The sequence below is a fragment of the Populus euphratica genome, unplaced genomic scaffold (assembly GCF_000495115.2).
Source record: "Populus euphratica unplaced genomic scaffold, PopEup_1.0 scaffold12.1, whole genome shotgun sequence".
NCBI classification, from domain to species: Eukaryota; Viridiplantae; Streptophyta; class Magnoliopsida; order Malpighiales; family Salicaceae; genus Populus; species Populus euphratica.
The window spans coordinates 2,102,013-2,171,225 of record NW_011499858.1 but is presented as its reverse complement, the minus strand read 5'-3'; the positions used below and the strand labels follow the sequence as shown (position 1 = coordinate 2,171,225).

The 69,213-nt window shown below is 32.1% G+C and overlaps 8 protein-coding genes, 1 long non-coding RNA gene and 1 pseudogene across 22 annotated transcripts in view; 8 read left to right on the top strand and 2 right to left on the bottom strand.

The window, feature by feature from the left end:
- Positions 1-11,168, top strand: part of DAW1 (Transducin/WD40 repeat-like superfamily protein) — an 11,233-nt gene extending 65 nt beyond the window's left edge. Inside the window, exons 1-24 of one of the 3 annotated variants that reach the window (XM_011023877.1) lie at positions 1-298; positions 2,743-2,873; positions 2,959-3,043; positions 3,150-3,203; positions 3,339-3,430; positions 3,528-3,631; positions 3,872-3,944; positions 4,245-4,638; positions 4,961-5,284; positions 5,436-5,633; positions 5,797-5,892; positions 6,009-6,069; positions 6,449-6,573; positions 6,842-7,088; positions 7,222-7,373; positions 7,467-7,591; positions 8,132-8,255; positions 8,479-8,537; positions 8,848-8,944; positions 9,022-9,205; positions 9,902-10,003; positions 10,223-10,338; positions 10,431-10,490; positions 10,809-11,168. The exon at positions 1-298 is cut by the window's left edge and continues 65 nt beyond it. In XM_011023877.1, the coding sequence (XP_011022179.1) occupies positions 257-298; positions 2,743-2,873; positions 2,959-3,043; positions 3,150-3,203; positions 3,339-3,430; positions 3,528-3,631; positions 3,872-3,944; positions 4,245-4,638; positions 4,961-5,284; positions 5,436-5,633; positions 5,797-5,892; positions 6,009-6,069; positions 6,449-6,573; positions 6,842-7,088; positions 7,222-7,373; positions 7,467-7,591; positions 8,132-8,255; positions 8,479-8,537; positions 8,848-8,944; positions 9,022-9,205; positions 9,902-10,003; positions 10,223-10,338; positions 10,431-10,490; positions 10,809-10,913 (3,150 nt within the window). In that variant the 5' untranslated portion in view covers positions 1-256 and the 3' untranslated portion in view covers positions 10,914-11,168. Of the gene's footprint in view, positions 299-2,742; positions 2,874-2,958; positions 3,044-3,149; positions 3,204-3,338; positions 3,431-3,527; positions 3,632-3,871; positions 3,945-4,244; positions 4,639-4,960; positions 5,285-5,435; positions 5,634-5,796; positions 5,893-6,008; positions 6,070-6,448; positions 6,574-6,841; positions 7,089-7,221; positions 7,374-7,466; positions 7,592-8,131; positions 8,256-8,344; positions 8,404-8,478; positions 8,538-8,847; positions 8,945-9,021; positions 9,206-9,901; positions 10,055-10,111; positions 10,181-10,222; positions 10,339-10,430; positions 10,491-10,808 lie in introns of those variants that run through there. The other 2 variants (XM_011023874.1, XM_011023875.1) reach the window with 2 other exon arrangements.
- Positions 11,169-11,334: 166 nt separating this feature from the next.
- Positions 11,335-13,680, bottom strand: LOC105124038 (cancer-related nucleoside-triphosphatase homolog). The gene is made up of 7 exons (XM_011023873.1): positions 13,594-13,680; positions 13,357-13,468; positions 13,157-13,244; positions 12,953-13,043; positions 12,416-12,500; positions 12,128-12,284; positions 11,335-11,782 (listed from the first exon to the last, which is right to left on the bottom strand). The coding sequence occupies exons 2-7, from the start codon at positions 13,402-13,404 to the stop codon at positions 11,676-11,678; spliced, it is 576 nt and encodes a 191-aa protein (XP_011022175.1). The 5' UTR covers positions 13,405-13,468; positions 13,594-13,680; the 3' UTR covers positions 11,335-11,675.
- A 3,148-nt stretch (positions 13,681-16,828) lies between these two features.
- LOC105124036 (HMG1/2-like protein) lies at positions 16,829-18,535 on the bottom strand. Its single transcript, XM_011023872.1, has 8 exons — positions 18,427-18,535; positions 18,275-18,329; positions 18,039-18,140; positions 17,900-17,957; positions 17,553-17,597; positions 17,385-17,465; positions 17,195-17,278; positions 16,829-17,096 (listed from the first exon to the last, which is right to left on the bottom strand). Exons 2-8 carry the CDS (start codon positions 18,319-18,321, stop codon positions 17,076-17,078), a joined length of 438 nt encoding a protein of 145 aa, XP_011022174.1. The 5' UTR covers positions 18,322-18,329; positions 18,427-18,535; the 3' UTR covers positions 16,829-17,075.
- Positions 18,536-30,938: 12,403 nt separating this feature from the next.
- Positions 30,939-34,338, top strand: LOC105124035 (tail-anchored protein insertion receptor WRB-like protein). 4 transcript variants are annotated; one of them, XM_011023869.1, is made up of 8 exons: positions 30,939-31,130; positions 31,260-31,339; positions 32,122-32,192; positions 32,757-32,827; positions 32,910-32,991; positions 33,238-33,287; positions 33,901-34,000; positions 34,105-34,338. In XM_011023869.1, the coding sequence occupies exons 1-7, from the start codon at positions 31,011-31,013 to the stop codon at positions 33,970-33,972; spliced, it is 546 nt and encodes a 181-aa protein (XP_011022171.1). In that variant the 5' UTR covers positions 30,939-31,010; the 3' UTR covers positions 33,973-34,000; positions 34,105-34,338. The 4 variants fall into 4 exon arrangements, with proteins under 4 accessions (XP_011022171.1, XP_011022173.1, XP_011022170.1 ...); XM_011023871.1 differs by lacking the exon at positions 33,238-33,287; XM_011023868.1 differs by having other exon boundaries at positions 33,901-34,338.
- Positions 34,339-39,007: 4,669 nt separating this feature from the next.
- On the top strand, positions 39,008-41,101 carry LOC105124034 (RNA-binding (RRM/RBD/RNP motifs) family protein). Of its 2 annotated transcripts, none has more exons than XM_011023866.1 (2): positions 39,008-39,222; positions 40,189-41,101. In XM_011023866.1, exon 2 carries the CDS (start codon positions 40,401-40,403, stop codon positions 40,875-40,877), a length of 477 nt encoding a protein of 158 aa, XP_011022168.1. In that variant the 5' UTR covers positions 39,008-39,222; positions 40,189-40,400; the 3' UTR covers positions 40,878-41,101. The 2 variants fall into 2 exon arrangements, with proteins under 2 accessions (XP_011022168.1, XP_011022167.1); XM_011023865.1 differs by having other exon boundaries at positions 39,009-39,222; positions 40,100-41,101.
- An 835-nt stretch (positions 41,102-41,936) lies between these two features.
- LOC105124111 (rab proteins geranylgeranyltransferase component A 2-like) lies at positions 41,937-43,976 on the top strand (annotated as a pseudogene).
- A 1,691-nt stretch (positions 43,977-45,667) lies between these two features.
- On the top strand, positions 45,668-48,621 carry LOC105124033 (uncharacterized). The gene is made up of 4 exons (XR_841985.1): positions 45,668-45,782; positions 45,886-46,180; positions 47,368-47,781; positions 48,598-48,621. It is a non-coding gene; the product is annotated as an uncharacterized LOC105124033 (long non-coding RNA).
- A 2,725-nt stretch (positions 48,622-51,346) lies between these two features.
- Positions 51,347-54,956, top strand: RKD5 (RWP-RK domain-containing protein). Of its 2 annotated transcripts, none has more exons than XM_011023863.1 (5): positions 51,347-51,668; positions 52,015-52,264; positions 53,439-53,686; positions 54,003-54,220; positions 54,467-54,956. In XM_011023863.1, exons 1-5 carry the CDS (start codon positions 51,617-51,619, stop codon positions 54,662-54,664), a joined length of 966 nt encoding a protein of 321 aa, XP_011022165.1. In that variant the 5' UTR covers positions 51,347-51,616; the 3' UTR covers positions 54,665-54,956. The 2 variants fall into 2 exon arrangements, with proteins under 2 accessions (XP_011022165.1, XP_011022166.1); XM_011023864.1 differs by having other exon boundaries at positions 54,471-54,661.
- A 4,540-nt stretch (positions 54,957-59,496) lies between these two features.
- CST (Protein kinase superfamily protein) lies at positions 59,497-62,997 on the top strand. The gene is made up of 6 exons (XM_011023862.1): positions 59,497-59,821; positions 59,948-60,306; positions 60,771-60,906; positions 61,004-61,146; positions 62,013-62,136; positions 62,270-62,997. The coding sequence occupies exons 1-6, from the start codon at positions 59,746-59,748 to the stop codon at positions 62,746-62,748; spliced, it is 1,317 nt and encodes a 438-aa protein (XP_011022164.1). The 5' UTR covers positions 59,497-59,745; the 3' UTR covers positions 62,749-62,997.
- Positions 62,998-65,636: 2,639 nt separating this feature from the next.
- The window catches only part of CPT1 (Undecaprenyl pyrophosphate synthetase family protein), a 12,081-nt gene continuing 8,504 nt past the window's right edge, over positions 65,637-69,213 (top strand). Inside the window, exons 1-3 of one of the 7 annotated variants that reach the window (XM_011023861.1) lie at positions 65,637-65,799; positions 65,890-65,961; positions 67,287-68,175. In XM_011023861.1, the coding sequence (XP_011022163.1) occupies positions 67,322-68,175 (854 nt within the window). In that variant the 5' untranslated portion in view covers positions 65,637-65,799; positions 65,890-65,961; positions 67,287-67,321. Of the gene's footprint in view, positions 65,804-65,889; positions 65,962-67,286; positions 68,790-69,213 lie in introns of those variants that run through there. The other 6 variants (XM_011023860.1, XM_011023856.1, XM_011023858.1 and 3 more) reach the window with 6 other exon arrangements.

Below are 69,213 nucleotides of genomic sequence, written 5' to 3'. Positions count from 1 at the left end.
TTATAATTGGACAGCCTAATCAGCCTCCCACGTGTCATCATCACATCAAATCAAAACCTTCTAATTTTGTTATTGCTGTTATTGGCTATAAAATAACTGCTCTCTCTTCCAAAGAAACTGAAATCAACCGTCCTCTGCTCACTCGCTAGTAACGCACAGGCAAAACTCTCTCTCTCTCACTCTGTGTGTCTTTTCTGCTGAACCCATTTTGACTAAATCAACGCTGGTTCTTGAAGAAGATTTGGAACTTGGAGTTATGTTTGTCAAGAAGCTTGTGGAGAAGGCTTCGATAAAGAAGGTAAGGAAGTGAAACTGTTCTTCATTTCCTGATCTGTTTCTTTCTTTGATGAATACAAGAATTGCTTGCTTTGCTTCTCTATACACCAGTTTTCTTCTTCTTAAATGTTGTGGGTAGTGAAACTAGTTAAATAGCCATCAAATGTTCATGGATTGGATTGATTTGTTGTTCCCAAGATTTACATCTATAAATTAAGAATTCTATGATCATGCTCTTCTCGATACGTAGAGTATTTTGGGAAAGAGAACTTGGCTTCTTGGGTTTTTGTCGCTGCATTTCTCCCATGGACATTAGCAATGTTGGCATGAATGGCAAGAGGGTCTCCATGTCAATGTCATTTTTAATTGATTTTGTCACCTTAAAGTTAAACAACGTCATCTACAATGTATTTTTTTATCCTTAAAGTTAAACAACGTCATCTACAATGGTTTAGTTGAAATTTTTTTATTTTTAAAATATATTTCTTATATTAAAACGTTAAAATAATCTGAAAGCATAAAACTTCGTGAGGTCGATTCGGATAGGAATGAGGACAGCAAGTCTCCATTGCATAAATGAGAGTATATTATAGTGTTTTTGGTCATAAAGGTGTAGATTTTAATGAGGTGGAAGATGATACTAAACATATTTTTCGCTTACTAAATCCACTTTACCATGCTTTCCCTTGAAAGAGGATGTGCCAGCTGTCTACATCATTTTTTTAAAAGTTACCATTATGAATTTTGGAAAATTTATAAATAAGTTCCTTTTCTAATATAAATGACCATTAATTTTTCATTTTTAATTTATTTTTCTTTAAAAAATCATGTTTAATTGTGATACATGTGTTCTTATACAAAATTTATTCAAATGACTTTTATTTTTCTCTTTGTTTGTTTTATATAAAATATATATGTACAGTGTAAATTAACATTCCATGTAAAAAATGAATTGGGATGATTTAACTAATAATACTTAAAGCTCTGTGGTTATTTTTAAAATTTTTTTAGTTTAAAAATATATTAAAATATTATTTTTATTTTTTAAATTTATTTTTGTTTTTAATATATTAAAATCAAAAAATTAATTTAAAATAAAAAAATTACAAAAACAGATACATTGTCACTGTGGTTTGGATTTATGATAAATTATGTTGGGGGTTGTTTTTTAAAGTATTTTTTATTTTAAAATGTATTAAAATTATATTTTTTATTTAAAAAAAAATATTTTAAAATTTAGCCTATATCCAAAATATAAAATATTAATTTTTAATTTTAAAAATTAATTTTTTAAAAAATATAAGTTGGCCCTCTAAACGATACGTAACTGCCTTGACTTTTCTTACAGAAGGAAACTACATTATGAAACTTTGGATCCCACAAAACTTTAATTAAGATTTAAACGGAACCAGGGAAGCCCAAATTGCTGCCACGTGAGATTTAAACGGAACCAGGGAAGCCCAAATTGCTGCCACGTGTGTGTGTGAGAGAGATAAAGGATTGTTTGGGGTGGGGTATAATCCACTTTTCATAATTTTTTTACTTAAATTTTTTTATTTTTTATTTTTTATTTTTAAATATGTTAATATTAAAAACAAATATTTTAAAAAATATATAAGTTTTTTAAAAGAAAATAAAAACAACCTTAACAGACTGCAAGCAACTGTATAAAATAAAAAGAAACTGTCTAATCCTAAAAAGAAACTGTCTAATCCACTATATTAAAAACAATAGCGGATAAACAATGAATGCATCATGAACGGATCTTTCAACCTTTGAGTTTGATTTCCTTTTTTTCTTTTTAGAAAGTGACCAATCAAAACTAAATGTTGAGGCTATTGATGTAATCAAGCAGAAGTGTCGGTTGGTTTTTCAAAAAGAAACGTTAGGATGGCGAAAATGGTCAACCCCAGGAAAGAATACCAACTGCGTACGAGTAACCAACCTGTTCATGTCATGGGCGGTGGTGTGGGGCCCATGAATCTGTATGGCTTTGATGTCTTAATTTTTGTCCCCCGAGTCTATGTCCAATTTTATGATCAAGAAGAATAATTTATTGTCTGTTTGGTTTTGAGATTGGATAATACAGGTTCACCGCAAGTTATAATCTCATTTCCAAACGGACCCTTCATCTTCTTTGGAATTTCTCGCACCCCATTTCTGTTCATCAATTGTAATCTCGTAATAAGGTTATACTGTTTTCTCAGAATGTTCTGCTATTTTAAAAGTATTATATATATAATTTTGATATACTGATGATGGTGTTAAAATTATTAAAAAGAAAAAAAAAGCTCAATGAATAATAAAGTCAAAGGGCTACCTAAGCAAACTTCATCCTGTATATTGTTCTGGTGGAATCTTGATTCTCAATACATGGAATTACCTAAGCAAACTTCATCCTGTATGTTGTTCTGGTGGAATCTTGATTCTCAATAGCTTGTCACTGCTTTTTGCCATTTGCTGTAGCCTGGAGGGGCTTCTGATGGCTTGAAACCCAGTGATGTAGAACCACGATTGGTATTCCATTACGGGATACCACATGGAGCAACGAAGTTTGCATATGACACCATTCAAAAGATACTTGCCATCTCTACGCAGTGAGTACTCCTCGGCCATTTTGACTCGCATCACATAATTTCAATGTATGACCATTTAATCGATGTTTCTTTTTGGTCCCTTAAGAGATGGAAGAATCAAATTGTTTGGAAGAGATAACACTCAAGCTCTGCTTGAATCTCCTGAGGCAGTACCAAGCAAGTTTTTACAGGTTCATGTTGCCTTCCTTTTTCTTCCCTGCATTTCTTTTAATATATTGGAGTTTTAGATAGTTTTTACATAAGCATGCTTTCTTTCCTTCTTTTTTTGATCTTCAGTTCATTCAAAACAAAGGGATCCTTGTAAATGTAACATCCAAGAACCAAATTGAGGCAAGTAACCCCATTCGAGTAAATTCTGTTCGATGTTTTTATATTTATTTTAATTTTCTATTCTATTTCTAGCTCTGTATAACTGCGTGAATATTTTGCTTTCGATCACAACATTGAATCGTTCAATTTTCTTAGGTTTGGGATTTAGACAGCAAAGTGTTGTCTAATGTACATGTTTTTAAAGAAGACATCACCTCATTTACAGTTATGCAAAGTAATCTGTACATGTAAGTGTTTCTGGACTTCGTTGTTCCGCAGCAAGGAAGATGCTTATATTCATTGATTGGTTACTTGTAATTATGGCTGAAAGATCTCTTTTGGCAGTTACGTTGGAGATTATCTTGGTAATGTCGTGGTTTTGAAGCTTGATCAAGAATCATGTCACTTTGAACTAATGAAATACACCATACCCCTATCTGCTTCTCACGGTGAGACACACTTCTGTGCCTTGGGGTGCATTCTGCCCATTATTAATGGCCATGAACGAAGAATCTTTAATTTGCACTGGTTTTGAATCATGTGCCAATTTGAAATTCCTTGTTTGTTCTAGGAAGAGAGGCATGCATTTTTTGTTTATCTTGTAACATGCATGTTTGTTCTTCTCTAAGCTTTCTAATGTACTAAAACCAGCTGATATAATAGTTAATGCAATTGATAATTTCGTCCAGGGAGTCCAGCTGAAGTTTCTGGTGATACTGCTGTATTGCACACACTGCCCCAACCAGCTGCTGAAAGCAAGAGGTTGTCTCGTTCTCCTGTTCCCTCATCAACTGTCTGTTTAAGTTTCAATGTTTTAAACCTAAGAGTAATTGTAGCGATGGCCTAGCCCTGCAGCTCGTATACAATGTTTAAGCAGATAAAATGACTCAAATTACTCGAGGCAACTGCATTTTCCTTTGTGTAAACAACCCAAGTGAAGGGATTGGAAAAGCCTTGAAGGCCTTATTTGTCACACTTTTTGAACAAATATTCTGTGTAATTTCTTTTATGGCATGATAGTTGAAGGTCTCATTCTTTTATTCATCATTTTCTATAACGCAGAGTTCTTATAGTATTTAGAGATGGCCTGCTTGCATTGTGGGATATTCGAGAGAGTAAATCCATCTTCACAACAGGTGGAGGTTTGCTGCAATCACAACATCACGAAATGAAGAAAGTAACCTCTGCATGCTGGGCATGCCCTTTTGGAAGTAAAGTTGCTGTTGGGTACAGTAATGGAGAGATTTTTATCTGGAGCATCCCAGCTGTCACAAATTCAAGAACCGAGTTAAACTTGGATAGGGCCACACAAAATGCTCCTATATTGAAACTTAATCTTGGATATAAGGTGGATAAGATTCCTATAGCATTATTGAAATGGCTTTATGCAGATGGGAAGGCAAGTCGACTCTATGTTATGGGTGCTTCTGACCTTGCATCTACAAACAATTTGCAGGTAAATGATGTTTTACTTCTGTTTTTTTGGTAAATTAATGTTTTTCATCTTTTATGTTAATGATAATATAATTTCATGTCATGTGCATGCATTTGAAACAAACACACTTAGTTTTGGTTCCAAGTATAGGTGAAACTTTGCTTTGCTTCTTGAGTTGCAAATTCTGAGCTGGTTGCCTTTTTACTTGCTTGAGTACCAGTTGTTTCGAAGCTTGCTGTTAAAAAAATTTAGGCTCTTTTCTGATTAGGATATAACAAAACTGGTTATAATATTTTGATGCTAATTTGTTAATGCATATGGCATTTTGAATCTGGATGGGCAGGTAATCTTATTGAACGAGCATATTGAAACTCGCATGATCAAGTTGGGGCTTTATTTGCCTGAGCCTTGTATTGACATCGAGATCATTTCTAGCTCGTTTGATCAAAGCAAGCATAAACAGGATATTCTTGTCCTGATTGGGAAATCAGGGCGCATTTATGTCTACGATGATTGTTTGATCGAGAAGTATCTTCTACAATCCCAATCCAAAAGTTCACCCTCACTGCCAAAGGAGGTCATGGTGAAGATGCCATTTGCTGACTCAAGCATCACTGTGGCAAAGTTCATAACAAATACCCCAAATTTGTTGACTTATGGAGATGAGGTAATATAATGAAAAGGTTCTAATATGCAACTGTCTAACAATATGGGGTTCATTAGTCGGTTCCTCTTTTTTATGATTTTCTAGTTGATGTAGGATTACATTCTGTTGGCCAAAAATATTCAATTTTTTGATGATTTGTATGCTGTTGTAGGATTACATTCGGTTGGCTAAAAACATTCCATCACCTTTTCCTTTTGAGCCAAGACCCAAGGATGGCACTCATTCATTCCAGTTTAATGGATTTACAAAGGTTAAAAACCTGTACATAACTGGACACAGTGATGGAGCCATAAATTTTTGGGATGTGTCTTGTCCATTTCCCATCCCAATGCTATCACTTAAGCAACAGGTGAGTTTCACGATACCTTTGAAATGTTTTGTGTAGCAGAGGATTAAAGAAACAAAAAGAAAAAAAAAAGGAAGAATTCTACACTCAAGGAATTTAGATGAAACTAGAAGCTTATTTTTCTCTCTTTGGCCCCTGATTTACTGTTTTCCTCTCTTACACGCAGAGCGAAGATGATTTTTCTTTAAGTGGTATAGCACTGACAGCATTGTATTTTCATGCCGATTCTCGACTTCTTATCTCAGGGGATCAGAGTGGAATGGTAAAATGTCATTCGGAAAGCGCACACCACATGCACAAGCAAATATATCCTTTGGTAGATGCATTTGTCTATGCTCAGAATATTTATGGTTTTCTTACCATATTTTCTATCTGCAGGTTCGCATCTTTAAATTTAAACCTGAGCCATATGCTGAGAACAGTTTTATGTCTTTCCAAGGTATGACTAAATCCATGATGCTACGTTTTGATTTTATTTTTTTGGATAAATGGATACTGTGGTTAATTGTTATTGTGCTGTAGTAACATGACTGTTCTATGTTAGGTAAAGTTCATGCTCCTTGATGATGTGCCACAATATAGCCTTCCTATATATGAACAACATCTAATCAAACTTCCTGCATGTGTAATTCCATGGTCCCCTTCGACTTTGGGACCAGAATTAATTTTGTATCTAGTTGAATATAATCAGTCCATGTCTGTTACTCATTATATGGACCTTTGGCTAGGATTTCTATCATGCATAATTCACTTCCAGTGATATTTTCACGTCTTCATGCACTGAAATATACCAAAAGTAAACATTCTTTTCTTTCCAGGAAGTTTGAAAAAGGGAAGCAATTACGTCCATAGTGTTAAACTTATGAAAGTGAATGGTTCTGTGCTATCTATCAACATAAGCCCAAGCTTGGTACATCTTGCTGTTGGGTCTGATCAAGGATACGTAAGCTTTTTCTCTTTTCTTTCTTTTGCCATGGTGCTTTTTTTAGTTTATCTTCGTTTTCCAAATTCAAAGGAAAAATTTATGTCATGGAGTTGTTAGAGATTGAACTTGAACCATTATTGATAGTGCAATGTTAGAAAAATGTGATGGTAGGGATCGTCTTTGAGCTGGACTGGACTCTATAGCTTCCCCAAAAATGTTGAGGGTTTCCACCCATCTCCTGTCAGAAGCTACTAACTGGGGTTTGAACTGTCATATGAATGTTCAGGTTTCAGTTTTTGATATTGAAGGGCCAACGCTACTATATCAAGAACACATCGCAAGTGAAATATCCACTGGCATCATCTCTCTGCAGTTTGATACCTGCTTTCTTCATGGATTTGAGAAAAATATTTTAGCAGTGGCGACAAAGGATTCTTCAGTTTTGGCACTTGATGCTGACACTGGTAACTTGCTGAGTTCCAGCAGTGTTCATCCAAAGAAACCTTACAGAGCTCTATTTATGCAGATTCTAGGTAGGTACTGGCTTCTTCAGGGCTTCCTATTATTTGGAGAATGGACAATGCAATGAACTTTGGAGGATTAGTTTGTCAATTTTGACAATAATAATCAATTAGACTGAAAGAATTATCTGTTCATGGTTCACAGATGGGCAGGACATGTTAGCTAGAGGATCTAAAATGTCAAATAATCAAGACCCTAGTAAAAGTAAATCTGATGAGGATGGACCAAAGCAGTCTTCCCTGCTGATATGCTCTGAGAAAGCGGTGTATGTCTATTCATTAAATCATGTTGCTCAGGTAATCACTGCTTTATTTATACACCCACTTGTTCTTCGCAGAAAAAGTAGTACTTTGTATGACCATTCCCTTTTCCTTTTTCTTCTGTGTCAGGGTATCAAGAAGGTTCTTTACAAGAAGAAGTTCCAATCTTCTTCTTGTTGCTGGGCTTCAACATTCTGTGGTGCATCTGATGCTGGCCTTGCACTTCTTCTCTCAACTGGAAAAATTGAAATAAGGTGGTTTTATTGGATTTTTTTTTGTGCCCATTATATACACAGCCTTCCTTTACTCCCCTGCTATTAATGTTCTTTTAGTTAGAAAATTAAGGTTTTGAACTTTACCATGCGCAGAATGCTGGTCTAGCAATGATTTTTAACTGGTATCCTCCTATTTGTCCATAGCTAGGACCATCATCATGACCTCTTTGTACAATGTGCTTGTGTTGTCTGGCATATGAAAACTGCAGTCTTGCCAAGAATTCGATATTAAATTGATTGTGAGACTTTGGAAATATCATTTTGTGCTGGACACGGACGGCATAATATGCAATTGTAGTTATCAGGCAAGTTCATGAGAAAATATATTTTAGGATGGTGTCTGCTACCATTGTCTAGAAGAAATGACTATTAAGGAAAAGGTTATGTTAGTCATGCATCAATACTGATGTGGAAGCTGAACTTCAGCAATTGTATTTTCTTATCTATTATTGACATTATTACTGCTAGATTTTAAAGTCATCTAATGCATAACCTATCAATTGTTTGTGGAAATTTAAGATCCCTGCCAGAGCTGTCGTTGATAAGAGAATCTTCAATCAGAGGTTTCACTTATTCCGCACCAAAGCTGAACTCTTTCTCTGCCAGATCGATATGCTGTTCATGGGATGGGGAACTTATTATGGTACAGCAGCTTTAATTGCCTTCTTCAAATCTTTTGCTTGAGAAAGTTCTGGAAATATTTACCTGAACTTCTATCAAAATCTTCTGTAGATGAATGGTGATCAGGAAATGTTTATCGTGTCTCTGTTGTTTCAAAAGGAAAACTTCAGGTATATGCTTCTGGCTATCTTTTCAATCTCTCACTCTTTTTTTTTTTTTTTTACTTCTATCAAAATCTTCTGTAGATGAATGGTGATCAGGAAATGTTTATCGTGTCTCTGTTGTTTCAAAAGGAAAGCTTCAGGTATATGCTTCTGGCTATCTTTTGCAATCTCTCACTCTTTTCTTTTTTTTTTAATTTGGAGCGCTGACTCAGACAAGATATTAATATAGTGTAGTACCTGTGCCAACATTTTCCCTTTCTGGCAGTAGCAATATGGTTTCTGTTGGTGCAGCTACTTGTTTGTGATGTCAAAATAACATTCTGTCTTTCTAACTGAAATTCAAAGGGCCAGCGCAATTTGCTAAATTTCCATTTTCTTAGCGAATACAATCATTTGTGAGCTCATTCGAGCACCTTTGTTGGTTAAACTTCGGCCATACTTTCTTGTCAGGCTTGTTGATTTTGTGAGTCAAGTCTACAGAAAAGAACTGATGTTTTCACAAGAAGGGCTTCCCACTGGATCTATCATCCAAAAGGAAAAGAAAAGGGTATGTTTTTTAGAGCTGTAGAACTTTGTCGCTGGTCTGGTAATGATGATAATCTGGTTTCTTGTTCGGCATTCTAGGGAATATTTAGTTCAGTAATGAAAGGAAGTAAGCCAAAGCAAGTTCCTGAGGTGGAAACTGAGGATACGAAAGAGAGTGTTGAAGAACTCTCAAAAATCTTTTCAACTGTCAACTTTGAGTGTCATCGTGATGAGAATAAAGATAGCATTGCTATGGATGATGATGGGATTGACTTGGACATAGGTATGTATGTGCATAAGTTTACTGATTATACTTAAATATGTTTGACTCGTAGGAGATCATTTGATGGGGATGCTTCCTGCCATCCTTTTATATGACCTGCTAAGGCTATGTTTTGGAGTGCTGAAACTGGTAGATAGGAAAGCCAAATTTTAAGTGCTTGTTTGGTAGTTCGGCTAACCGCACAGTTGGCCGCACTATCTAAGGAAACTTAAAAGCTTGTTTGGTATTTTGGTAACGGTTATTTTTAGCCGCACTATCTAAGGAAACTTAAAAGCCTGTTTGGTATTTTGGTAACGGTTATTTTTCAAAGTGTTTTTTACTTGAAAATATATCGAAATAATATTTGTTTATTTCTTAAAATTTATTTTTGACATCATCACATCAAAACAATCTGAAAATACCACAAAATTTAATTTGAAGCAAAGAAAAAAAAATTAAATTTTAATTTGAAGCAAAGAAAAAAAATAATTAAAAATCTATTTTTAAAAGCATCTTGGAAATGCAAAAACAATCAATTTTTTTAAAAGCGTCTTTAAAATGCAAAAACAAACAGGCTTTAAATATGATTGAATCTTTCAGGCAGGCTGGTTGGCTCTCAATCTCTTTTCTATTTCCTTTGTTTGTTTTTTCAGTTTTTATACTGAGAGGTCCAATATTTTGATTTATCTTCTGTTTTTCATTATTTGGTATGTCTAGATGACATCGATCTAGACGATCCTGTAGAGAAAACCAAAGATCAGAACCTGTTGGCAGCTCTTAACAAGAAGAAATTGGCGAGCAAGTTTCAGGCTTTTACAGGTCATTACGAGACAATGTTTTTAGTGATTACATTGGTTGCTGGAAATTAACTGAACTGCCCATTCATGGGGTCGCTAATGGTGAAATTTTGAGACTACAAGTCTCCTGTAGTGTAGATGAACTGAACTGCCCATTCATGGGTCGCTAACGGTGAAATTTTGAGACTACAAGTCTCCTGGAAATCTTTGAAAGCTGCAACATGTACTGTGTCATTTGCAGGTAGAATAAAACAGATGAATGTTAAGAATGAGAAAAATATTAAGGAAGAGGTAAAGGATGAGAAGACTGGTGCAGTTGATCAAATCAAGAAGAAATATGGTTTTTCTTTGTCTGGTGTAAGTATTTCTTTGATGCTTACGATCATAATCTTAGTCATGTTGAGATGCTTTAAACTAAAGGACTGTCATTCTTTTGTTTTTGCTTGCAGGAATCAAGTGCTGCTAAAATAGCCCAAAACAAGTTGCATGAGAATATAAGAAAGTTGCAGGTATAATTTAAGCGCTGCTTTCCTCTTCCTCATCAGATATTTGCCAGGTTCAGAGAGTGAAGTCTTGATAAACATTTCTTCTGCCAAATGTCAAGTTCCCTGATTACTAGTCGTGATCAAGTTGGGTAACTAAAAAAAGGTTCCATCCTACATTATGAAATTTCTAGGCTTTGAATCAAGCCAATGCCGACCACCACTTGGATGGGCAGCAGATTATTGTGGCACTAAGTCTTCAATTTCTGTTTAAATGTAGATAGGAGCAAAGGGGTTATAATACCTTTTACTTTACTGAAAAATGTTTTTTGGTTAATTGGGCAGGGAATCAATCTAAGAGCTACTGAAATGCAAGAAACAGCCAGTTCATTCTCTGCAATGGCAAAAGAGGTCCTGCGAATTTCAGAAAAGGATAAACAAAGCTCATAAACCATCTCGGATTGTTTACAAGAAGTATATAACAATACACGTCCATTGCTTTGTTTCTTTTTTCCTTCATTTCTTCCAACCTTTTCGGTTCTGTATATTCAACTCTATAGTTTGCAGTGTTTTTAAGGTATTGATTTGAACAGTTGTGTAAAGGGGTTCTGTTCTGATTCCAATATAAGCACTTTGTGAAACAGGTATCTTTTTTCACCAATCCGTCTAACCATGAAATGACATCCTTTAGAGAAACATTTGTTTTCCAAAAGATCATTTAACAGGGAACAGATTCATTTCTCTCTCCAAAAGACTTATCCAACATTTTGCAATAGCATTGTCTGATGGAAAGATTTGTTCAAGCGAGGTTTTTTGCCCAGCATATTCCAGTATTGATGCATGCAAGAGGAAGTTCAGTTTAACAAGCATGTGTACAAACTAAAACACCCGCATTCATGGTAAAGTGTAAGAGATTACACATCCTATAGCTGGTGTAATGATTGAAATAGAGCTCATCTATGACGAAACCAGATAGTCGCAACATGAGACAAAATGAAAGCACAGTTTTCACAGGAAACATCTTGACAGTGTCAATTTTTTGCAAATTAAATTTTTGCAACTCTAATGCTTCTCCGGGTCACCAGATGCAGTTTGCCACCTCTTTTAAAGGATATATTCAGCTACATAACGTTTGATCACAATGTATGCAGCTTGAAAGAGTCGGGGACATTGAATAAGTTCTAGCTCCAAAATCCATGCTGCATCTAGTGTTTACTCAGAATCTACAAGTTGGGTGTAAATTTGTTCTTTGACGGCATCCCTGTTACTCGGGCTTAAAGTGAAGATTTTAGCCCCTGGATGATCCCTCAACCTTGCAACTGCAGCAATTTAAGCATTCAATCTATACAAGTACAGCAGAAGAAATGCAACTTCTTCCCAAAAGTACAGGGTCTTGTGCTATATGTTAGCTCAATTTTGAGATTAATGAGACAATAATCCTCTAAGTTCTCAAAGGAGAATAAAAATGAAGCCATTTATAAGAGCATTTTAAATATTTTTCAAACTACTTTTGCTAGAATGTTGTGCATTTATCCCTTTCTACCTAATCTCTGAGCACTGTGGTATAAACAGGAATCTATAAAAAATAAGAGAACATTCAGTCTACTGATTGTGAAAGTGATTGCAGATATTGCATTTTTGAGAAGTGTGTTCGGCTGAAATACCTGCAGGTATATCACGGCCAAATTTTAGAATAGGTATAGAAGCCAAAAGTGGGATATTTGATTCAAGAACTTTTAGAACAGCAGGAAAGAACGATGAACTAAACAACTCCATTTTGCCAACTTCATCAATGATGAATAGATCAGTATCTTCTCTAATCTGCAGTGAAACACAAGTCTTTATGCAACCAAATAAGCTGATAAAAATTGATCAAAAACTGTGCATTACTTGAAGGGCCATGAAGAGACTTGCATTATTTACCAATAGATTGTTCAAAGAAGTCAACTGACCTGCAACTCAGGCAATGCCAGTGCCTCAAATGATGCAATATCTACTTTATACTTCCCAACTGTGGGCCATCTGATAGACTCTGGGCTGAAATTATGAGATACTTCAGCTGGAGATAACTAACAAGACAAGTAAAGCAACAAATAACTAATGACAGGAAATTAAACCATCCTAGTTGAACCAATACAGAATCTTGCTGGCAAATACCGATATAGAGACAGTAATTCTAAATCAAATGAAATCACCACATCTACCTTATACATGGGACACAATTCAGTAGCTAATGTTAAAAAAAATTCAAAAAGCAAGAAAAAACCCTGTTTGATTTTTTATCCCAAAAGTAACAATTGCATTTCTTTAATTGATTTTTTCAGGATTTGAAGTTCAAATGCATCGAATTAAAAAAGAAGAAGCCAGGGACAATCATCAACTAAAGTGATAATTTTATGCAATCCCAGGTATACGTAATAGAGATCCTTGCTTTTTAACTGCTTGCACTTGAGTTCTACATAAATGATTATAAAAGAGAGACAAATTACGTAGAAATGGTGGTGGAGGCAAGAGGGGCTTTGCGTCCATCTAAAGTGACAACTTCAAAGCCAACCCTCTCAATCCCTTCTCTAATCTCCCCTGATTATCACAAAAACAACTATTATTAACATGTGTTTTCTACTTTAAAAAAATAAAGTGTAATTAACAAGAGATGGTAAGCAAAGAGTGAGAGATGGAGAGAGAGGCATTACTAGTGTAAAAACCTTGAATTTTCAAGGTGGGGTTTGAGGTTTTGAGGGTTTCAAACACTCTCATTATCAGTGTGGTTTTACCTACACCCTGCCATTTACACAGCGCATTTCTTTGAGACTTTGCAAGAGAGTGGAGACATGTCCCCGTAGAAATTCATTGAAAACTGTAGGTAAAAAAGAGTGATTCTGATGTTACTTACCGGAGGGCCGGTGACCAGGAAGCATTTTCCAGGAGCTGTTGCCATCATTCTTATTTTTTTTCCTGTCTCTCTCTAATGGGTCACAACCCCATGCCAAGGGGCAAGCACAAGCTCTGAACATAGTGGGGGTCATGTGCACATGGGCATGGACCATGACTCTTTTGGGCCCGTTTGGTATGGATTGTCCTATAAAAAATAGACATTTCCATGTTCGTTTTCTTTCCTGCTAGTGCTGATCCTTTGATTAACAGGTAAAGATGGAGGGATTTGGAGCAACAGTGCTTAGATAATTAAGCCTAATTAGTTGGTTGAAGGTGGATATTTCACGTGAATAAATATGCACAAAGCATATTTAGGAAGCCTCGAGGGCCCAGGATTGGTCCCAGGTGTTTTAACATTAGTTTCATGGTGCTCCATCACTGATTTATATCTTCCTCTTAATTAAAATTTAAAGGCTCATTAAAAATAATAAAAATATCTCAAATTATTATTTTTTTGTGCTACTTATATCTTTTTATTTCTCTAAAATAGACACCAAGATACCACTAGATATTTTTTAAACACAATAAAAAATTTGTGTTTTAATGTGATTTATGGCATTTTTTTTTCTTTTTAGATTTTTTTCTTTGAATATTAAATTTCATTTCTTTCATTTTCCTTCACAAGTTATGTTGGCATGATTCTATTTGTTGATATTTGATTTGTTATGCATGATATTGCATATGCATTGTGGAAAAAATTATCTAAGTATTACATTACATATTGCTATTACAAAATGAAAGTATAGGATTCGGTTAAAAAAATTGAAAAGAAAATTATTGAAATTTACAAAAAAGAAATAAAAATGTGGCATGTCTTTTTACACTTTGACCCTTAATGTTTTTGAAGTTAACATTTCATACATAAAACATTACTTTTTTACATTTCAATCCCTTATATTTAAGAGAAGAGGAGTATCATCAGAAGGTGAGAGAAGAAAGAACTTTAATTCAGCCATATTTTCATAACCAATAACTCTAATTTTGATGTTAACGAGTTTTAAAATATAAGCTCAATAGAAATAGTTTCAGCCTTCAATGATGTAGAAAAAAGTAGAATGGACCTAAAAAATTTATTTTGATTTGGTTTTGAGTTTTTACACTAACTAAATGTGCATTGTTATTAAAAATATGGTTTAAAAAGTGTTTATGATGTTTTTTTTTTTCTTGTATATATGTTTTTAGATTAAAAGATCTTGAAATTGAGTTTTTTTTTATTCTGAAACTCAAATCTTAATTTTCTAACCATCAAAGATGATAAAAAATTATTGCATTGAATGATGCATTATCTTCTCAAGTAGATAATGTGTTGTTTGTTATTTTTACAAAATGGTTGTGGGGGAGATGTTTAGCCTGAAAAATTCAAGTGTGCAAAAGGCAAGCACAAGAACATGATTTTTAAATCCAAGTGTATTGAGTTGTTCTTTTATCAGGAATGTCTAGGCTTGGTTTTGTTGGCTTTTTTTTAAGTTATTGTTTTTCTTATTATTTCTTCACCTTCTTTTTTTAAAGTTATTGTTTTTCTTATTATTTCTTCAAAAAAAATCCTTTATTTAAATAGATAATTATAATGATGTTTGAAAAATCATTCAATCATCTCAAACTCTTAAAACAAGATTAGAGAGTTCTAGAGATCTCTATGATTTTTTTATTGTGTTTTTTAAAGTATAAAAAAGTTGAGATTGGAGTTTTTTTTTCTTTCCAAAACTCAAACATGATTTTCATACAATGGGAAGATTCGTATTCCAAGTAGACAAGGCGTTGTCCATTGACTTCAAAAAAAATTAAAGGGGCATGTTTGTATGGGTTTTATTTTTACACACGGGCTGACCTTATAAATCTAGATGTGTCTAGGTTGTATTGTAAACCTAGGTTATCTTAGCTCTCCTTTTATTAATTATTTTTTTAATATCTTGAAATAAAATGATTGTGCTTTCAAATATATCGGCCGTTCTCGTTCATGTATTGGTAGACAATTTCTCCATGAGCATTTCATGTAACCTTAGGAATTAGGATTGCTCCAGCAGCCATTTTGCGAGGTGCATCCTATTCCTTTTCGTTCTCTCTCTCTTTTGTTATATATATATATATATATCGTAATTTGAGGTTAAAAACAATTAAGAGATGGTATCAAGTTAGCAAATTAAGGGGCACGTCAGAAATAATTACTCCAACTATATATATATATATATATATATATATATATAAAGGGATTTTTTTTTATTAAGTCCCAATTTTTTTTATTTTAATTTAGTTGATGTGCAAAACTCTTCTTTTTGTTTTTTCTATCCATATTCCTCGATGGATAGATCTCCAAATAATATGCTTATGCATTAAAAAGTTTTATTTTGCTTGTCCAATTTATATGCTTGTACATATATATAAATAAATAAAATAAACTTTTTGATGAGATATTAATTGTTCTTAAAAAACATACAAGGAATTTAGATAAATAGCTAAATTTTTACAATCCGAGGTAAAATTGTCAAAAATCATCTTAGATATTGCCATGTGAAGTTCAATAAATAATTTAATATCTATTAAAATTGAATGAATAGTTTTATATTATTATGATATTAGATATATAAAAACTATTTTGTAAACAACCAAAAAAAGAGTCCAAAATGCAAGGCTGAAATAATACTATATAAGAACTTTTCATAGCAAAGGAAAATCCAGATTGGCCATCACAGTAATACGGTACTATCAACTTATCAGTCAACGTCAGGAGTGCCTGTCTGCGCAACCATTTCTTAACCCAGCGGGAGCTATACGACCTTGCAATATTCTCCAATGGCCAGCAAACGTAGAAGCCACCTCTGAAGTTTGTTTGGTGAGCAATCCAAAAGGAGTGTCAGCAATGATCACACACACTGACAGCCCGTGAAAGCTGCCAAACAGATGAAATCCCCCATCATTTGCTACCGTACAAACACATGATCATACGAGCAGTTACATGAACATGGCATAATGCTGATCTAGTCATCGCAAGATTCTTCCTAAGAGACCACCTTTTGGAGTAAAATAAATTGTTCAGATGGAGAATTTCGTGGGAATACTTGCCAGGGTCTGCACCACCACTCTTGTCAATCCTTTGAGAAAGCAATCAGAGATCAAAACAGCACTTTTGACTCGAGCCACCCATGAAGGCGGAACACAATGATTAGCAGCAAGAAACACGTCATGGGAAAGTCAAAATTACAAGGGCCAGAAGAGACCAGGGAGTAGAGTCAAACAACACAAAAAAGCATGGAGAATCATTCTCCAAATACCTCCTCTATTAGTCAAAAGCTAGTAACCTCTGTGGTGTTGCAAGAAAAGCATGCGGGAGTATAAACAAGATGCTAAAGGACCACCAAAATCTTCTGTGGTCAAATGAACAAACACCATCCTAATAAATGATAGGTAAATGAACAGCCATCAAAGCACAGGCATTAGGGGAAGAAATCACTTCATTGAGCATGAAAATATTTGATAAGTACATACCACAATATGAGCTCCAGGGCTGCTGCTCCTGAAACTATTCCTTTGGTTTTATCCTAGGCTAGATCTAAACAACAGCTAAAAAAGGAGCTACTATTTAAAAGCTAGAAATGCAAGTGATTACAACAATCAAAGCAATTCTACAACAAATTGCCGATCACTAAATCCTCACATCCTCAGCCGCTCCTCGTCATCAACTTACTCATCATCATCTTCCTCCTATAAAACCACCACCAAACAAGATTATCAGCGCAAAACTCTTAAGAATCTCAGAAAAAATAATACATGTTTAGATCAAGTTTGGATTTGAAAACCACCTCCCCATCACTCTCATCTTCCTCATCTTCGTCATTCACTTCCGACTTGGACTTGTCAGATTCTTCATCAGCGTTTCCTCCAGCCTAACATCACCCAGAAGAAACCATTCATTTTGACAGCAAACAACAATCACTCTCCATAGAAGCACAATTTCCAAAAATAAAAGGCAATCAAGGGCAAAAGGGGTACCAGTCTTTTGTTGTAAGCAGCCATGTCCTTATTGTATTCAACCTTTCTCCTCTCGGCCTTAGCCGCAAAAGGAGCTTTCTCCTAATATTATTAACAAATTGAAACCCATAAACAAATGACCAGTTCAGAAACCAAATCAGTGACACATTAATCATTATAAATACTCACAGCTTCACTCATGGATTTCCACTTGTCTCCACCTGCTTTACCAACCTGATTCACAGCAAAACACATAATTACATTTGCATCCAGCAACCAAAATATTTACAAAATCAACAAAAAATAAACATATTCCGATTACGTACTTAGCGATATCATCCATTGCAATTACATGATTAGCAATTTTTTAAAAAAAAAAACAGATCACTTTGTTTGGAAATTAAACGTTTTTAAAAAATAATTGTAAGTTTCATAAATCAATAAATTTACTCTCTATTTAGCTATTAAAATCGAACAAATAGACAAGAATTTCAGTATAAAAGTAAACATATTCAATATCTGTTTTGATAGCTTACAGCAGCAACAGATTTATTGTTTGGATGAGACTCCTTATACTGCTTCCTAAAATCCTCCCTTCAATATTAAAAATAAAATAAAATCAGTACACAATAACTCTTAAGGCCAAGAAAAAAAATGAATTACAGAGTTGCTTACATGAAAACGAAGAAAGCACTAGCAGGTCTTTTAGGCTTGTTTGGATCCTTCGCGGCCTTCTTCGACGCTTTGGTTCCAGCTCCAGATCCTTTTCTCTTTAGCCTAGTAAACAAACAATATCACAATCAAAAACCACAAAAAGCAGCAAAAAACCACGAACAAAGATCATAAAAACACAAGGAGATCTCAGATCTAATTAATATTATGTAAACACAATTAAGACAGCGAAAGCTCACTTGGCGTCATTGTTTCTGGAATCAGACTTTGATCTACCGCCTTTCATGATGATTTCTGCAAATAAAACGTCGAAAACCGGTGAGAACGGAGGAAAAACTTTGAAAAACGGTGCAACTCGGGGTGAGTCAGCGGCAAAGGGGGGCGAGTTTACCTTGGAGAGAGAGTTTCTAGGGTTTGTTTGAGGAGATGAGGAGATTTGGTAATTTTGGGTGCGGGTTTGTGTGTGGCTTAAAGAGAGGGATAGGGGAAGGGGTTTTTAGGAAACAAAAGAAGTTATTAAAATTGAATTAATCACTGCCCCTGCCTTCCCTTGGCTTGCCCGCGGGTTTGGGCGGGATTTCAAATTTTTTTTTTTTTTGCCATGCTGGCAATCCTTGTGCTTTTTCTCAGCTGGGCTATCAATAGCCATTTCACTTATTTGTGTTTCAGTTCCTCTTTTTTGTATAATGTTGCGTGCACAGAAATCCTATTCTATATGATTTGAGTATGCTTTGATTTAAATTTTAGTGCTCCATTTTGCTGATTTTATAGGGCTACATTTGCACAAGTAATATATTTTATTGAAAATTATTAAAAAATTAATTATTTATATCAATATTGTTCCATGAGTAATATTTAAAAATTTTAATAAAAAAAATTCAAAATAAAATTTGAAAATTTAATATTTTTGAAATGTGAAATTGATGTAATTGTGACTTCTCCTCCTGAATTTGCATTTAATATAGTTTGTGCCCCACTAGATGTGACAAGGGAACCACGTGAAAATAATTTTAAAGTACCCTAACCACATGGGAGAGAAAAAGGAATTAGAGCTGTAAATTTAATTCATGACATATGATTGGTTCAAATTTATTATTTACTGTATAGTTTAACAGTCCATGTCTCTCAAGAACTAAACTGGGAAGACAGGTGAAAATAAGTACGAGGTATATCAAAATTCTTTTTTAAGAACTATAAAGAATAATTAAACAAATATAAATGTAATTTATTTTCAAACGGAATATATTTAAAAATAAAGGTTAATACACCCCTGAAAGCAGGTATTGAACGGGGAGCATGAAACGATCCTGAATGTGGCGTTTTATTTCTTTTGATCTTCCAAATAACCGTAAACACCTAGAATAGGGGGAATCGATTGCAAATCTGTTATTTAAAGCAGCGGGAGGATTTTGCGCCCATCGTATATCATTCCTTCCGTTCATTATTTAACGGTAATTAATTAGTATGTATTGCCCCTAAACTTTCCCTGCGTGCAATGAATGGCGTACAAATGCTATCTAAATAATCGTGAGGTAAACCCATCTAAGTCTTTAAATTGTTGATCTGGATACCATGTATCTTTGTTTTTCATATTGTTATTTTAGCTCTAAATTATTAAATCCGAGATTTTTTATTAATTCAGACATAAATTACTTATTTAGAAATTAAGGCAAATATCTTAATTTTAAATGTGAAAAGCATTCCAATGTTCAGGAATATTAGTTTCTGTCTCTGTCATAACAAACGAAGCTAGAAATAAATATATTAAAATAATATTATTTTTTATTTTTAGCATTAACAGGTTTAAACAATAAAAAATTATTTTTAAATAAAAAAATTAATTTTTTTAAATTGCCGCACACCGATGCAAAGATATATTAGAATCACGTCTAAATGCTCTTCGGGGACTGTAGACTAGTCATATTATTATATATTAGAATGCTTTTTTAAAAAAAATAACAAAAATAACGGGCTATACAACCGGTTTCAGACCATAGTAATATTTGCCAGCTAATCAATCACCTGCTGGCTCAACAGTAAATGCCGCGTACACGTGAGTTTTCTCCAAGGGTAAAATGACGAGCTTAGCCCTGTTTAGCGAGTCTTTGGGCAGGCTGGTTGTTGGGAACATATCAAAAGCCGAGAATATAAAAAGGATAGAGCGGTGCCATGCCATTGACTCTAAGGAAAACGAGGCCAAATATGTAAACTCAACTTACTAGATATTTTGTGGGATTTCCTTTCCTGTCAAGGACAGATAGATATTTTGTTCTAGACCATGGCTGCGACTTTTGCTAAATAATATTTTATAAAAATTTATTTTTTTCATTTAAAATTTATTTTTTTTATTTTTTATTTATTTTAATTTATTTTTAATAAAAATATTTTTAAAAATAATCATTATTACACAACTAAATACCATATCACAGGATTGATATATATTTGCACTTCTTTATTATTTTAAATCCCTAACTTTACTTTTATTGAAATTAAAAATATCATATTACAGGATACAGGTAATATTTTGTATTGTGAAATTGTTTTTTAAAATGCTTATTTATTTAGAAATGCATCAAATACTATCTTTTATTGTATTTTAAAATTTTATTTTTGATACCATCATGTCAAAATAATCTAAAAATATAACAAAAAAATCAATTTTTTTACAAACACACAATCAACTATATTGTCAAACAAGTTTTTAGATGGTATTCATTATTGAGATAATGATTAAGTTTTGAAAGAAGTACAAAAATATATGTTCGGTTAAATTTGAATCGACGTTTTTATAATGTGAAACTCACCAAAAATCGAGGTTGAACCTCAATTTCAAGAGAATATCCAAGGGTTCTCATCTCATTTTTTTATCTACTAACAACCACATCATCATGATGAGAGAGAAATAACTGTTGCAAAAAAAAAAAAGCGCTTCTAAAATAACCCTTATTTTTCCACCATAAACATATTTGCAGCACTACACACATCTTTAAAAATCACTTACTCGTTATTGTTTTATTTTTAAAAATCACTATTTTATTGAAAAACTCATTAATTAATTGTCAAATTTTAGTAAGTAAATAACCATGTCGTCTGTTTATTAGGGTATAGAAAAAGTATTTTGAATTAGTTTTTATTCTTATTCCTACATCAAGAATAAAAAAAAATTCCATTCTCTTCAAAATTAGAACTTGGATTTGTCACCTTCTTCTTATGTCATTTCAAAATCAACCGAAATTTTAACTATGAGCTTGTTTATTTGTGACATATACATGTTTGTTGTTGCAAAAGCTATTTAAAGCTCCATATTGTTTTTTAGAAGGCATAACATGAAAAATAGCTTGAAAACTGCAAAAAAAAAACAAGTAGGGAAAATAATGTAGTTGTTTATTTACAAATCATTAACTGAAACATTATTTTAATGGCACGAAATTGAAACTTAAGATGTTGTTAATTGACTTATTTATTTTGTATCTTGGGCTTTTCATGCTATATTTTAAACATATATTGACATTGCAACCAGCTAATAGATAGGGTTCATGTGGTTTTTTTTATTAACATTGATGATGATATTGATTTTTTATTGATGTTTGATTTAAGAATTTTTTATGCTTTATATATTTTTAATTTTTTATCTTGATTATTGATGCAATGCTAAAATTTGAGCCTTATAACAGTTAAGATTTAATTTGACAAGGTCCCGCTTTAAATATTAAATAAGACCAATAAATAGAAACATAACTTAAAAGTAACAATCAATCAACAATATAAATTATCATAGATAAGGTTAAGTAGGGGTGCTAAATCTTTCCTTTACACAACTAGTCCTTTTATCTACACTCTCACATACCATATGTTTTTTAATCACCATGATGCTATATGACAACTCTCTCAATCATAACTTTATGATTAAAACCAAACCCCTTCATTCCAAGAGATAACTTTGTTATTCAACGTCATGCATGTCATAATAATAATAATTAATTTCCAATAAAACCCATTTTAAATCCTTCAGTTAATTTGGTAATGATCAAAGAAGCACATTAAGCAATAATCTATGTATGTTCACCATAATCATTTTATCGAATACTCTTATTATTTCCCCTTGTGTTTTTATTAATTTAAATCCAAAAATTGTGTAATTTTAAGTACCAAATTAAAAGGTTTGGATTAACCTTATCAATATGATTAGTGTTAAAACAATATTAATGCTTTTTTTTAAATTAAGATGTATGTTTAAGTTAAAAGAAGTGCTTCATTAGCGCAAATATCTTTTAGCCTAAAAATGAAACAAAATTTTGATGGTGCTTGGAATATTTTATTTATAACAATTTGATTTATATCATTCATACAAGAGAGTGTTTAATACTTCAAAGAGAAGATGAATCAAAGCATTACAACAACTAACAACCAAAATGAACTGCAAATCATGATGAGTCGAGATTACAACTCAAAAGTTTAAGAAAACAAAAGAAAAAAGCCCAGCATGAAATGTTCCAGAATAAATGAACCACCTTATACTACCTTATATAATTGAGAAAGGAATGTCCTGTACCATTATATGTCAATGTATATTTTATGAAAAAATATAAGAGGTGCAATAAACTTGTATTATTCAATAATTATAACATCAATTATAATTCACTAAATAAAAGCAAACTTTTTTGCTCAAAAAATAGAATATTAGACTAAGACCTCTAAATGTTTAACTTATAAATATGAAATAAAAACTTTGAAAATGACATTGCAACCATCCATGAAACAATAATTTATATAAAAATACAAGCATAAGTAAACTATATTGACCATTAGTTATTACAATTGCAAACTTTCAAACTTTAACATTCTCACCTAAAGTTGTCACCTAACAATAATGTAAGCCAATAACAATACAAGTTCCATGCACACAACTAATATAACGTTTGACGAACAAGTTCCTGCATATTAAATATAGTAAAGGCAATAGCAATACAAATACAGTAATTAAAAAAAGCAATTCCTAAATACAGTCTAAACAATAAAACATTATCTAAATTATAAATAAAGAAATAACTTCACTATTTCTACAACGTATTTAACAATGAAATGTGGTCACTATGAATCACTCTAGCCATGTCTATCTTATCATCGTTATGCGATAGATAGAAGCAACAAACATCATTCACTTTTAATTTCAAATATAATAATTAACATTAATATATTGTTTGAGAAGAATTTTAAACACGCATAAACAACTTATGCTATAAGCAAAACAAAACAAAATGTAATAAATTATGTAACAAATACAATATTCAAAAGTTAAAGTCACACCACGTAACACAAGCTTATCGAAAGAAGTTATATATGCATAAAAACTCATATTTTTCAATAAAATTTTAGTTAGATATTAACCTAAACAATTAAATTAATATAAATACAATAAAAAAATAGAACCTCGCCTCAGGGTGTAAGGTTTAATATTTTTTAAAACATTAATTTTAGCCACAAACACTATCTCTCAATGCTGCCCACATTCCCCTCTTGTTTCATAAATAGAAAAACTTAATTACAAAAGTGTGCAGATTGTTGCCAAATTGAACAACATTAATGGAGTAAACCTTTTGCATCACCTTTTAAATATTACACCATTTCTTATCCCAACAAATAGATGTGTAATCAATCATTGTAAAAAAACACTATTAATTAATCAATCAAAACATGAAAACAACTATGCTCCTATCATACAACCCCTCTTTTTTTTTTCTACCTTTAGGTGTAAATTATTGGGTTACTTTTCGTCTGCCACGACTACTATGGTTATTGTTGCTACTAGTAATATTAAAACCAATAACTATATGACTTACATCATTAACAAAATTTGGAATACTATCCTTTTAATCTTTAATTCCTTCCTCCAAATTGAAATCCTAATTAGAAATATTTCTTGAGATGGAGCCCAAATGAATTATCTAGTATCCACAATGTTTCCAAAAATTATGCCATACTTGGCACACAAAACATAGCTCAATACCAGCATGTCTAAACTTTCTTGCTTCTCTAATTTTCTATGAGAGATAAATTAAATATAATTAATGAAACTTAACAAAGTATTGAAAAAATCCAACAAGATAAATGTAATTGGATAACTGATGTAACTAAGAACTCACGTTAATTTTTGATTTCCATCGCTCATCAATTATTTAAGTTATCCTTGATTCACTTCTCCAACCCATTCGAGTTTTAGATATTAACTTCTTCTATATCTTTATCTTTTTTATTTCATCCCATTTATTCTTCAATTTTGCTTTGATGAATTTATGCTCAATCTATTATTTAAAGACAGTTATCATAAACTTCCATCTAGCTTTGTCAAAATAAGTGTTTGATCTCGTGCCTTTCTTAATAACTTTAATGCATAAGTCACAAAAACTATGCAACATCTCTCTAGTTCAAGATGTTTTATCTTGATTTTTAGAACTTTTTATTTCTTTATTTGATAAGTTATTTCTAAACATACAATTAAGAATTTAATGTTTCAGATGCAATATAATCATTAGCCAATAGCTAAAATTCTCATTTGCATTATATAATGTACAATTCATTACGTATGGAAAATTATTGTCACAGGTTCTCTTCATGAATACTATCGCGCAGTGCGAGCCGACGCGACGTCATCTGGCAACAGCGGAGGCTCTTCTCATGCCTCCTATGTGAGGTATTAGGTGTTGGAGAGGGTTTTGGATTTAGTCATCAAATTATGATTAATGTTTAGAAGTTACTATCTAGTATTATGGTCATTAGGAACCTATGGTCTGTAAAAGTCTAAGCAAGTGATTGGTTGTGCAAGGGGAAGGCGCATCACCCCTAGTGCACCCTACCTAAGGTAAGTTACATTGTTGTTTGATTGTTTTTTCTGAGTCGAGTATTTATTGGTTTTTTCTAAGGCTCAAGGTAGATTTATCTTTGTGAGAGAGTATTTACCTTACTTGGTTAAATTCTAACTGTTTTAAAGTCTGAATTATAACATTGCATTTATTTATATTTTGTATCTTTAATACCCGAGGGTGTATTTTATCGTGTAATTTTACACCCTGCAAATATTAAAGCTTATATCCGGATCCTAAAAAAAAGATTGGAAAAATATTTTTGATATGGTAGCCAAATCCTAATGGATAATCATAAACTGGTTATGATATTCATTTTTGGATATTTTTAAAAATGAAAAAAGATGTAATTTTTATTTTTATATGAAAAATATGCTTGAAGAAATTTCAGGAATTGGCCGTATGCAACAAAATATTTTTTTCTTTTTGATAATGTTTTAAATTTTTGGTTTTTTGAAATATTTTAGAGAAACCGAGTATTTTAATACTAAGTTTATATTTTACAGTATAAATATACAACCCGATATTATACAATATTGGTAGATAAATATATGAGAAAATCACAATTTTTTAAAATGATTTTTTTGAAAATTTTTGGATTTAACAAAAAAAAAAAGTATAGTCCACTGCATGAACAGTGGACATGAATTATAATTCATGCCACTGTTCACGCATGAATAGTAAGAGGTGAATTATAATTCATGTCCTCTGTTCATTGAACAGAGGCAACAAAGAAGAGGAAGGGGAGAGAGGACGGACAACCTGGCGTGGTGGTAGTCTAGTCAAGGATGACGATGTGTTGCTGGTGGTTGCAGCAATGGAGGTTGTCATTAGTCATGGCGGGAAGAAGAAAAGGTTATAGAGGAGAGAGAAAGGCTGGAAGGAGAAGAGAGAGAAGGTCACGGTGGCTACTTGGTGGCCGGTTGGTGGTAGAAACGGTGAGGGGATGTCGTGAGGATGGTGGTTAAGGCTGTGACAGTTGGTGGTCAACAGCAAAGAAAGCAAAAAAAGAAGAAAAAACACGCGAAAGGGGCTACAAAGAGGAGAGAGAAATTGACGGTGGCTATTGGTGCTCGACGGGTGGTTGTGTTGGCTTCTTGTGGTGGAGCTGATGGTGAGAAAACCGGTGATGAGGGTGGTGGTGGTGGTGGCTGAAGGCCATGGTGGAGAGAGAAAGAAAGAAGAAAATTTACAGGAATTAGTAGAAAAACTAGTTTTTTGGTTGACTTTGAACCAAAATTTGTCCTCCCTCAGGTTATAAAATCCACCTCTATTTATAGACAGTAGAAGAGGGCAATTTTATCTACACCGAAAAGAAATTTCAGCCCTTGATTCAGTTGGGAAAGATCCCAACCACTGGCTCAAAATAGGTATTATGAGTTGTAAAATTTACAGAAAAAAGCTGATTGAAATGACCTCTTTAGGCAGTTACCAAAGATAATGTGTTGTCATTTAGCCTAAACTGATCACATGGGATTTTAGATAAAATATAAAGAATCATTTTCGAATAAAATTTATCAAATTTGATGGATGTTAGGTACATTAAAAATTGCTGCAAGGTAGGTAATCAAATCACCTTTTTAAGAGGAAAAAAATAAAGATAATGAACAGTGCCGATTCTTTTTTTGTCGAAGTTCATTTCAGTAGTCCCTCTTTCAATTGCTTTTAATTGAACCCTAGTTGACCCTAATTTTTTTTAATTTAATGCAATTAAACCTCTAATTTCAATCAATTAACTTGGTAAAAATTAAATTTGGTCCCTTAAAATTCCAATCTTCTCAATTAAACTACAATTAAGCTCTCACACTTAATTTTCCATCAATTAAGCCCAAAATAAAATTAATTGGACCAATTTAAAGTATAATTAAGTCCTTACACTTAATTAAATCCTTCTATTGGGCCTAAATTAATTATTAAACATAATTAAAATTTAATTTGGCCCATGATTAAATCAATTTGGCTTATTAAAAATTTAATTATGTCATTGGATTTAATTTTTATGCAAATTCGTTCAATAATTATTCAATTTGACCTTTAATTTGCATTTTTCTATATAATGGGGTACAAGTAGGCCTTAAATTTCCTCAACAAAAATGCACCTGGATTTTTTTCTATTTTTGTATCCCTCTTTTATATGCTTTCTCCACATTCTTAGCCTTTATTTTATTTTTTTATTTTTATTTTAAAAAAATAATTTTTAAGGAATAATACAGAATTAGATTATGACAAATACAATGCCTAATAAAGAGATAAATATTATGGGTAAAAGACTTTTTTAATGTAGCAATGTATACATGAAGTGTTGTTGTTAGGTAAGAGAAAAAAAAGTAATAGAAAAGGAAAGGTTCGTATAAAATAGCATAACACAAAAATAAAACGATAAGCTAAGGATAGCCAGATAAAATAAAGACAAAATAATAGTAAAAATTTCAATAAAAAACAAGTGAATGTCAGAGAAATTAGTGTTAATTAATGAAGAAATACTAGCTATAAATGAGTATAACATATAAAAGAAACAATAAGCTAAAGACAAAAGAAATTGCAACCTAATTTTTTTTAAAAAACAATAATAGTAAAACTTATAACAAGCAAGTGGTGTTGTTTAAAAGAAACTTAAATTAGAGAAGGAAAGGTTCAAAGTAATCAACATAACATTTAAAAGAAGAAGCATGCTAAACACAAATCAAATATATAAGACCCTTTCCAATAAAAAGAAAAGCTAGCAAAAGTTCCAATGAGAAATAAAGAAATGTCATTGTAAACAACAATAAAAATGCATATAACAAGCATGAGAATGTTGTCTTAAATTAACAAACAAAAACTAACCACAAATGAGTATAACAGATACAAACCGCAACAAGCTATAAAGGAGGCAATTATGTTCCTTATCAAAGCAATCTTAAATTTACATATTCAAAGAGTCTAAAAATAAAGGTATGTCACTTCAATAACCATGGATATAATAATAATTTTTCCTCTTTAAATTAACTAGGCAATACTAAAATTATATCTTCCTTCTCTTGATTCTGATGTATTGTATAAGAGAAATGAAAATTTTAGAATTTACAACAATAATTATGTTTGAGGAATCCCAGGACATCCTGCTATAAATTTAGAAACAAAAGGTTTAAACAGAATCGACCAACTATATGAAGAGACCATATATGTCTTGATCATTACGTGTTGACCTATAGATGCACAAGCTAATATTATATATGTATGTAACATAAATGCAAGTCAATTAGAGACAATTACACCCTAAAAAGTCATAGAAAACATTATTGTACTAATTGATATAGTCTTGATATTTTGCTAGTAAATGTTATTGTCTACGATGTCTATATTTAAAATGCTAAAATTAAGACGTGTTTATATGGATGGTGTGTCATAACAAATCACCATTGCTAGAAAAGAAACCATTTGGGTTTAATCAAGTGGGACCAAAAGGTAGAGCAGTGCATATAACTAATATAACTAGCTAAAGATAAAAAAGTAATGCATCTTGCAAAAATAGATGAAGAAATCAATGTTTGTAGTTCAAAGTATGTGTAATGAAAAATAATCAAAGAGCTAACATGATGGCCACAAATCAAAATCAAGAAAGTCAAATTAATTAAAAGTTTTAAGCAGTGTGAAGTTCTTAAAATACAGGGTTTTGAGGTCAAACCGCACGAATTGTTTACCTTATAATAAAATCTAAGTTAAACAAGCCTAAAAAACTAATGTAATCTAGTAATTAACAACACCACATAATAATTTTATTGAAAATATAAATTTAAATTAAGGGTTTTTAAGGAAAAAAATAGATGACCCTTCTTGAATTCCTTGTTGAGTGTTTATATTCATTATCTGGGTTTTTTTTTTTTGCTTAACCATAACAATCAATAAAGAACAACTTTTATTCCTATAATAACATGAAATAAAAGTTTAAAGATAACACATAATCAGGTGAAAATTGGCGCAATAACTTCAACATGTTTACTTAATAAGATCAATTAATGTAAATGACACTGATTTATCAGAACATAAGAGAATAAAAGAAAATAAAAGGAGATCTACATGAAGGAGATGATGTTTCTTGTAAGAAGACAAGGGTAATTTGGTTTAGTTGGGAGAAACTAAGATGTGACATCAAAATTTAAATCATTATATTAGAAAAGTAAAGAAATAAGACAGACAGCTCAAATGATCCCTGAGGATTATAGAGAGAATATGAGGGTGCTTGTGAATGATGAGGGTATTATAATATGTTTATCACAATGGTTTTGAATAATATATTTTGGAGAAAGTTATCGGTAGAGGGAGAGAGAAAACCTGGGGTTGAAACTCAATAAAACTCAATACTTTTGCTTCACATGAACCTATGGTTGGATTATATTTTTCATTAGACACCACACTTTAAAACTATGTTTTATATAGCAACCAAACACTTGATTTTGGTGATTTAGCAAAAATACAACAACTGTCATAAAAACAAACACACTTCATATGTACGAATTTAAGGTGATAATAAAGTTTTTATGAATATTTTTTTCAAAAAAAAATATAAACTCATAGCATACCTCAGTTGAAACTTGATTTGATAAAAAATAATTATAAAATAATTTAATCCAACCTTTGTTTTTAAAAGAAAAGTTAAACGATGTTGTTTTTAACATAAAAAAAACGAGCAAGCCATCTGGAATTCATTGAGAGTGTCACTAAACCTATTCCAACATGAAATATTAAAACCTCCTGAATTAATTCCTTACCTAGCTTAAGCTTTAAATTAAATAACATGAGAGTTGCTATGACGTGACCTATTCAATTTGGTGAGTTCAAATGCATTATAGAAAATCGATAAAAATATGGTTTATATATATATAAAAAAACAGGATGATGATATATTGTATTGATTCTAATCAATTTGATCTAACTCTTCAATTCATGACTTGAGTCCTGGATAGTGAGCTAACTTGGTTAGCCTTTTGTTTTTTTTCCCTCTCTCCCTCTCTTTTTCTCTCTCATCGGCCTTTATTAGGCTTAAGTGAGATAAAATTCAGGATTTAATTAAAAAGTTACTAAAGAATCAAAGATTAAATTGAGTGGGGTGGGCAAAAAATATCTAGCTCATGTATCGCACATGCTAGCATGTGAGAGGATTCGTCGTATTGAGAAGGAGCATATGGTTCCTCTAATCTTTGATGGCAGCCTTATTTAGTGTTATTGAATTTATCTCAATTAGAACTTTTTTCTAAGGCAGCACATGGTTGCGATAAAGATTCGGTATAACTTCAATAACTAGTTTATTTTCTTTTCCTTCTCTTATTTTTTCCTTCTCTCTTCCCTCTCGATTCTCGTGCCTAGTTTCTTATTTGTCAAAGAATAAGGCTGTATTTTGTCCTTAATTTTAACTATGGTCCCTCAATTTTTAGTTCTTTATAAAATAAAAAATTTAAATTATTTTTTATAAAATCAAGTGCTAGTCTAATGTTTTTTTTATACGGTGAGAAACTTATACCAAGTCAACAAAATCAACCAAATCAAACAAGATAGCCTTATCTCAATCAAACATAATTTAATAGAATTGAATTAAATAAAAGGAAAAAAAACCTACTCCTGGAATAAAAAAAAAGGCAAACTACGAAAGAGAAACATTGAAACACCTAGTGGAATTAATGTTTTCCTTAATTAATTTCATTGAACTTAAAGTCGAAGGATACTTGGTACATTTTTTTTTTTTTAATAATCTTTCTATGCTACTTATTGGCTTCATCCAATCCCACCTTGTCGAGGAAAGTTTCGATTTTTAATACATGAAATATATTTTTCATGTGTTTGATTTAATTATTAATTACTAATTATTAAAAAGGCCATAAAAGTACTAATGGAGCCCACAGGTACTCTCAATTTATGATTTATAGTTAAAGCCCACACTTGCAAGGCTTGGACCATTCATCTTGTTTGGAGCCCAACCAATGTGGGCTCTCCAGCCTCCTCCTCCAGTCCTCCTATCTATGTGGTGGTGAATCGTAAATATAAAAACAACAGTCCGGCATTAAGAATGGCTCTTCAAATTCAAGAAAACAAAGAGACCTAAAATAAAAGAGACAGACATCATATCCGGGAATAAATCATGGGAGAAGAAGAAATTCTAATCGGAGAGCAACCAAGGAGGTCTCTCGCGGCACCTCTTATCTTCTTTATTGTCGTTACCTTCCAATTCGTCTCTATATACCTCCATCAATTAAAGAAGGTAACTCACCCTCTTTGATGGGTTTCTTGAAACTGGGTTTTAGCAATGAATTGCGGGTTTGGGATATATGGGTCGACGTCTAAATATTTAGTTTTGAAGGGACTTTTATTTTCTTTTGTGTTTTTTCAGAAGGGATCAAAGAGTGCTGCGGAGATTCAATTGCGTGCAGAAATTAAGCAATTATTGAAAGATGCCAGCGCCTTGTCTCAGTGCGTGTGTTATATTATTATTATTTAAAAAGTTTTCGATGCAGGCTCTACGCAATAATTTAGCTTGGATATGTACAATTTATGTCATGATATGTCAATGCCAATGGGTTTTAATTTGATTTGCTTCGACATGTAGGCTGTAATTCGACATGTTCATTGACTGCAAATGCTTTGTGAATTACCATGACACATAAAATTCGAGGCTGTTATTTTCGTGTGGTTGGATTTTGCTTATTCAAAATCTTCATTCACTTGATATTAGATAGCAAGAATTTGCCTTGGCGGATAATGTCCAATTGTCCTAGAATTCGTCACTACAACTAGAAGAAGGTATTGGGCTAAGAAAAGCTCTAATTTTAAGCCTTTGTTTGACTTTTGGCAATGGCAACTTGTTGTATTCGAGAATCTAGATATGACAATTTATGATAAGAATGTGTGGCGTTTAAAACTGTCATGGTATTTGCTGCACCTCATTTTTTAGTTGCGTTTTCTTTCTAAAAGATTTTCTAGTTTTTCTGTAGCTGGAAGGGAAACAAAAGGCGTAACATTGCTGTTCTAAAGTTGGATTAAATTATAGGAAGCAACTAGAACTCAATGCTGGCAGAGTACTTCTTATAATCTAGTAAATTTAAAAGCTTGTCAGGTTTTACGAGTATGCTTAATTTTTCATGAAGTTTGAGTTCCAAAAGTCTGTCTAGATAGTTTTGTTTTATTGAAGCAAGGTTGTACTATCTAAGAATGTCAGTTATGCAATTTTTGATTGGTATCTTTCTTGGTTACAGGCCATCAACATTTGCTCAGGCAGCAAAACTTAGAAGGTTGGCAGCTGCAAAGGAGAAAGAACTTGCAAATTGTAAGTCTGTTTGCTGTTGCAATCCCTTTTATTTGAGTAAATTTTTGTTGCATGTATTTGAGTAATTATGATTTCTTAAGCCATCTTGGCTGTGTATGGAACAACTAAGTAATTTCCGGAACCATTTCTGGTTGCTGGAATCAATGCAATGGTGCAAACCCTCTTTTTTTATATTTTGGTGTGTGGTGAGGTGGAATTTGGAGGTGGGCCCTTGCTGTAGCTTGTAAAATACACCTTATGATCACTGTGGGAATTGTTGGTTAAGTGGTGATCTGTCATAATATTCCCCTCTCAACTTGAATGATTGCGTGCTGAGGATTATCATATCAACCGTTGCTTTCTATTATCATGGCCTAAATGTTACTGATTTAAAATGCCTATTTCCAGAGTTAATTTAGGGGCATTATTTATGTACTCCAATTTTGTAGTTAAAAAACTATTTAATGATCAAATCACAAAACCAAAATGGAATGTCCCAGAAATCTTGAGAGATGGAGACTGATTCAATCTGCTGCAGAGGTTCTTATGGTTTCATGCCTGATTGCTGCTTTGTTTTTTACTCAGATAAAGAAGCGCATGACAAGGGGATGAAGCTTTCTTCTGATTCATACCCAAAAATTCTATTTATTTCAAAGGTCTCAGTTCATTCATTGATATTGTTTAGAAGTTTATTTGTCTTCTTCAGCGAGATCACCAACAAACTAACTTGGTGCACAGGTTGTTACGTACTTTGTGCTCATTTGCTGGTTTTGGAGGACTCCTGTTGCTGAAATATCTCAGCAACTTGTGCAGCCCTTTGGTAACACTTCCTTTTCACTCATTCATGTCGAGTTTTGTTGCCTTTTCCTGTTCTAGTTTTGTGGATCCATCGTCTTGAGTTTTTGTCAGTCTAATATGCTGATTGTGAAAAAAAGAGGGGGAGGGGGGGTTGTTATCTGTACACAATAGGACTATAGGAGTAATTTATTTGAAAAAGAAAGAATAGACAGGAAGTGATCATTACCTTCTTTGTTTGTCCTGATTTGATGCATCTGCCTGTCTACAGGAAGGTTTCTATCTTGGAGGGCTGGAGGTCGATTAAATAACAATGTCATGGTAGTGAATTTTGAACTTTTTTTACTTGTTCTTCATATTGTGGTTAAAATTTTCTTGAGGATGGGGATCACTCCTGCTATCCTATTTATCTAATTCATATTAATATACCTTTTTCAATTTAGAAGGTTTTTTATTTTATTTTCCTGCTTTTGACTCCCAATGCTTAGCGAGAGATGCTGTGTTTTGTTTCTGGGTCTTTCTTTCACTAAAATACAATTTCTGTTTAGATACTTATCTCGGACAGCTATCTCCCTTGATTTTTTCTTTGGGATTATTGATCCCAATATGCCCGTTTTCCATTAAGGTTGAGTTCTAATCATGGAAGTGTTTGGTTACTTTTCTGCCCTCGACTATTTTGAAAATTTTTGGATTCCATGGGAATCTAGCTCAGCTAAATATTTTCTTTTCTTTTTTGGTGCGACAAATAAAAGTCAAATGATAGGCATGAGCTTCCTTGTTCCTTCTGTGCTCTATGTATGCATAGGTGCATGAAAGACCAACTTTACTAAAGTTAGGACCATATTATTTTCAAAATATAGGGAAATTTTGAACATATAACAAGACGGACCTTAGTGATTTTCAAATATTATTTTGATTGGTCCCTTAACTGCAGGTTGGAATTATACCTTGGTTGATTTTATCTACCAGGGTCAGCAAGTTTGTTTGTAGACTTATCAAGTATTGAGGAGCATTCATCAGAAGGAAAAAAAGAAGTAATCATCAGCTCTGATTTTTGTTGGAAATGAGAGGGCTTGGGATTTAAAAGCAACATATTTTCCCTGTATATTGAGCTATGATTTTAATGTTTATTTAGTAGTGTAGAATTCAGTTCTGGTGCGACGGCTGGAAGTGGGCCTCTAATTGATATTCTTGTACGTTATGGAAAACACTTGACAAGACAGAAAAAAGAAGCAAGTGTGCAGAGACAAAGCGAGAGGATGATTCCTATTTCTGAAACAATTAGCTTTTCATCCTCTCTATGTTTATGGATCTCAAGTAATGTTACCATTCCATTTTTTGAAATATAAATTCTTTAATTTGTTTGGCTGGATTTTCTTTTAAAAGAAAAAATGAGCAACAAAATTTTATGTAGTCCCAATAAAAGAGTGTTTATGTTTTATTTCAAAAAACGTTTTTGAAAATATTTTTTTTAAAATTATTTATTTATAATTTTGAATCGTTTTGATATGTAGATATTAAAAATAAATTGAAATATATATTATTTCAATAAATTTTTAAATAAAAAATATTTTAAAAAATAATAATCATAACAATTCTAAAAATTGTTTAACACTGACATTTGAATTGGCTATATCTTAGACGTGTTAGTCTTGCCTTTACTTTTGCCTTGCCAAACACCTTCTAGTTTGTTTTGCTTGCTCTTGTCTTGGCTTTACTTTTGCCTTTGTTTTAGTTTAAGCCAAACACTTTCTAGTTTGTTTTGCTTGCTCTTGTCCTTTGATTTGAACATTTAGGTCTACTAGTTATGTCTAGTTATGTCTTTGATTCCTTGCCCTGCCAACACTTCCTAGTTTGCTTTGCTTGCTCTTGTCTTTTAATTCGAACATTTAAATCTACTAATTATGTCTTTGATTCCTTACCCCTACTTGTCTTGGCCATCTAAGATGTTAGGTCTTGTTAAGATCGTGAGTAGCTCTGACCTTGTTTTGAATATTGAGTCATTTGCTTTATTTTTGACTCTCATATATATATATATATATAACTTCACACTCGACTCATTGGAATGTTACTTGAGTATGTGATCTAATCCTAGCCTTAAAGTTTGTCATCTTGACTTCTTATACAGATCATGACATTGCTATTTGTCTGTATGTAAATAGTAGTGTACATCTAAATAGTAGTGTACATCTGTTGTTTTCTTATACTTTGACACTTTTAAAGAGATTTAATGAGAAGAGGGAGAAGGGAAGGAAAAAAGAAAAGAAAAGAAAAAGAAGAAGTGGAGAGAGACAAGGAGAGAAGGGGTAGGAGGAAGGAGAATTATAACTCTATAATTTTTTTTAATGTCATTAATAAGTTGTCTAACACTTAGATAAATTACATAGAAATAGTAAAATCCTAATCCTAACCAATAATTGTTTTTATAACCCATTAAATAATGTTCATCATATAACATAAATTAAACCTAATAATAAACCTAAATAAAAAAAATTCAAAAGCATGAGGTTAGACATACTTAATCTATTATCATTCACTATCTTTATCCATACACATGTATAATATATGATGTGGATATGACATTACCACCAACTCTTCAAGGGTTAAAGAAACTCGACTTTGTCAAGTTTAGCTCTGGGTGGCTTTAATAGTACTTCTACATATTATGATCAATATGCTATAATGTATCTATAATAATCCAAGTATAATATGAATTTGGTTAGCTTGCCCATGAATTATGATTCATTGAACTTCATTATCTTTGTTAAAAATAACTTATATATCCAAAGTAGCATTATATATGACATTTTGTGCCGATAATAAAGGTAATGATGTCAAAGTTTCAAAAGCATTATCAGGGACAAGTTGTTATTTTTTATATAAAACAATGTCATTCATGTTAAAAGTAAAGTTAATATCAAAATTTTAATGGCAGCTTAATAACTTAACTATTTAATTCAATTATTTGTATCACTTTAAATGGTTTAACACTATTAATTTGCAATTTTGATTGGTTTATAAAATACACAGTTTAGATCTAATTTATATTATAAGATAATCTCAAATATTAAATGTGTCATAATACTTATGTAAATCAATTTAAAGTTTGTTTTGTTTATTACTTGCTTGAATTTTTTATAATCCTAACATGCAAATTATAAACTTTATATGCAAAAGACTTAGTTGACTTAAGCATTTACATGCTTCTCAGGTTTGTAAATATGAATATTATATGATTACAATGTGAAACGAAACAAACATTATTTGAGACTTGAATAGATAATGATTGGATACAACCTAGTAAATTATGAGTATCTCAATCTTTCTCACCACATGTAAGGGGTAAATGATTAAAAAGCTCAAACGCTACTAAAAATCTGTTACGTTCTAGATGTTAAGCATAAGAGATGAGAAATTAGAGAGCTCAATAGAAAAAATATCTAGAAACTGTTCTAATACTATATTCACCTCTTCAAATGATTCTAGTAGAAATTTTATTGAAGCTTTCTCTACAACTAAAATACATATAATAGACTCTTTCTTAACTTCATATGAACTCATTTTGTTAAGTCCCTCTATTTTCATATCATTTTAATATTGGTCACTAAAGTTCTTAGGATTGAATGTCAGTGTATATGTTATATAGTCAATTGATTGGTTATACTTAACACTGATTTTATTCATATAAATATATTAATTATTGATAAAGACATTCTTTATTTTTAATATTTATTTATATTTGATTAATAAGTCTAGAGTAAAGATAAATTTATTGAGAAAAAAATGTTTTTCAAAGGAAATCATGATGTTGTTATAAATATGAGATTCCTATTATATCAAAATATTATTACTAAATGTTTATAGTTGATACTTTATGAAGACTATATATTAATTTAAGTTGTTGAAATTAGTACATATTATGTTTTTTTTAGAAAATAATTATTTTTATAAGTTGAAATATGATAGATATTAAGGGTTTTGATTGCATGAAAGGCTTTGCTTAGGAAAGGCTAACATTCAAATTCTTTTACAAACATTTTGGTTTTTTTTTAAAGAAAAAAATAATCCAATTTGCTCATTTCCAACTAAAAAGTACATGTTTTTGGTCCATTATCCACCAACGGTATTCAAAAGTAAATGAATCATCCTAGATCATTACTTTCAATTCTGATTAGCGATAGCACATCCTCTTATTTAAAAAACAATATGAAAATAAATTTTTTCTTAACAATTATGAGTCATTTTAATATGTTATTCACCAATAATATTCAAAGGTAAATAAATCATTGTAGGTCATCGTTACCTTTGATACCGAGTGGTGGTAACAATTTCATTTTGCTTTATTTAAAAACAATATAAAGATTCTCATCTAAAATGCATGAATGTCTTTGGTCAAGTTATTCATTAACGATATTTAAAGGTAAATGAACCATTATATGTAGTTACTTTTGGTGTCGATTGGGGGTGACTATTTGGTTAATCCATTTACATGTAATTTTCTCTCATTGTCAAATAATGATGATAACTACAATAACAAACATCTTGATTGATTATTTATTGATATTGTTTGTACATGAGAGAGTCTTAATAGACCGATATGCGTAGGCTTTGATAAGGAAAATATTATAAGAAAAGTAAACAATAAGCATTGTTGCTAATAGAATAATATGTTTTAGGATAAATAAACAATTATTGATCATTATATTAAAATCACATAATGTTTTAGTCCAATAAAGATATTTGCTTTAAGTACTTCCATATGTTGCCTCTAGGTAGATGTAACAATAATGATCGTTGCTTGAGTACAAGTGGACGAATGTATAAATATCATTCAATAAAAAGATTTTGCAAATAATTTTTCACTAGAATAAATGAACCACCATAAGTCATTATCCTATTATTTTGAACAAAGTGTAAGGTCAGGTTAATATAACCCTATATAGGCCCACCATTTTATTCATTGATGATGTTTGAAAGATCAACACTTGCCATAAGCCTTGAGTAACCCATTCAAGAGTGTTCATTCACTGATTATTATAAAATAAATGAGCTATTATAGGCCATTGTTTTGGAAATAACTAGAAGTGAAGACACAATCTAAACTTCATATAAGATAGACTTTAGCCACCCTTTTTACTTGAATAATTTTCTATTTTAAGATTAGTCTTTAACCGTAAGATTTCATATACTGATATAAATAGATATTCAATGTTTAAATACGTTAAAAACATTAGAAATATAAGACAAGTAATAATGCAGCTTACCACAAATAAAATGTTTTAGAGTGATAATATTTTTTTTTTAGCATAACCAGTTTCTTATCTAAAATTATAAAAAACCAACTAGGGTTTCTAATAAATATAATACTAAATGATGATTCTTTTGCATCTCAAACATGTTTTAGAACTTTTGCCCTCTCTTAACTTAAAACACTTAAGAAGAGAGGGTGCATATTACGATGTCGAGTGCAATAATGATATTTGAGTGGTAAAAAAAGATTCATAACTCTAAATAAATTAAAAAATATTTTACATATTCTCAAATAAAATTTTATACAAGGTGAAATTATTATAATTGATTTGTCTAATTTGAATTAGATTGAGTTGAAAACCTGACTTATATAAATAAATTAAAATGGTTGATATCTTAACCAATCTAGTGTCGAATCCAGCATGGATTTTTCATTTCAACAAATTATTGAATTTATCTTTTAAAGTGGACTGTTTTTGACAATTATGGTATAGAACTTATTTAATGGTGTGGTAATAATTATTTTTTAAAATATTTTTATTTAAAAATAAATTAAAATAATATTTTTTTAAAATTTATTTTTAATATTAAAATATTAAACAATGGAATAAATTAAAAAAAATAATTTAAAATAAAAAAATAATTTTTATTTTTTTAAAAAATATTTTTATACACAAATCCACAGTCTATAGCCGTAGTCTTAGGAATCCACTTTATTGTCCGGGGAAATCCCAAGGGCATTTCAGTAAATGCATAAACTTACCATGGTACTTAATAAAGCCATAGCCGAAGCCCAAAAAAAAAAACACTCTAAACAGATCATTGAAGGCTATAACTATTTTGACCCTATCTAGGGTTTTAATTTCTCTCTTTTCTCCTCTCTTTCGCAAAACTCGAATTAGGGGTTTTCAATTCTGGCACGGACAAGTCAATTCATTCTACAGACTCAAATTTTCAAGACCTGTAAGGATTTCAGAGACTCGGAAACTATGTACGGATCCAGAGGGTATGTATAAGTTAAGCTTTTTTGCTCGCTTATAGATTCTGTTGTTTGTCTTTATGATATTTGGAATATGTAATTAAGGATAAAAAAACAGTGTTGTGGAATTTGCTGATGGTGTGTGTTGATTTCTGGAAAGTTTAGTGTTTTTGTTGCTTGGCATGTATCAATAGTGGTTTTATTATTGTGGAATATTAGGAATAAGAAGGAAAAATCGAGATTTAAAGTGTGGTACCATTGATTTTTGGCATGTGCTTTTTGTCATTGAATTTAGGTTTAATAATAATTAACCGAACTGGGACATAAGTTATGGAAAACTTTTAAAGCATTGAATTGGTGTCTTTAATAAGGGTTTTGTAATTTCTCAATACAAGGTAAAGAAAGAAAGATAATGAACTGAAGGGTTTGTGTTTCTCGAAGAAAGATTTTGTTTTAAGCATTAAGGTTGGCTAAAGAGATGAGAATAGTATTGAAAAGGTGATACTTAATGCGTTTATTTTGAAACTGTTATCTAATTAAGTTATTATGTTTTATATGACCAAAAAGATGAGAGTGTCTTTGTGAGTTAGTGTCTTATATGAACTAAGCCTTAAGGGTTTGGTCACTGTTTTGTTTTGGTTTGTTAACCCCTTCTTGTTGCCTGTTGCATTAGTTAGTTTAAATGTTTTTACTGCAATTTGTGAGTATAAAATATGCTTTTGCATTTGGGGTTTATGTGTAGTTCTATTTTTAGGATGGCTGGTGTTAAATACGGTGCATTTTGTTTAAGAGTTAAAGTTTTAGGAATATTTGGGTGTCAGGGAAGTGTGGGTTGGGATTGGTTTTATTAACAGGTTTAGTGGGGATTTTTCCTTTTTTTCTTTTTGGGTTTGGATAATTGAAGGGCAATGTTGGGAAGCGGGGGGGTTTCGGATGGGTACGAGGTCGGCTCAAAGAGACAAAGAATGATGGAATCAAATCCCTACTTCGCAGTGAGCAGTGGTGCGAGTGGCTTTCAACCTTACGGATACGGTGGTGGATTTCAGCCCCCACCCTTTCCTGTGGTTCGTCTGAGGGGGCTTCCTTTCAACTGCTCAGATGTTGAGATTCTCAAGTTCTTTGCTGGATTGGATATTGTGGATGTCTTGCTGGTCAACAAGAGTGGGCGGTTCACTGGAGAAGCTTTTGTTGTCTTTGCTGGACCTATGCAGGTTGAGTTTGCTTTGCAGAGGGATCGACAAAACATGGGCCGGAGGTATGTGGAAGTTTTTAGGTGCAAGAGGCAGGATTATTACAACGCGGTTGCTGCGGAGGTGAATTATGAAGGAATCTATGACAATGATTACCATGGAAGTCCTCCTCCATCTAGAGCAAAGAGGTTCAGTGATAAGGATCAAATGGAATACACAGAGATCTTGAAGATGCGGGGTCTCCCCTTTTCTGCAAAAAAAGCTGAAATAGTTGAGTTCTTCAAAGACTTTAAGCTCATTGATGAAAGGATACACATTGCATGCCGCCCAGATGGGAAAGCTACTGGAGAGGCATATGTAGAGTTCATTTCTGCTGAGGAGGCCAAAAGAGCTATGAGCAAGGACAAGATGACAATTGGATCGAGGTATGTTGAGCTGTTTCCTTCAACACAAGATGAAGCTAGACGGGCAGAGTCGAGATCAAGGCAGTGAAAAGAAGCCAACTGGCATAGGATTTTATGCCGCCCTTAGGTTTACTGTTTGTATTCTGGCCATCTGTTTAGTTCACATCTGACTCAAATAAAGTTCAATGTGGTTATTGTTATATGCTTATAATGTTCAGATACGAGATAACTGTCTTTTTAATGATCTAAATTTTGCTTCTTATGAAGATGTCATGTTTAGTGTCATTCTGCCATAGGCCAAATTTGTTCCCAGTTTTCTGGTTCAGTTATTTAATTGTTTGTATGGAAATAGTGGAGGATTATGAAGACTAATTAGTTTTTGGAGCACAGTTTTATTTATTCTTGGATACAACAAATTTTATACAATGTGTAGTGCTCAGGGAGTTCACTAAAGATATCCTATTCGAGATACACAGAGAAAAGAGAGAGAATGAAATCATGACCTAGATAAGAATATTTTAATGTATAATTTTTTTTTCTTGTAGTTTTTTTAAATAAGCTAAAAAAGTAATTAATAGGATGTTATGAGTAATTTTTATAGCTGTAGCTTGCTTTTCCCTAATAGCATTTTCTTTCCTGCACATGCTAGACCTTGTATGTGTCTTTTTTTGTTATCAACGTCATTGTGTGAGTGTCTTTGTTTGGCAGTCGTTCTTTCAGCAAGCTTAGCATCGGGTTCTAGTAGTCTAGAATGAATGCCTTGCATGCTTGCATCAATAGCGCGCTCGAGGGTAAAATATAGCCTTTAATAGCCTGTTTTGGGAATATGTAGTTATCATAGTTTTTTTTATTGAAATGTATTAAAATAATATTTTTAATTTTAATTTTTTAAAAGTAGCGCATGAAAATGATTTAAAATATAAAAAAGAATAACTTCAATTTTAGTAAAAAAAAGAATTGAATTTACTTTCTCTAAGAAAGGCAACAGCCTGGCGCCATGATTTATATGTAATAGAACCGAGCATTAGACTTTGCCCCATGAATGGAGGATAATGTTGTGTGAAAAAAATGACTGTTGATGGAAAATGATACCTATGGATTCTAATTATGGGATTTGCATTAGCCTCCACATAAATTGCACGGATTAATGTATTGCTTCGTTTTTCCTCGGAAAGAAGGTATGCATTTCCTTTTCCTTTTCCTTTTACTTTTTTTTTGTGCATTCTTCTATGCTATTAAATCCATCCAAATTAAATTTTTGTACAGCATTTTTTAGTTAGAAGTTTCGAACTTGAAATCTCTTCCTTTTTTTGTGCGAATCTATGCTATTAAATCCATCCAAATTTAATTTTTGTACAGCATTTTTTATTTAGAAGTTTCGAACTTGAAATCTCTTCCTGAGTACCAATCATAATTGAGCTATAGCTGTTTTAGCTGCCGAATCCCAATTTATACGAAGCCCGTGAGCTACTGATAGAATTTCGGACCCTGTTCGTCCCTTCGCTACTAGATAGCCACAAATTGGAAGGGTTAGGAGGGGTGCAACCACAATTTTAGTAAAAAGGTTAAAATGTTCGAAATGAAAACTGTGCGAGCAATTGCCTGTAGAACCTTCAAAACAAAAGACTACAAAATCAAACATCTTTCAAAGTGAAACTAAAATCCTAACGCAACAAGAACACGCGAAATTGCCTGTAGAACCCATCTCTCTAAAATCAAGATTTACAGCGTTAAAACCTATGTTGGGAGAATTTGTATAGGAAATAGGGTCTTGTTTTATGTTTTTGCCCCGAATTGTTGCCAAAAAAAAAAAAAAAACTCGCGCAAGTTTAATTTGGATTAATGTGGGCTGAGGACATTATTTTGTGAGAAAAATCAATTGATCTTATGTTAAAATCAGAAGCAAGTCAGTATGTGGAGTTCAATAGTGTTGATGCCAGTTTTGTTGGTGATGGAAATGGAAAGTTATGGAACGTTCCTGATTCTAGAGCTGCCATAATTAAGGATAAGAGTTTGACTCTGATGGAAAAGAATCAGTTGATGAGGTTTTTCAAGCCGGTGATGGGGATGGAAGTGCGAATGAGAATGATGAGAGGAAGGGAAGGCGAAGATTTCAGAGGAGGATTTGGAGAGGCCGTTTGTTGACTACTTGTCGAAAATGTGATCGCCTCCAACTATTAAACCGTACAGACTGCTGTCACCCTGCTGTATCAGTCGAGGAGAGTAATATTATTATTTCTGTGCGTCCCCCCACACCCCCCCCCGATTGGTCTGAAGTTTACTTGATTTTGTTTATCTCTGCTTGTCTGCAGGATTATTCCGTATGCTATAGCAATAACAGATTATGATCAAGAGGACATGGAGGCTTGTCGAGATTTGCTCAGGACTAAAGATGGAATGGATTGTTTGGCTCTACACCAGTCACCAGCTGGGACGTTAATTCTTGTTTATATGTTATGGTTTAGCCGTTATTCTGTGGTTTAAAATTTAGGTGGGTTTCACAGTGCTATACCTGCGACTGGTATAATATCTAGATCTGAAAAACATAATGCTTTAACTACTAGATTGTACTATTTTTCTTCCCAGTATTGAAACCCACAGAAAGAATAGGACAGAGGCTGATACAGGGGAAAAGACGTTTTCGGTTCTAGTTCTCTATTGACTACTGAAAATCTAACATATCTGTTGCTGTCCATGTGTTGTCCAAATAACATTGCTCCTAAATGGGATTGACACTGTCTGATCTTATTCTGCTTAGATACTTGAGTGTTGCTTGATTTTCATGAGAATGGTGACGTCTGCTTGTGTTATTTTTTCCTCGTGTTTAGTGGGAACTTAACAAATTTGCAAATAATGCTTACCTAACAGGCCATAAACTTCTTATAAAGTGGACATAAACAGTTGCGACTCTGTCAAGTCAATACGCTCACCTGCACCAGAAACTTCTGTGATACAGGTTTTGCGAGTGCCGGTGATGGCGATGCATATGGAAAAGGTGCTAAAATATGCTTATAATGTGTTACATGGATAGCAAATGAATATAGCCAAGCTGTAAGAGGTTCAGATGAATTATCTTTGCTTTTATTTCATTTTTCAGGATAGTGGGAGGTACAAGGTGTACGATTGCCTTCTGATCAGGTCATATTTAGCCAGAAGAAGCTGGTTCTGGATCCATCCTTTACACTGACCACTCTGTCAACCTCTCCACCACGTTCTGCATGAAAGTTCTAACTTTTTGAGCGTTAGAGAGGTTAAATGAAAGGTGGCCAGAGGGATATGCACCATAAGAAGTTCCTTGAAGCCAGATATGTCAAATTTTCTGGTTGTTTATCCCCCTCGATGTAAGATCGGCATATAGTTTCATTTCTGTACCTTATTGGAGTTCATAGGAATCCTACGGGAAGAGTTACAGTAAATTATCTCACAAGTTTTATTTTTAAATAAATAATTTATTTATTTTTTAAAATCTAATACAAGCTAAATAATTTTACTTATACTAGGTAAAAAAACACCTTAAAAATTACTAGAAAAATAATAATAAAATTCTAAATAAAAGATAAACAAGAATCCTAAATAAATTAGAAAACTAATGTAATTCCCGTATAGTATATTTTGGACTTTATCGTAAAATCTTTTCGATATTCGATTCACCTGAAAATTTAATCTAATATAAAACAAATTCTCTAAAATTTTTTGGTAAAGTTTTAGTTCAATCTAATGATTGGATTAAATATTATACTTATTAGCATAAAAATAAACATTAAAAAAATAAGTCCAATCAACATACAAGTTGGAAAATAAATTGAATCACAAAATCTTTTAAAAAATGAGGCCAAAATATCTTAAATTAACCAATTGAAAGCCTCTTTAACTTTCCTAGCTCTTAACATTGTAATAGGTCTAATAGACACATGTAATAAATCATTTGGTATAGTTTGGATCATATCATCCTTTCTCTCCTAAAAAAAATATAACTTCAAATCATCACTTTACTTGGATATTATTCATTTTTGGAAGATATATTAACTTAATTTTGGAATTTATTTTTATTTTTTTTACTCTTGTTGTAACTAGGTGCTAGATAAAGACAACGATGAAATAATAAAAAATAAAAGATAAAAAGATATAAATTGATTTTAGAGCGTTACTCTAATACTAACCGATGCGAACCTCATAGATATAAAGATTCATAAATCTATAGTTAAATTTATCATTTTTCAAGAAAGCTAAATTCAGGCTTTTGATTGAGTTTGATACAATAATAACATATACTGAAACACTAAGATTATAAAAATCGAATCTCCACCCAATACTTATAAAGAGATATGAACAAGAGGTACAGAAGAAGTCACAAAACTTAGTTAATTCTTTAACAAGAGTTGTTCTATAAAAATCTAGAATAAGAATAAACTCTCACACACAAATTTTGATTTCAAAATAATATTTATATTTTTATGTGAGAGGAAAACTTATACTTATAGTTGTTAAAAGAATTAAAATTGACTTTTTAAAGAATAATTATTTTTATGATATTTTTCTGTTACTTTTCATTTATGATTCATTTAATTATTAGGCAAAGGTTTGTGTTTTAATATTATTGGTTACTTGATTCAAGTTAATTATCATGTCACATTTTCTATTCCAAATCTGATTTTTAACTTTATGGAATTATGTTCAAATTTGTTTGTGAACTTTTGAATCTTTATATACACCAGGCTCGAGTAGGTCGAAGTTAGGCCCTATCACTGGTAATGTGTTAAATGCTAATAAAAGAAAGCTAGTTAGCTAGCTAGGATTAGTGGGGAAAGTTTATGTATTAGAGGAAGAAGAGATGGAATGAAGTGAGTAGCACTCATTCCATTTTGTTATAAAAAGATATGGGAAGTTTCTTATAATTAGGACATAGTTATCACAGCTAATATGCTCGTCCGAATTGGAAAGTTCTATCATACAGGTTTTGTCGGCGACACTTACAGCCTTGCTTATGGAGAAGGTGCTGAAATATGCATATGATTTGCTTACAACATGGATTACATTAACGAGTCTAGCCATTTATGAGGTGCAAAAGCATTATATTGTATTTCATACTTTTTCAGTAGGTATAGAACTTTACAGCTGTGTGGGAAACTCCAAAACTGAGAAATGAGTGGAAGCTACAGAGGTGTGAGATTGGCTTCTGGCTAGGATATCTTTAGCCAGAAGCTGGTTTTGGATCCATCCTATACTTTTCTATCACCGCCAGCCTCTCAATCAGATCTTCTGCATGGAATTTATTAGTTTTTGAGCATCAGAGATGTTAAATGGAAGGTGGCCAGGAGGATATGCATTGCAAGGAGTTCCTTGAATCCAGACACATCAAACCCGCTGGTCGTATATCCCCCTTGATGTAATGTCAGCTTATAGTTTTGTTCTTGTTCTCTCTTCCTTGTTGGAGTTGCTTGGTATAAATACAATTCTAACTTTTTTTCTTATCCAGGCTCTCCAAGCATGTAAATTTGGCTTATTCTTGGATGTTGGGTATGCAACCAAAGTCTCACATTGACTAGAAATGGGGAGGATCATGGGTATATAAGGATGGACAAATATCTCAATTGGTATGAGGCTTTTTGGGTATAGCCCAAGAACAAATCCATGAGGGTATCAGAGCCATGCCCCAGAATTAGCCATGGTGGATGAATTCTCGGAATGCCGAACAAAGGTGGTGGGCCTTAATTAAATCACGATGTTAATCCATGGATCAACTCTATTGGATAGGCGGTGTACTCCCTTCATGGACGTGTCTTAACCCTAACACGTTGGTAGAGAGTGGACGGATGAATGATCATTTGAGGGAAGGCTCAGTGGTCTTTTGTTTGAGGGGAGGATTCTTGGGTATGCGACCAAAGTCCAATATTGGCTAGAAATGGGAAGAATCATGGGTATATAAGGATGGACAGATATCTTCATTGGTATAAGACCTTTTGGGTATAGACTGTTGGGTATGCGACCAAAGTCCAACATTGGCTAGAAATGGGAAGAATCATAGGTATATAAGGATGGACAAATATCTTCATTGGTATAAGACCTTTTGGGTATAGCCCAAGAGCAAATCCATGAGGGTTTAGGCCCAAAGTGAACAATATCATATCAATGTAAAGATATGTGGTGTACATAGTCCTTACATTGGAGAAAAGATGTAATATCATCTTTTTGTTTACATTTTGACTTTCTAATTTTACTGTCGAACATTACATAGTCCTTACATTGGAGAAGAGATGTAATATCATCTTTTTGTTTACACTTTGACTTTCTAATTTTACTGTCGAACATCTTTTGATGACTGTGCATTTGATAGCATCTGTAACTCATATTATGCATGCAAGATCACCCTGAAAGCATAAAAGGGAGACCTAGGCCTTACCCAATTCATAGAATTTTCGTGGACTATTTGGAAACGAGTTCAAAATAATTCACGTACTTAAAAACACATATGTTAACTGTGAGAAACTGGAATGTAGCTAGGAGTTATAAATTCAAATTGTTTGTGTTTTTTTGAAGCTTTTGTGACTCCATTGTTGTTTATCCTATGAGGTCCTTAGAGCAGTCTGCTTGGATGAAAAGTTATGTTGAGGAAAAATTTATCGTTTATGGCTCCTCGTGTCAATAAAAAAACCCCATGTCAACTGAATTTCAAAGGTTATGCTGATGGAGCTTGTGATTTATTGTCTGCTAACTTTCCATGGTGCACAATCCCAAGCTTTTTTAAAAAATTTGGGATACTTGAGTTGATAATTCTCTAATTTTGTTTGAGGTTTGTGCTATATCTTTTCAGCTTTGTGTGATGATGCCAATCAAGGAAAGAGGTTGCTAAATGCAGCCATGAATGCCCTTCTCACAATTCCTAATTCTTTTATTTCTGAAAGCAGTTCCACCGTACGTTCAACATGAGAATATTGAAGAAAAACCTACTGTACTTTGGAGAGAGCGGTCTGTATATATAGGAGATCACTATGGTGTGCTTCTCATCTCGTCCGTTTATCTCTTGTTCATATGGTTGCATATTTTTCTGGCAACTTAGTTAAAAAGATCAGACACGACTAACTATTTCTGACTGGTTAATTTTTATCTTATGTGTTAGCTGGTTTAGCTAAGTTTACTTTTATTATTATTATTAATAATAATTTAGGTGTCTAAGCCAGTTTATATATATTTTAACTAATACTATGGATCTGTCTAAGCCAATTTATATATATTTTAACTAATACTATGGATATTAAAATTAGCAATCATGTAAAACTCCAGTAACTCTAAAATAACTCAAACTCATGACCATTATATTAGTTAAGTTTACTTTATTCATATATGGGGTAGGGTGTTTATTTACATAAAATAGTTTATGACATTAATATAATTACTTAAATATATTGGATTTTTTGTTTATTCATGTGGAGTGTTTGAACTAGCTTGCATATAATTTGACTATTTCTTATGAGTTTTAAAGTTAAGGACTAGTCAATCTTCCAATGATCATCAATATTAGTAATCTTAGGGTTCAAGCCTAAAATTTTAAAAAATAACTTCTTCATTACAAACTCTTACCACTACATCATAGTTAAATATAATGGATTTTGCTTGGTTAGGTGATGAAGCTATTTCTTAATTCCAAACTCTTATCACTATATCATAGTTAAATATGATGGATTTTGCTTGGTTAGGTGATGAAGGGAGTAAAACCTTTTATCCCAAACTCGTCTTCAAGGGAGTAAAACCTTTTATCCCAAACTCTTGCCACGTGTCATTGTTAAATATGCTGGATTTTGCTTGGTTAGGTGATGAAGCTTGCCAGGGGATTAGTTTGGCTTCCATGCCTAATGAAAGTCTGTACTGCAATACAAAAATATTCTAGACGAAGCTGTGAAGGTATTTCATCTTTAGTTTCTCTATCATAATGCTTCACAATCCATCATTCCAAAACTCTTAATTTCTACATGCTGTCACCTTAATGTTCTCCCATCACCGACTTTTTCCCCTCATATGCACCGTTCAACATTTTGCAAGAGGAAAATGGAATCCAAGTTTTCAAAGTGCATCCTGTTGCTTCATCAAGCTGTATGTGTTATGTCTTGATCTCTTTTGCTTACGCATCAGATATCATTTGCTTGTGACAGTAAGTTTTCATTTTATACTCTGTTGACTGAGAGTTCTATGCTTGGCTCAGATGAAGGAATTCCCTCAGAGATAACTCCACCAGTCAAATTCTGATGCTGCTTCCAATCATCCTGCAGCAATTTTCTGCACTGAGTGTTGGATATGCGGTAGCATCAGGTGGCCTACTAGACACGTTATGATTTCCTGAACTTGAATGCGAATTCAGAAACACAAGGGATGATTGCATTAAAAATGTTTGGAAAAGCAAAGCCTCCATTTTGTTGCATTGCATGAGAAGTGCTGATCAGAGCTCGAGATCATTTTCGGATGCAGCACTTGATGACAAGACTTTGATTGTAAGAAGTTAAAAACTCTTTATTTTCAATAATCATTTAATTTTCCTCGTGCATTATCTTTGTTCTTTAATCCATTGACAAATGGCTTTGCGAAAGAATCGAGTCTTGGCATATGGCTCGATCTCAAAAGTTCAACGCCCAGTATTGATCGAATACACCTCGTCAGCCTAAGCCTGTTTTCGAAGGCATTCAGAAGACATCATTTGTTGTTGAACCAGATGTTGTAGACATTCAGTTCAACGACAAGTCATGGTCGGATGGATATCTTCAGCATCAAGTCATTTTCATGGTCGGATCCCATCACCCCTCAATTCGTTGAGCTGGTGAATCATCCGATTCAACATCAAAATGGAGTTCTTAAATGTTTTTAAGAACAACGGAGAAGACACCACTTGTCTGATAACACCATGATCATGCATGGGTAAAAAAGGGCGAAGAGTGCTGGAATGTAGCTTCGGCATGCTGGTTCTGTTTTGTTTCTTGGACTAGGCAGAGCTCCATAATATTTAATAAGCTCTGCTCAAGTGTTTTAATGGGGCCTGGACACTTCCAAGCCTGACTCTGTTCGAGTCAAAGCTTTTTGCTACAAGACAAGATCATGAGAACTTCCAAAATCTCATGAAAGACCAACGGTTCCAGCGGTCCAAGCTCCTCAACCGAGGCAGTCTAATGGCATTTTCGTTAATTCTGAATCATTCCAAGGTCTACAATACTTCTCCCTTGAACTTCTTTTGCCACTTTTCCAGCATGCATCGAAGGTACGTTTGGCGAGGTTTTCATGAGCCGTAAATGCCTGTGCTCTTACCACATTACCCTTGATGATTACTGTAGATATTCCAGTATTTCCACATGATGTGGGTATTTATGGGGATTGAGCGAGGGCATTTCGAGAATGTAATTTTACAGGGGTAATGTGTAATTTTGTGGAGTAGTCATGGAGATTAGTGTCAAATTGCGTAGATGAAGAGTCCAAATGGAAGAGGTTGGTTTTCATGGATTTTAGTGACACCAGACAAAAAGGTTAAAACCTAGGATTCTTACTCCCACCAAGAAAAGCTTTCCCCAACGAACTAATATCCCTTTTAATGACTTTATTTATTTATTTATTTATATTATAAATCTTATGTTTACTGGACTTTTTGTAACATTTTAAATTATAATTTTATTTGAATGCACTGCTGAAAATACTTTTTAATATTTTTCAGAGAATAAACTTAGTTTTCATTAGTATATAAATGACTCAAAATACTTTATATAGTTTCTTGAAGAAAAACTACTCAATGAAATACTTTATTTGGTTTTATGAAGACGAAAATTAACTAAATGTATTCAATTCATTGTTTTTTTATTTTAAGGTGCTTGAATTTTTCTATTATTTATTTTATTTTAATTTTAATTATGTTATAATATTATTTACTAGAAATTATCAATAATTTTTTATTTTAAGGTGCTTGAATTTTTCTATTATTTATTTTATTTTAATTTTAATTATGTTATAATATTATTTACTAGAAATTATCAATATATAATTAGTTAAAAGTGCTTGAATTTTTCTATTATTTATTTTATTTTTGTTTTAATTGTATTATATTGTTATTTATTATTTGACTGAAATTATTAATATACAATTTGTTAAAAAATACTTATAATTTTACAATTTAAATTTATATTATACTTTTCTTATTGTCTCAAAAAACTATTTTTATCATCCGTTTAAATGGTTGATAAAGCACCGATTAATGTTCATTTAATATTATCATTCAATCTTTATGATATGATTTAATATGAATACTTAAAAAGTTACCATATAAAATGAAAATAATTTAATTTATAACTTTTTGATATTTGATTATTCTTCAAACTCAATTTAATAATTATTAAATGGAGTTTCATAAAAATATATTTTAATGACACAACCTTAGATTTTTGTCCAAAATAAAAATAAAATTATCATGAAGTAATTTTCATCAAATCTCTTCCCCAGCTTAACTAAACCATTGGATTTGCTAAGCTCAGTTATTATAAAGACCTTCAATTACATATTCAAAAAATTGTTTGGATTTTGGTAGTGGATAAAGCCAGCCAGCATCCAAGAAATTATGCCCTGGCAGAGCAGAAGTGTGGGAGACACTGCTAAAATAACATGAAAATTTACAAAAACAGGGAGTGAAAAAGAGAAGGCCAAAGTACTGAAAAAAGAATCATGCAAAATATTCTAAACAAACCTTGATTCTGCTGCCCCATTCAATTCACTAATATCTGCCCAGTGCCCACTGTATTTCTGTTTACTAGTTACCTCTGTTTCTCACCTCCAAAGCATGACCTCTTCTTCTTCTTCTTCTTCATGGCCTCTTCTTTGATAGCTCTATTAGTCTTTGAGAACAATATCAATAAAGGTACTCTCACTCAATCCCTCTTTCTATTCCATTGCATGTAATTGCAGTTTTTGTTGATATTTAGATGTGTTTTTTAGATTTTTATTTCAAAAGGTTGCTTCTTTTTGGTGTTTACTTGTTGTTAGGAGCTTGCATATGATATTAGTGAGTTTTAGATAGAATTCCAAAATGGGGTTGGTTTTTACTTGTAAAGGTTTTTTTTTAATATATATTTTTTTGTTGTTTCATGTACTTTGCAGAGATTTCAGCTTGCATCTCTGTTATTTTTGATTTTTTTTTGATAGAGTTACCATTCCCGTAATGGGTTGGTTTTTGGTTCATATTGGTATGTTGTGTGGTTTTGCAGAGTTGGTAAGAAGCTTGCATGTTTACAGATTGAAGGATGGGAAGGAAATGGAAGTTGAGAGGGAGTTTGTTTTCTCTGTGGATGGTCCATATGTTGAAATGAAAGCAAACCCAATTCTTAGATTGAGGAGATTTCAGGTCTTGGAGCTCTTTGAAGGGCAAGTGATTGGTTTGTGGCGTTGCATATTTGCATTTCATGTCAATAATCCTCCTCATTTGAGCCACAGTTCTTTTCTACTCTCAGTTTCCAGGTACAGTCCTTTTCCCATTCCTTTTATCTTGTTATTTATTAGTCCAATTCTATCCCCCTAAACTCCAGATTTTTTATTAGATCCGTATTTGCATCTCTTGACCTGAGCATTTATATGTTACTAGTAGAGTTTCCCCTGTGACTGCTAGGGAGTTCATGTCTTGTCATCTATGTAAGTGTGGTGAATCATTAATCTTGGAATGCATGAACTTTCTGTACAATTTAGAAGGACTGAAAGTTGCTAACTTGATTGGGTTAATATTACTGTTGCAGAAGTGCTTTCATCATAGTTGTTGTTGAAAAAGGTAGGATTTGGGTTTTCCCAGATAGCATCATGGATATGTTGGGTTCAGTGGCTAAATGAAGCAGCAGAATAAAATTATATGCTCAACCTCTAACAGTTGCTGCCGTTTCTTGTTGAATTATCCAACGAACTTTATTTTGCTTTTAGCTCACATGAAACTACACTCACCCACCTGCCTTAGAAGCCTCTTTCCAGCTTGGCAAGGGAAGTAAGCATAGGAATGACTCTCCACTTGATGTAACCCCTAGAACTAATCATCTTTCGGTAAGATATTGTATATTCTGCAGGTTTCTTTTTTTTCTTTAAAAATGCAGCATGCAGCAGTTGATGCGAAATTACTTGCCTTGTAGCAGTAATTAAGGGTGCTCAAATTTCAAGAACTTTTCCGAGTAAAGATGTTTTTATGCCAGACTATTATTCTTATTGATGAGTCATACTTGCCATCTATTCGTGTATTTTCAAGCTTGAATAGAATTCTCATGATGTCTATATAGATTCATACTCCCTGCTTAGTGATGGAAAATTAATGGTTCTTTGATTGCTCATGCATATCTAGACTCTAGATGCCCCATGGAAGTAGAATAAATTGTGTCTCAGTTTGGTTTCAGATGAAAGTATCGCGCTTTAGATGTATCTAAAATCTAAATAAATCTATTATAAAAAAAATCTAAATGGATATCTATACATCTCCAAATCCCTAAGTTTGAGGATACTTTGGAGAGCTAGATAGATGATCCCATTCCTCGTCTTTGATTTTTGAAGGTAATTTGTGCAGACTCTATTACCAACATGCGGTAATTACTCTTTCAATATAATCTGACATCTTCCTAACTCCTCCTTTTTCTGTTGCTTTATAATTTTTAATGTTCAGAAACCCCAAGCTGAAGTCAATTCCAACACTGGCCAAAGATATCCATTTCATTTTGAAGTTGAGCAGCAAAACTGACAATGAAGAGCCATCAAGGTTTTCATCCAAAGAAATATGTGAAGTGGACAGAGATAATTGCCATCAGTCAAAGAAAAGTCTGCCTGCATTAGACCAGGATCTTAATTGCCTTCCTTATTCAGTTTCTCCATCTGAATTATCAAAAAGCGAACAAATTGAACTGTGCGCAGCAGGTTTTATTTGAGCTTCCTCTTTATGGAATTAGGAAAAAAAGAAGATATTCTTGAATCCTTTTGTATATTAACATTCTGAGACTGATTACTTCTTGAAGCAACTGCCTTTCCTGAGTCCTGACCTGAGATGCAACAAAGAAAAATACTAGTTTTAATTTGATAACAAAGTCATTTTGCTGAAACATTGATGCTTCAGTCCAACAAATTGCACACAGAACTTGCTAGTCATTGGCTATATAAGAATATTTTTATTTCTTCTTGACTTCTGAGGATTCCTGTAATTCATCACCATGGCTCACTAACCAGAAAACTGCAGGTGTTATGGAAAAGAAGAAAAAAAGAGCAGCTAGTGAAGACATTGCTAGAATTGCTTTAGAAGATGTCGTTAAATGCTTTGGTCTACCAATTGTGGAAGCTTCAAGAAATTTAAAAGTTGGTCTCACAGTACTGAAGAGAAAGTGCAGGGAATTAGGCATCCCCCGCTGGCCTCATAGGAAGATCAAATCCCTTGACAGTCTCATTCGTAGTCTCCAGGTTACCTCTCTATTCCTTGTTTCAGAATATTTTATTCCACTGCACCACATTTAAATAACATCATTTAGGATTGTCAGAATATCATATAGCATAGAAAATCACAGTGACTGAATGAGCTACTACATCACATCTGCAACCGATAGATGTTGCTGAAAGATTATGTATCTTTGTAAGTAATGTGAGATTGCAATCAGTTTCATGCTTGCTTCTCTATATACATGGTTTTTGATAAAGAATTTTGTGTAGGAAGAGGCAGAAAGGCATAGACAAGATAACAAGGATACAACTATGGCAGTGGCCAAGAGGCGAAGGATGCTGGAGAGGGAAAAGGAAACTATAGAGAAGAAGCCATTCATGGAAATACAAAATGAGACCAAAAGATTCAGGCAAGATGTTTTCAAAAGAAGGCACAGAGCCAGAGCTCTTGGAAACCAGGGTCTATAAATCTTCCCCAGTCCTGATAAAAAAAATAAATTACAGAAAGAACTCTCAAAGCCCAATATGTACAGTTTTGCTTTCTAATGCTAATGATTTACCTTCAACAACTTTGTGATTTTGTGTTGTACTGCCAGTACATTCAGGGCATCTTTTCTGGTTATTGGAGCCAAATAGTTTTCTGGGTCATCAGTTTACTGAATTCGCCCCCATGCACTTCATGTTGGCATAACAGGAACTGGATTGGAAATTGGTCAAAATATCCTCAAAAATAAGGTTTTCGTTTTGTTTGTTTTTTGGATTTTCTTCTGCCTCTTCATAGCAGGTTTTCGTTTTTTGGATTTTCTTCTGCCTCTTCATTTTATTACAAAAAAACCCCATCACTTTAAACGGTTTCATGCCTGAATTCTCGGCATCTGTCTGGTGTTTTTGTCGACCCTTTTAGGAGTCTACTACTTGCACTGCGCATGGCAGGGCAGCCACCAATATACAAGGTCAACTTCTTGTTCCATTGTATGGTTTCGGTTTTTATAGGCATTGAATTTCTTTGCAGGCACATATCCTCAGGGTTTTCTTCACCCTTTGAACTTCATGCATCATGTTTTTCTCTTCCACCATTAGAATGTCCTCGTGGAATTATACAGATTCCATGCATTGGTGAAACCAAGTCTTGAACATTTTCACTGCAATGACTTTTTATTATGTACTTCTGCTCATGAATAGAAAAGAAACGGAGAACAATATCAAACGACAGACTAAACACGATTTCATCAGAACACTCTAATTTCCATCAATATTTGTAAGGTCTTAGAGATGTCCATTTAAGGAATGGAAGTTCCATTGAAAAGGAAATGCTTGGGGGGCTGACTATATCTGAAACTTGATATATTTGTGAAGATGGTGCTAATATTACAATGTTGTTTTTTTTCTTTAAAAAGAAATATCATGTAAACATTACTAGGTCCAAAGTTACATTTTCGTTCACTATGCACATAGATTCAGGAACATTGCACTGTTCATATGAAAACTGTAATTTGTTTTGGTCTTCCTATTTTATTTCTTTGTAATATCATAATTTCAAGTTATATTAGCATAATTTTATATGCCAAGAGTTTTTATTTATTGTTATCTTTGCATGCTTCACATATATGGAGTGTCGAGGAATATTTCATTGTTATATTACATATAAAATCTTAGGCTGAGTTAAAAAAGAAATTCAAAAGGCAAATATCAAAAAGAAAAAAAAAATGACCCCAAAGTTGAAAAGGGGTCGATGTTTTAATTTTAGTCCTTTAAGTTTGATTTTATATATTGTTTGGTCCCTAACATTTTAGGATTTTATACTTTCATTTTAAACTTTATTTTCTTTTTATATTTTTGTCATTGAGTTTGAAAAAAAAAAGTCAGAAAATATTAAGGAGAAAGAAAATAACTAGATGATCATGTTTTGACCACCAAAAGAATGAACAATGATCTTGTCTTTATCGTAGGAGTTTAATAGATGTGAAGTTTCCTTTAATTATGATAAAAAAAAACAAAACAAATGGGTATCTACAAAAAAAAAAAAAATATTCATTTATCTTTTTAATTTTTATAGTAACTAGATAATGTTTGAGTTATAAATAAGTTTATTATGGTTCTTAAAATGTTTTTAGATAAAAATAAATTAAAAAATAAGTGTTTGAAAAAAAAAATTGAACACTATCTTCTTGCCATCTGGTCTCAACTCTCATTTAAGATTGATTTTGAACTCAAAATATCTTTTAGTATGTCTAATTGAATTCAAAATAAAATAAAATTGAACACTATCTTCTTGTCATCTAGTCTTAACTCTCATTTAAGATTGATTTTAAACTCAAAAATATCTTTTAGTATGTCTAATTGAATGGATTCCTTTTTGAATACATTACATAAACAGCTTTGCATATATGGAACCAAGCATGTTTCCTAGTAGCTTGATGCACCTATTTATATTGATATCTTGTTTGAGTTTTATATAAGAAGCTTGCAAATTAAATTCTAATATAATATAAACTTTTTCTTGTATCTAAATTGCAACTTTCATTAGTTTAATATTTGTGAGGACTTTTATTGTGAGTAAGACTGGATTTTTTGGTTGATTTTGAGAATTGAAACTTTATAATTTCTTTAAATTGATTTTGAGAATTGAAACTTTATAATTGATTATTTTTTTCTAGTTGATCACGAGTCCTAATCTTTTGATCTATTTAGATTTTTAAAGCTTAGTTGACTCTGTGAACAATTATTATTTTTATTAGGCTGACATGTGAATGTTAATTTTTAAGCTTAGTTGACTCTATTATTTCTGATCTATTCCAAAATTTCTTGTTTAGTTATGAACAATTATTATTCTTATTAGGCTGACATGTGAATGTTAATTTCTAGGATAAATAATAAATATTTCTCCATTGTATTAGTATTGAAATTAATCAAAGGAATCAACCATTAATTACATGGCTAAATAAGTATTGTTTGATGAAAATGTTAATAATAGTTTTAAATGTATAATATGTTAGCCAATAAATTTATTTTAAATGAACAACGTTCTAAATTTTAGGTTGTAACTTCTACTAATTCTTCAATCAACGTCCATTCTTCACTTTCTCCATAAAACACCTAATCTCTTAAGAACATAAACATATCCCTTGAGAAATTTTCTCTTCAAAAAGATTAAAGAAATCTTCTTTTCAGAAGATTATGTGAATCTTAATATATGGAGCCCATCCATCACAACTTGGCTTAACATTTTCATTCTAAACTATATCATTTGGTTGAATAACATGTAACAACACTTTAATGAATAATTCAAATACCTTGAAATTTTTAACCATAAAGTTTGCACTATTGTGCTCATCATTACACTTTTGTTTCATATTAGCAATAATTAATCAATTGATAATCCCCATACGGAGGATGCTACAATGATGAGGTGTCATTTTATATTTTAATTCATATTGAGCCAAACTATTGGATTTTATATTATTTCATCTCACTAAAAAAATAAAATTTAAATAAAAATTTTTATTTTAAGTTTAGCCATTGCGTGCCATGATGTTAAAGTATTGTTTTATTCTTCTTTGCTTATGTGTTTAGATTAAAAAAAAAAACTAGATAGAATAAAAGATAAAGATGAAGTTGTGTTTGGTGGTTCAACAAAATAAAATGAACATCTTAATTTAGGTTGAAAAAAAATAAAAATATAAAAAAATTTATCTAATTTATTTTAAGAACTCAAGTTGATTTGATCATTTGAATGATTTTAACAAAACTCAGTCATAAATTTATTGATTATTTTTTTAAAATTTGATCAAAATAATATCATTTTAATTATTATTTTAAATTATTTTGACTCGAATTTTCAATATGTGACCTAAGATTTGCCTCTTATTGATCTATAAATCACATTTTAAATATAAATAAGATATAATAAAATGCACAAAATTCTATTTTATTCTTAATATAAATTACCATCAAACTTGTAATATTTAAAACAATAAATAAAAATTATTAGTTTCATTTTAGTTTATAGTAAAGATTAACTTTTTAAAACAAATTTAAAATATTAATTTATGTTCTTGTCAAAATCATGCAAAAATCTTTTTATCTTCTTGTAATCATTGTAAAAACGATAATTGCTAAAAAATAGTATAATTAAATTATAATTTAATCAATCATTTAATCATATTTTCAAATATATTTAATAGTAAAATAAATAATAATTAAACCAATCATATGTTGATGCAACTAAAACTAATTATATTAGGAATATAATAAAAGAAGACAAAAAAGAAATCACGAAAGAGTTCAAACAAGAACCCAAACCGTTTTATTATTGTTTAAATAATTATTTTTCCAAAATCTCCCTCTATGAACAAAGTACTAAATACGTTAAAATAGGTTCAAAACCAACCTTAAATAATCAAAGAAATACAAAAATTGAAAAATAAAACAAAATCTTCTATTTCTGCTTCGAAGACCTTCCCGATCTGGCGGCTTATAGCTACCTCATTTCAAGAACCTACAAAATTTGTTGTGACTAAATATTTTTATAGGCTTTTACTTATTTATCTGATTTATAAATATATTTGTTCAATATTCACATGGTTTAATTACATAATATTCATAATTCATAGTTCAAAATCTCTTGCATTATATCACAAATAAAATATTTGTATAAACTGAAAACTAAAATCTAAGATAGATGAAATGCAAGATAATAAATTCATCATAGATTCACATTTTTTATTATCATTTAATCCCCAAGTCTTTATCATTAAATTTGATTTTTTTAAACAAAATGTATTTTTATTTCACTATATTATGTATATTTTAATTATTGCATTAATTTTTCAATAATAGTATTCATTATTTTTCATAATATTAAAAAAAAACACTCATTCGGTAAAAAACATTTTCATCTTATGCTTTTTAATATATATAACTCTTTAATTGTTTAATTTTATTCAATTCATAAAAAAATAATTTACTCTAATTTATTTATTTTTCAATTGTTATAGGTTATTAAATAATTTAAATAATATCCTCTCCTTTTCTCTTGCTTATATTTCTCATTTTTTTAATGAATTTTGCTTTTATATTTTATATTTTTTAAATTTAATGGTGGAAACTAAGTTAATTAAGACCTATGATCTAACCTGAGGTTAAATTTTAAAATTATAAAATGTTTAAAAATACAATTTTAGAAAAAAAAAATACTTGGTTTCAGGGTTTTTTTTTTTTTTTTTTTTTTTTTTTTTTTTTTTTTTTTTAAGGAACAAAATAAATCGTCTCCATGATTTAATGTCCTCGTGACAAAAATAACGAAGTGTTTGGCCAAGCAAGACAACTCAAGAGACAGTCAGCAAAGTGAAGACATGGTAATTGCCTCGTCTCTATTCACCAATAAAAGAAAAAAAAATCATTCTTAATTTCTCTCCCTCTTCTTTCTTGGCTCTTTCTTGGTTTCTGCCACAAAATTTCAAATCTACATAAACATGAAGAGTGCTGCTGCCATCTTGCTAAAGTGGTCTGAAGATTACTTAGCATTGAGGAGTTACTGAACGGGCAACATGGGTAGCTGCCTAAGATCTTTCTTTTATGATCCTAGTCCTAGCTCCATAGCCAAAAACAATCCTTCCACCCCAGGTATCCTTCTTGCTTTACCTTGTTTGTGGATATCTTAAGAGTTCATATGTTATGTGTTGCTTCTTGTTTTTCCTTTTTAACTGATCGTCTAATGATCTTTTCCCATTTTTCGGATGCAATATACAGGGACATCGAATAGTACTTACAGCAGCACCACCATAGATGTCTCAGCCACTAGTAGTGGTATTGTTTGCAGGAGTCAATTCTCAGAGGCAGCGAGTCATGATGAAGGAAATGAAGTGATAAATAGTGCAGATGGGCAAATATTGGAATCATCAAATTTGAAGGAGTTCACTTTTGCAGATTTGAAGAGGGCAACAAAGAATTTTAAATCAGATACTTTATTGGGTGAGGGAGGTTTTGGTAAAGTCTATAAAGGTTGGATTGATCAGAAGACTTATGCGCCCTCTAATTCCGGCAGTGGCATGGTGGTTGCTATAAAGAAATTGAACTCAGGAAGTATGCAAGGATTTGAAGAGTGGCAGGTATTTTCAATTCTAAATTTCAACTGTCTTAATATTCAAGAAAGTTATGTTTGGACATTTAATAGCCATTCCGTTATCAAGTTTCTTGTTTTTGTTGAGTTTGTGACCAATCCGTCAATGGACGGGGAAGGGGAAAGCAGCTATGGTTTTTAAATATTTTTCTATAACGGGTCCCACCTAGCATGACTTTGTGTATGCTATCGAATAGAATTTCAATGGTATGATAGTTGTTAGAAGATGCCCTTGTCATAAGGTAACAATTGCTGTCCAATCATTACAATTACGAGCTAACTTTAGATCAAAATACCAGGAAATACACCTCCTTGCATTGAGGGTGTGGGTTTACCTCTAGTTCTTAGCCACAGACCAATGCTTCATTGGCCACATTTTGGCATGGTGTTTATTGAAATGTATCCCCTATTGTTGATGCTATACATATTTTCCATTTTTCATTGGGTATGCAGTCAGAGGTGAACTTTCTAGGAAGGCTATCGCATCCCAACTTGGTTAAGTTATTGGGCTTTTGTTTGGACGATAAAGAGCTACTCCTCGTGTATGAATTTATGCCGAAGGGAAGCTTGGAGAACCATCTGTTTAGAAGTAAGAGTTGCTGAAAAACAGAAAGAGGAATATGAAGAAGAAAAAAGTGTAAGGAATTAGCTAATTTCTAGATGAATTGGTTTGGTTGTTTGTGCAGGGAATCCTAATATTGAACCCCTCTCTTGGGATATACGGCTAAAGATAGCCACTGGAGCAGCTCGAGGTCTAGCTTTTTTACATACCTCAGAGAAGAAAGTCATTTATAGAGATTTCAAGGCCTCTAATATCCTGCTTGATGGGGTTAGTTTATTTATTATGATTTATGTATTTTATATTTTAGGCTTAATGTTCTTATGATACTCCCTATAATTTGTTGCTGAAAGAACAAATAAATTGAAAACCAGTAAGAAATATGGTGGTGGATGTGAATTGCCCTTTGTGATTCTAAGTTTCCTTAGATTAATTTTTAGACTAACATATGTGCACATTGCTAAAATGTGCTTGACAATGCAATATCAGATTAGTTCTTTTGCAGCGGAAAGGAATGTCATTTTGTGAACATAAGCTTCTGTACTTTTCCTTTTCTTTCCCCTCATTATGATTTTCTACAGCTAGTAAATGGAGCCTTATGCTAAATTTAATTAATTATAAAACTTTGAAGATGATGCAAAATAGTTCAGAGGGCATGACGCCGATGTTATACCAAGAACACTTTGTTAAGTTGCGTTTGATTACACAGGGGAGAGCTGGAGATCCAAATCTATCCCTCTAGTCGGTTGCTTTAATTTTGATGTGTTAATAAGATCACTAGCAAAACTCTGGCTGGTTTCTCTAAGAAAGACAACTAGACTCTCTTCATATGTCTAGAAGTTATGGTGGAGCTATGAATTGTCAATGGAGATATGATATTGTAGCATGTGTTGCAAGAAGGCATTAATAGGTTTTGGGAGGGTCATCTCATTGAAAACTTAAAAATAGGCATGCATGCAAGGTACAATAATATCATCGGAGAGCTGATGGAGCTTTGGGGCCAAGGCCCTGACTACGTCCCCTGCTTCTTGAAACACTAAACAGATAAACGGCTTGTTTTTTAGAATGTAGGATTTATGAACCATCATTTATCATTACTAATATTCAACCCTTTTCATCTCAACTGCATTGTACAGAAATACAATGCCAAAATATCAGATTTTGGCCTGGCGAAGTCGGGGCCTTCTGGTGGAGAGTCACATGTGACAACCAGGGTCATGGGAACCTATGGTTATGCTGCTCCTGAGTACATTGCAACAGGTACGTGTGCCTTCAAGGACATCTGAAATGCTACTGAAACAGGCTGTTAAAGTAATAGTTTAGGCGATGAACATGTATACGTAACTCTTGGCATATTAATAAATCATCTAATGTGAAACTTCATGATAAACAGGTCATTTGTATGTAAAAAGTGATGTGTATGGTTTTGGTGTCGTGCTACTTGAAATGCTGTCAGGCCAAAGGGCGCTCGATAGGAAGCGACCAACTGGTCAGCAAAATTTGGTTGAATGGCTGAAGCCATTGCTCTCACACAAAAAGAAGCTCAAAACCACCATTATGGATTCAAGAATTGAGGGCCAATATTCGTCCAAGGCGATGGTACAAGCAGCGCAACTTACTTTAAAGTGCCTGAAAGCAGATCCTAGAAACCGCCCTTCCATGAAAGAAGTTGTAGAGGTGTTGGAACAGATAGAGGCAATGAAGGAAAAACCAAAGGCGACCAAAAGCACTTTCGCTTCCTCACATTCTAAACCCCATCGCCGTGGCCAACAACCAATTCAGCATCGTCCCCTCTTCATTCCAGGTCGCAGGGTGCCTAAATACGAGCACGAAGTAAACATTCGTAAACTAACAAAAAAGAAGGTGAAGTAAGCAGAATTGGACCCAACAAATTCTATGCAAACAAAAAATCAATTGCTCCTTCAACTTTTGATTAAAGTCATAATTTTTTAAGTGATTCCTTTTAGAGTAGAACAGATTCTGCTGTTGTAGTTGCCATTTGCATTCAGTGAAATGATGGTGTTGCAACTTGAAAAACAAGAAGTGTGATTCTTTAATCTAATGAAAACAGAGGGGGAAAAAAAAATCCTGGTGTTTTTATGCGGATTTTCTTGGGGAAAATATGACCCATCTCACTCATAATTTCAGTGGGAAGTGCTTTCTATAAGATTCCTAGGCATCATTCTATACATATTTATAAAACTTGGCTCTACCCGGCATGTTTACCCAGGATCCATGTGATTCAGGATCTTGATTAAATTTCAAATCACAAAAGTCCGGGTTTGCAATAGACATGATTAAACCCGAGTGACCTTGCGGGGTAAATATGTCTTATTACACTTTACATTTATTTTTTATAGTTTATTTTTATATGTCTTTCAATGTAGAGTAACTATATATAGAGCTTACAACTACATAGGTTATTTTAAAAAATTTTAATGTGGAATAAATATACTACATTTTATATTTTTTATTTAATTATAGCTTGCATTAACCTAAATTGTTTATTAGCTATACTATAATTCATGCTTTATTTTTAAAAAAACTATTATTCATATATATTATTTCAAAACCTTTTCATATAAAATATTAAAAATTTTAAATTTTTTTCAAGTTATTCTAAATTAATTTGTATAATTTAAAACTTAATTTTTTTGAATGGATTAACCCGGAAAGAGTTGAATGACTATGATTCTATAACAAACATATAATAGATCAATAAATTAAGTTTATTTTTTTTTTATGATTTTTGAGTCTGTCCAGATTACAGAAGTGGAAACAAGTGTGATTAAGCAAGATGGAAGGTTATAGTGGTCCATTTTTTGAAGATTAAGCATGTGTGGAAAGAATATCGGCTAAAGTCAAGCCACTTGAATTAATGATGAAGCACGAGATTCATAAACGCAAATCTGGAGATCTGTTTGAGAGTGTTGTTTTTATTATTTTTAAAGTGTTTTTTATATTAAAATAATATTTTTATATTTTTATTTTTGTTAAGATTTGCATATCAAAATAATTCAAAATACATAAAAATATTAATTTTTAATAAAAAAATTTAATTTTTAAAAAATATAGATACAATCACGTTTTCAAATACTTATTTAATCTAGTCATCCAAACCCAATAAAAATTTAAATCATCATTATTATAAATTTATTGATTTATTCATTTTAAAAATTAAATAATATTTTTTTATTTTTAATTTTGTTTCTATTTTTTTTTAAGAAGTGATTTTTTTCCTGTTGTCATTTCAAGGAAATCGAATTTATATCATATAATGACTTTCTTTCTTGAAAATTTATGATTTTTATGGAATTTAAATTCAAAAGTTTGAGACTTCAAAGCAAAGATTGAAATATTTTCCGAGAGAGTTTTATGCAAAGCAGATGTACGGATCGGTGGCGAATAAAGGAGATGATTACTAGGGCAAATAGAAATTTATTAGATGCATGGCGCGCGCCTGCCGCGGGTTAGCATAGTAATTATGTTTGAAGGTTATATATATTAAAAAATTATATAAATTATATTTTATTTAAAATATAAGTAATTGAATTACAATGATTTCTTGATAAAATATTAGAATCTTGATAATTTAAATTTTACTATTTTTATTTATTTAATAAAAAATAAATATAAGATAGTATGAGTATATATAAATTTAAAGTTTTAAATTTTTTTTACTTGAAAAACATATTAAAAAATTATACAAATTATATTTTACAATCTCATCTAATAATTTAAATTATTAAATTTAAATAATTTTTTTATGTTATAAACTAATATTAAATACATGAAATTAATTGAAGGTGTGATGCAAGTGTTTGATAATTTTATCAGTAAATTGTTTAGGTGAAGCAAAATCGAGTGAATCTAAATAGAATTTAGTGTGCACAAGAGATCCATGTTATAATTTTTTTTATAATTTCTTTTAAAAAATTAATCATGTTGTAATTTTTTTTTTTATAATTTCTTTTAAAAAATTAAATAAATATTGAGTGTATGATATAATGCATCAATAAATACCTACTTGATAAAAAACTTATCTCCTATACTCACTGGTAATTTATAAAAAATACTGACAAAACAAGTTTAAATTTTGGAGAAACCAATTGAGTTCCAAAGATAAAAATGTTTAGCCATGCTATCCTTACATGATAGGAACATTTTATTTTTAGCAATTTAAAAATAACTATACAATAACAAAATAACTCAACTACATCTTGTAAAAAAATCACAACATAATAATATTTCAAGAAACAATATTAATGCTATGAAGAAAAAAAGAGCATTTCTCCTTACATTATATGCTATTATAACATGCAACTATTTTATCTAAAAATTTAAATCAGTTTTTAAAATATAATTTATATTATTTTTAATACATTCTTCAAAATAAAAGTTTTTTATATTAAAAACTTATATATATATATATATTCATATTATATTATATTTAATATAATATATTTAATTTTTAACAAATAAATAAAAATAATAACATTTAAATTCATGATTATTTAACTATCAAAACTTTGATATTATATTTAAAAACCATCCCAACCTAATAGTTAAAATTTTTAAATTTATATTATCTTTTAATATATATATAAAAGTAAAAATTATATTGATCTAAAATGTAAATTATAATTTTTTGAAAGAATGAAGAAAAAAATAAAAAAATGTTGGAGTATCATAACAGTAAAAAACCTTCGATCTATAAATTTACATTGACCAACAACATGGCTGCTCTATAGTCCAAGCCAACAAGAAATTTCCCGCTTCCACCCAACCACCACAAAGAGAGAAAGAAATCCAATCGACGAGAGGTGGTCTTAACAAAAATTTCACTATAATAATTCGAATGGTTCTCTCTTCTCTGTTGAAAACTAACTGGTGTCCTGTTTTTGTACCTGTCCGTTTCTCCTTGTCGGTACACACAAATAAACTAAAATAACATTAATTATTTTTTACTCTCTGTTTTTAAGGTTTTTCATATTAGTTTGATTGGATTCGCAGGCTCCAAGTTCTGTTCGCGGAGATTCATGATTGATTTTCTCTGGTTGCAATATTGATCTCCACAGATCATAGGTAAGAACCTTGTTTTTTGATATTCGTGATTTAAAGTTGTCTAATTTGGTGTTTAATCTTTGCGTGACTGTTGTTTAGGTAGTTTTGTTGGTCTTAATTGAGTTCATTCGAAGTGGGTTTACTCTAATATTGTTAAAGATTGAGATTAGAGTTTCTATCTTTGCTTGTCTGATTGCATTAAATTTGTCTCTCTCTCTCTCTCTCTCTCTCTTTTCTAATTAGTTAGTTAGGGACTGGGCTCAGTCGAGTTTGGATTTCTTAATGTAAGGAAGAATAAAGAGGTTAGATTGAAGTAGGTACTCTTGTTGTTTTTGATGCGTTAAGGATGTTACTTGTTTCGATGGTGTTACAACTTTGAGGTTGGCATGGTGGTCTTAAATGAGATAAGCTGATGTGGGTTTTGAATAGTGATGTTAAAGATTGAGAGTTTAATCTAAAATTTGCCACTTTACGTGTGTTGTTGCCCATATAAAATGGCGTTTATTTTCATTTAATTAAGAATCTAACTTGTTTTGGGAGAAGGATTAGTTGACTTTGATTTTATTTCTGTTAAATGAAGTGTCGATGAGTATTTTTGTTTTAGATTATTCAAGCAAGGATGTAAATGGCTAGCTTGAACTAGGAAATATTGTTGTTGGTATATTTTGGGGAATTGGGTTTTTACTTTCAAGCGGTGTAGTTATATCCTCAGGGATAAGGATTGTGTTACTTTGGATGTTCTCATTTTAAAATGCTGAAGTTCATTGGTTTCTTTTATTTTTGTGGTGAATTATCTTTTAGTACAAGTGCGTGGGATTCTATGGTTACAATTGATAGCTGGATCTGACTTAGTGTTCACTGTTTCTTTCTCTTGACTAATTAGCCTTTAAGAGTTGCTAATGATGCCATATTTAGCATTGGCCTCAACCTAGCTTTCTTTGTTGTTGCATGAATTGTTTGTATTGCTTTTCTACTTGTATATCAAAATTGCCAATCCACTTGCTACTAACACAGTAGCTAATCTTGTGACTTCTGAATCATAATAGTCTCTGCATTAATATTGTGGATTTGAAGCACTGACTTAGTATAGAGAATAATCATATGGGTGTGATTTATCCTGTCATAGCTCATCAAAGATGTTCATTATATGTATGTGTTGGAACTTGGAATCCATGTTTTTGAGCTGTGCAGAATGAATGAAAGATACATTTCTGCTTGCTAAATCTCATTGCTATTTACGTATTTTTACGTGAGCACCTTCTCTTTATATATTGCACTAATTCTCTACTGATTCTGGAGGGGTCAACTCCACCAAAGTCAACTAATTTTCTTTCTCTCTTGAATAGGTCAGTTGACACTTGCATTCTTGTTTTAGATTACAATGGACAAGCAACATGGTAGTAGATTAAGTGAGCTGTTTGGTAGTTTGGGTAGTTTCTTCAGAAAATGCATGTTTTGCATTCTATCTATGGGTCCCATCCCCAACCATTTTGCATTCATAATGGATGGAAATAGAAGATATGCTAAGAAGGAAAAATTGGAAGAAGGTGCTGGTCACAGAGCAGGATTTTCAGTTCTTATGTCCATGCTTAAGTACTGCTATGAGTTGGGAGTAACTTATGTCACTATTTATGCCTTCAGCATTGAGAATTTCAAAAGGAAGCCTGATGAGGTTCAGAGCCTGATGGATCTGATTCTGGAGAAGATTGAAGGGTTGCTTAAGGAAGAAAGCATTGTGAACAAATATGGTATCAGGGTGTATTTTATAGGTAATTTGAAACTTTTGAGCGAGCCTGTCAGGGTGGCAGCAGAAAAGGTTATGAAGGCTACTGCTAAGAACACCAAGTGTGTGCTTTTGATCTGCATGGCCTATACTTCATGTGATGAGATTGTGCAAGCTGTCCATGAATCCTGTAAAAATAAGTGGGAGGAAATTCAACCTTGTAACTCACATAAAAGTTGCAGCGGTAGGGTTGAAGAGGTAGATGGCAAAAGCATAGATGATGGCAGTGGCCACAGTGTTCAAGAATTGTTTGGAGTTCAAACAAATGAATTACGAGCAACAAGGGCAAGCACACTCTGTAATGATGTGGCTGAAGGAGTAGAAATGAGTGATAAAAAAAGTGGTGTGGTTGGGCATGCTGTCCATGGATCCTGTGATAAATGGGGTGAAGTTCAATCATTGGAGGCAAGTAGAATTGGAGATGATGTAATTCCAAATGTAAAGAGTGAGAAATTGCTGGAGGATCTTTCGATATTAAAGGTGGTTGACATTGAGAGCCACATGTATATGTCAGTAGCTCCCAATCCTGACATTGTGATCCGAAGTTCTGGGGAGACCCGCCTCAGTAACTTCCTACTTTGGCAAACTAGAAACTCCCTGTTGTATTCTCCAAATGCACTATGGCCAGATATGAGGTTGTGGCACTTGGTGTGGGCAGTCTTAGACTTCCAGCGCAATCATTCTTATTTTGAGAAGAAAAAGAAGCAGTTTTAACCACATTTTGACACTACAGAAGATTCTTTCTTCTCTTCTCTCTCATATTACAGTAGTTGTGCATCTGCGATTGAATTCTAATGGAAACTGGGAAGCTCAAGAGTGAGATGCCTCACCCTTTTGTTGTAATCTAAAGAGTCTAATTTCCATGCCTGGGCACTTCCAAATTACACTGATGCTTTGAGGTGGGGTACTTCCAATTTTGGAACCATATTGAATTCCTCGCAGGCAACAATTATCTTTTTTATATTTTGGAAAATCTTGAATATTAGCTATGATCTCTTAGCCGGGGGTTTACTGCTTGTATCATATAATTGCAATGGACATAAATGATCAAGCGAAAACATTTGAAAATGCAGGGGAGAGAATACTAAATGGAAATAAATCTGTGTTCTGTTCAAGAGTGCTCAACACCAACTTTAGCTGATGACCACATAAAGCTGTGTACAAGAGTCAGAGTAATGTACTTTGAATCTGTTTTGTAGCAATCGTATCTTCCTTGGTAGCAAAGATTTTTCAAGGCATTTAAAACAGCATGATTTTTTTTTCTCAGGGTACTTGATTCTGTCGAGCATACTTTTCTTGTCTGTGAAAATCTGGGCATTGATTATTATGGTGTTTGCACGATGGATCTTTGCATAAGATTATCTTATCTTATTTCATATATTTTTTATTGTTCATTAAGGTAAAGTCATTTTCCTATGTGACACCAGCAAGATTTGTATATCAGATAACTCAGTCTTGCATTCATATAATTTGTGTCATTCCCCACTCAT

Coding starts and splice junctions, on each gene's coding strand:
- LOC105124038 (XM_011023873.1), bottom strand. CDS start 13,404: ATGATGGCAACAGCTCCTGGAAAATGCTTCCTGGTCACCGGCCCTCCG. Junction 13,245..13,356: donor TCCTGGTCACCGGCCCTCCG/GTAAGTAACATC, acceptor TGTAAATGGCAG/GGTGTAGGTAAAACCACACT. Junction 13,044..13,156: donor AATTCAAGGTTTTTACACTA/GTAATGCCTCTC, acceptor TGTGATAATCAG/GGGAGATTAGAGAAGGGATT.
- LOC105124036 (XM_011023872.1), bottom strand. CDS start 18,321: ATGAAAGGCGGTAGATCAAAGTCTGATTCCAGAAACAATGACGCCAA. Junction 17,958..18,038: donor AGTGCTTTCTTCGTTTTCAT/GTAAGCAACTCT, acceptor TTAATATTGAAG/GGAGGATTTTAGGAAGCAGT. Junction 17,466..17,552: donor GGAAATCCATGAGTGAAGCT/GTGAGTATTTAT, acceptor TAATAATATTAG/GAGAAAGCTCCTTTTGCGGC.
- LOC105124035 (XM_011023869.1), top strand. CDS start 31,011: ATGGGAGAAGAAGAAATTCTAATCGGAGAGCAACCAAGGAGGTCTCTC. Junction 31,340..32,121: donor GATGCCAGCGCCTTGTCTCA/GTGCGTGTGTTA, acceptor TCTTGGTTACAG/GCCATCAACATTTGCTCAGG. Junction 32,193..32,756: donor GGAGAAAGAACTTGCAAATT/GTAAGTCTGTTT, acceptor TTTTTTACTCAG/ATAAAGAAGCGCATGACAAG.
- RKD5 (XM_011023863.1), top strand. CDS start 51,617: ATGGCCTCTTCTTTGATAGCTCTATTAGTCTTTGAGAACAATATCAAT. Junction 52,265..53,438: donor TTTCTACTCTCAGTTTCCAG/GTACAGTCCTTT, acceptor TTTAATGTTCAG/AAACCCCAAGCTGAAGTCAA. Junction 54,221..54,466: donor GTCTCATTCGTAGTCTCCAG/GTTACCTCTCTA, acceptor AATTTTGTGTAG/GAAGAGGCAGAAAGGCATAG.
- CST (XM_011023862.1), top strand. CDS start 59,746: ATGGGTAGCTGCCTAAGATCTTTCTTTTATGATCCTAGTCCTAGCTCC. Junction 59,822..59,947: donor AAACAATCCTTCCACCCCAG/GTATCCTTCTTG, acceptor TGCAATATACAG/GGACATCGAATAGTACTTAC. Junction 61,147..62,012: donor CTAATATCCTGCTTGATGGG/GTTAGTTTATTT, acceptor TGCATTGTACAG/AAATACAATGCCAAAATATC.